At 36.4% G+C, this 72,089-nt stretch overlaps 5 protein-coding genes across 7 annotated transcripts; 3 read left to right on the forward strand and 2 right to left on the reverse strand.

Moving 5' to 3' along the window:
• The first annotated feature begins 8,969 nt into the window (after positions 1–8,969).
• On the forward strand, positions 8,970–13,869 carry LOC103999807 (guanosine nucleotide diphosphate dissociation inhibitor At5g09550-like). Its single transcript, XM_009421671.3, has 13 exons — positions 8,970–9,097; positions 9,952–10,014; positions 10,124–10,207; positions 10,346–10,453; positions 10,558–10,730; positions 11,605–11,716; positions 12,318–12,398; positions 12,478–12,540; positions 12,653–12,754; positions 12,828–12,952; positions 13,035–13,245; positions 13,329–13,403; positions 13,631–13,869. Exons 1-13 carry the CDS (start codon positions 9,011–9,013, stop codon positions 13,685–13,687), a joined length of 1,341 nt encoding a protein of 446 aa, XP_009419946.1. The 5' UTR covers positions 8,970–9,010; the 3' UTR covers positions 13,688–13,869.
• A 535-nt stretch (positions 13,870–14,404) lies between these two features.
• Positions 14,405–17,416, forward strand: LOC103999806 (beta-glucuronosyltransferase GlcAT14B). Its single transcript, XM_009421669.3, has 4 exons — positions 14,405–15,014; positions 15,251–15,326; positions 15,408–15,523; positions 16,647–17,416. Exons 1-4 carry the CDS (start codon positions 14,492–14,494, stop codon positions 17,159–17,161), a joined length of 1,230 nt encoding a protein of 409 aa, XP_009419944.1. The 5' UTR covers positions 14,405–14,491; the 3' UTR covers positions 17,162–17,416.
• A 32,561-nt stretch (positions 17,417–49,977) lies between these two features.
• On the reverse strand, positions 49,978–54,555 carry LOC135584992 (geranylgeranyl transferase type-1 subunit beta-like). 2 transcript variants are annotated; one of them, XM_065178844.1, is made up of 11 exons: positions 54,287–54,555; positions 52,711–52,786; positions 52,563–52,621; positions 52,313–52,452; positions 51,606–51,661; positions 51,441–51,517; positions 51,315–51,360; positions 50,997–51,121; positions 50,593–50,660; positions 50,421–50,508; positions 49,978–50,343 (listed from the first exon to the last, which is right to left on the reverse strand). In XM_065178844.1, the coding sequence occupies exons 1-11, from the start codon at positions 54,449–54,451 to the stop codon at positions 50,188–50,190; spliced, it is 1,056 nt and encodes a 351-aa protein (XP_065034916.1). In that variant the 5' UTR covers positions 54,452–54,555; the 3' UTR covers positions 49,978–50,187. The 2 variants fall into 2 exon arrangements, with proteins under 2 accessions (XP_065034916.1, XP_065034917.1); XM_065178845.1 differs by having other exon boundaries at positions 49,978–50,281; positions 50,388–50,508; positions 54,287–54,532.
• Positions 54,556–55,876: 1,321 nt separating this feature from the next.
• LOC135670929 (dof zinc finger protein DOF5.1-like) lies at positions 55,877–57,542 on the forward strand. The gene is made up of 2 exons (XM_065178699.1): positions 55,877–56,181; positions 56,293–57,542. Exons 1-2 carry the CDS (start codon positions 56,131–56,133, stop codon positions 57,268–57,270), a joined length of 1,029 nt encoding a protein of 342 aa, XP_065034771.1. The 5' UTR covers positions 55,877–56,130; the 3' UTR covers positions 57,271–57,542.
• Positions 57,543–66,166: 8,624 nt separating this feature from the next.
• Positions 66,167–71,664, reverse strand: LOC103999802 (uncharacterized). Of its 2 annotated transcripts, XM_009421664.3 has the most exons (12): positions 71,473–71,664; positions 70,972–71,366; positions 70,755–70,889; positions 70,603–70,669; positions 69,842–69,935; positions 69,361–69,460; positions 69,194–69,277; positions 68,442–68,476; positions 67,796–67,861; positions 66,873–66,932; positions 66,736–66,787; positions 66,167–66,646 (listed from the first exon to the last, which is right to left on the reverse strand). In XM_009421664.3, the coding sequence occupies exons 2-12, from the start codon at positions 71,129–71,131 to the stop codon at positions 66,558–66,560; spliced, it is 942 nt and encodes a 313-aa protein (XP_009419939.2). In that variant the 5' UTR covers positions 71,132–71,366; positions 71,473–71,664; the 3' UTR covers positions 66,167–66,557. The 2 variants fall into 2 exon arrangements, with proteins under 2 accessions (XP_009419939.2, XP_065034827.1); XM_065178755.1 differs by lacking the exon at positions 71,473–71,664 and having other exon boundaries at positions 66,415–66,646; positions 69,361–69,457; positions 70,972–71,269.
• Between the last annotated feature and the right edge of the window lie 425 nt (positions 71,665–72,089).

Consider the following 72,089-nt stretch of genomic DNA (forward strand, 5'->3'; position numbering starts at 1 on the left):
GTCCAAATTTGCAACAAAAGTTGCATTTGTTTTGATGTTGAACATGTAAGATGGAGCCTTTTATGAAGGTGGTTGGATTTTGGTGAGAACTTCTCACGAATCCAATTCCACTTCTTTTGGGAACGTGACCCTTATTTGTAAGGATCATGTTCAATGACTTGCTACCAACCTCGAATTTCTTCAAGGTATCCTTGAGTAGCAGGTTTTCTTTTTGGAAAGTTTTTAAATCATGACATTTGGTACATGAATTTAAACTATCATGACTTTCAACTTTTAACTTGTCAAACTCACAAGTAAGACTATCATGCACCTTTTTCAGCAATTTATATTTTCTACTGATACTCTTGTATTCGTCAAATAAGTCATTGAAAGCATTTAATAATTCATCAAAAGATAAATCAGCATTTAATGAATTCGTTACCTCCTCTCCGATAGCCATTAAGGCGTAATGAGAAACTTGCTCGGTGTTGGACTCCTCTTCCTCAGATGCGCTCGAATCATCCCATGTTGCTTTGAGTGCTTTCTTCTTTGTTGTTCTCTTTTTGGCTTGGGGACAATCACTCTTGTAGTGTCCCGGCTTTTTGCACTCATAGCAAATAACTTGATCCTTCTTGGGTTCAAGTTTATTTTTAGTATCATTCTTAAACTTGTTTCTTTTAATGAATTTTTTAAATTTTCTAGTTAGAAGTGCCAAGTCGTCGTCACAGTCCTCATCACTTGAGTTTTCTCTCAAGTGATCTTCAGAAGTTTTGAGTGCCATATCCTTCCTGTTCTTTGGAAGGATGTCTTCTTGCTCTTCATGAGCTTTACAAGTCATTTCGTAGGTCATTAATGACCCGATTAATTCTTCAAGAGGGAAATTTCGCAGATCTTTTGCCTCTTGAATAGCCGTGACTTTAGGATCCCAACTCTTAGGAAGGGATCTTAGTATCTTATTAACAAGCTCAAAATCCGAAAAGCTCTTTCCGAGTCCTTTTAGACTGTTAACGACATCCGTGAAACGGGTAAACATGTCGCCAATGGTTTCACTCGGTTTCATCCGAAAAAGTTCGAAAGAATGTAACAGCAAATTGATTTTTGACTCCTTTACTCTACTTGTGCCCTCATGGGTCACTTCGAGTGTGTGCCAAATATCAAATGCAGTTTCACAAGTTGAAACACGGTTGAACTCGTTTTTGTCAAGTGCACAAAATAAGGCATTCAAAGCCTTTGCATTAAGAGCGAAAGCCTTCTTCTCCAATTCATTCCAATCGATCATTGGAAGAGAAGACTTTGAAAAGCCGTTTTCGACAAGGTTCCACAGTTCAAAATCCATAGAAATAAGAAAGATCCTCATTCGGGTCTTCCAGTAGGTGTAGTCCGTCCCACTGAACATGGGTGGACGAGTAATAGAATGCCCCTCTTGGTTTCCGGCATATGCCATTTCTCTTTGGGTTTTAATCCGTTAGAGAGTTAACCTTGCTCTGATACCAATTGTTAGGATCGAGAGCACTAAGAGGGGGGGGGGGTGAATTAGTGCAGCGGAAATCTTTTTGCGATTAAAAACAAAAGCTGCGTTCGTTCGATAAAAATCAGTTTTGAAGCAAAAGCCGACTCTAAGATAACTTATGATTACGTGCAGTTTACGTCTAAACGTAGTTTACGTCTAAACACAATTTACGTTTAAATGCAGTTTGCGTCTAAACGCATTTTTACGTCTAAACGCAGATTTACGTCTAAACGCAGATTTACGTCTAAACGCAGATTTACGTCCAAACTCAGTTTACGTCTAAAACGCAGTTTTACGTCTAAACGCAGATTTACGTCTAAACGCAGATTTACGTCTAAACTCAGATTTACGTTTAAACTCAGTTTACGTCTAAAACGTCTAAACACAGTTTGGACAATTTTACGTCTAAACGCAATTTTACGTCTAGACGCAGTTTCAAAGGGATCTGAACTTAGAAACTCGTTCGTAAAAGCGCAGAAGACAGTTTTGCAGAATCAAGGCGTAAACGTAAACTGCAATGTAAATATCGCACGAAAACACTGGTTTACGTCTGAAAACAGATTTGGAAAGATCAGCACTTAGAAACTTGTTCGTGAAGACGCAGAAGACAGTTTTGCAAAATCAAAACGTAAACGTAAACTGTAATGTACGAAAACATCGATTTACGTCTGAATGCAGATTCTGAAAGAACAGCACTTAAAACTTGTTCGTAAAAGCGCAGAAAGTAGTAGTTATGAAGGAGGTTTGCAGTAATGATAAAGTGCTCAAAATAAACGCAAACCAGAGATTTAGAGTGGTTCGGTCAGTCTTGACCTACTCCACTTTTGGCTTCCTCCACCGACGAGGTCACCGACATCAATTAGAGGCCTTCCTTCAATAGGCGAAGGCCAACTGCCCTTTTACAGTTTCTCTCCTTTTGACAGGCTCAGGAGACAACCTTTACAGACCTTTCTCTCCTCACTTTACAACTCAAGAACTTGAAGAACAGAAGGAGGAGACTTAAAGGCTTTACAACACTTTTGAGCTCTTAGAATCACAGAAAAGATCAAGATTTCGGTGTAGGTCTGTATCTTTTCAGTGCTGAATGGGTGGGGTATTTATAGGCCCCAACCCAATTCAAATTTCGAGCTCAAAACGATCAAATCCCGGAATTCCGGGATCAAGCGGTTGCACCTCTTGACTGGAGAGGTTGCACCGCCTGGTAGAGCTCGAAGACCGAGCTCAGGCGGTGCCACCTCTCTGTCAGGGAGGTTGCACCGCCCAGTCTTGCTCGAAGACTGAGCTCAGGCGGTGCCACCTCTTTGTCAGGGAGGTTGCACCGCCCAGTCTCGCTCGAAGACTGAGCTCAGGCGGTGCCACCTCTCGGCTGGGGAGGTTGCACCACCCAGTCTCGCTGGGAGGCTTAGCCCAGGCGGTGCCACCTCCTGGCCTAGGCGGTTGCACCTCCTGGTGCAATCAGGGTCCGAATGGTTAGTTCCATTCGGCCCAATTTCAGTCTTTCAGGGGCCCAATTGCCCCAAGATTAAGCCAAAGGGATCACCTCCCATTTTCCAACTTAATCAACGTGCTAACTACGATTAAATCTAAGACAATTTCTGCAGCTTTGCTTCGGTGCGTCAATCGCTTCTTCCGGCGAGTTTCTGGCGAACTTCCGTCGATCATCCGATGAACCCTCGGTGATGCTCCTGCGGACTTCCGGCAAACTCCTGGACTTTGCGACGATCTACTTGGCAAGTTCCGACGAGCTTCGCTTGGCAAGCTTCTGGACTTCTCGGATCTATTCTCGCAGAACCTCCGACGACCGTCCGAACTTCCGTCGAACTCTCGAACTTCCAAAGTGATCATGAACTTGACTCCGGCGCAACTCCTGCTGCTTGTCTAACTTTCATCATAGATAATCCTGCACACTTATCTCAACACATAGATTAGACAACAAATGACAATTGACTTCATCATCAAAATCTGAGATTCAACAGTACTTTCCTCTTGTTTTGTCACCATAAGCTTGGATAGAAGACTGAGCTTGCGAGTACGCGAATGATTTGCCAGGGTGGTTTGCAGTGTAGACCATGCATCGGCAGTTGTCACACATGAAGATATTAAGGGAGCAACGGATCCAGCAACTGAAGCTTGAATAGCTTGGAGGATGAGATGATCTTGACGTAGCCACAGTTTGTGAGCTGGATTGGGTACTGGACTGGGATCGCCGAGGATGTTGAGCATGACCGGAGGACAACTGAAAGAGCCATCAATGTAACCTAACAAGTCGTATCCAAATAAAAGATTAAAAAATTGAGCTCGCCAGGACGCATAGTTGCTACCTTTGATAACTTAAAGGGGAATCAACGTGGCAACATTGATGGAGATAAGCCCTGTAGAAGAACAAGAAGTGAGAGTCCCTACAGGAACTGAAACATCAGAAGAAGTGAACGAAGACATTTTTTTTTTTTTGTAGAAGAGATGCAATGAACCTTGTGTGATACTCAGGTCACACAAGGTGGAGAATGAGGGAGGGGGCTGCTGCTATAGATTACTGCAGCAGATTGGGCAATCTACAACAGTGCCCAAAGCTGCCGGTAGCTGCTGTGGATTGCTGCTTGCTGCAGCAGATTGTAGAGGCTGTAGTTCGCCGGAAGATGGCCGCAAAAACTACAGCGGTACTCAAGACTACGGTTCGCTGCTGTGGATTGCTGCTTGCTGCAGCAGATTGTAGAGGCTGCAGTTCGCCGGAAGATGGCCGCGAAAACTGCAGTGATACTCAAGACCGCGGTTCGCTGCTGTGGATTGCTGCTTGTTGCAGCAGATTGTAGAGGCTACAGTTCGCCGGAAGATGGCCGCGAAAACTGCAGCGGTACTCAAGACTACGATTCGCCGAGAAATGGCTGTGAAAATCTGCAGCGGTACTCAAGGAAACTACAGTGAGAGAAATCTGCAACAATTAGATGTATAGAGGAAAGCGGCAGCGAAAGTTGCTGTGTTAGAGGAAGGAAGATGCAGCAGTTGCGGCTGCTGCTGGCCGGGAAGCGGCCAGCGACAACGAAGGAGGAAGACGCGGCAGCCGTCGTTAAGCAAGGAAGACTAAGCGAGGAAGATACCGCCATTCGTCGTTCGTCGCTATTGAGGAGGAGAACACCGTCGTTAAGGAGGCGCCATTGTGTAGAGGGAAGCGGTAGCGAAAGCTGCTGCGGTAGAGGAAGATGCAGCAGTTGCGACTGTTGCTGGTCGGGAAGCGAGGAAGACATCGCTGTTCGTCGTTCACCGCTATTGAGGAGGCAGTGAGAGAATGTTTTCCTCCTTGTGTGATGGCGACGGAGAGTGTCTGCTGTAGGTAGCAAATAGGAGAGGGAGCAAGGCCGGCGAAGAAAGCAAGACCGGCGATGAAGGAAGAGAAGAAGTGGATGAGTAGAGCCAAGACGGTGCTCGTTAGCACTGGCTCTGAATCCGTGTCTTGTGCTTCTTCAATGACTTCGCTTGAGGCAGCGTGTTACTGTGGTCGCTTGGCTAACACACGACGATACTGCTGTCGCCAAGGAGGAACTGCTATGATACCATACCATGTTAGATAATAAATAGATACCATACCATGTTAGATAATAAATAGATAAACAAGTGTAGAAGAAGAAGTTGATTATTATTAACATATCCCCTTCGGAGAAGTTTCCTCAACAGGTTAGAGGATTTTCCTCAACAGACTACAGAGATTTCCTCAAACAGTTAGGGAAATCTCATCTACTTATCAATTATCAGTCTTTCCCTTAACCAACATTTCACCTATCCAACAGCAAGTGGTATTACATGTCCTTTTTCAGAATCTTATGCAAATTGGATCATTGATTGGGATTATACAACAAGGAAATAAGTTCCTTTGATTCAATACTGGTGTTTAGCATTATCCACCTTATCACTGGAGGCACTCTTTTCAGAATTCTAAAAGGGAATATTATAATTTAAATCTTTAAAATAATCTTTTTAAGTCCATATTGATAGGAGTCTCAGTGTACTTAATTTTGATTAAATATGACGAAAGATATGATAATTTAGTGAAATGAATATACTTATATTTTTTAAATATATTGTTTTGAAAAATGAGACGAAGCTTAGAGTTATGCACTTACTCTCAAGTCAGTCAAATTTTGTGGAAATCTTACAACCACTTCAATAACAACAGACAACCAAATTCTGATCACAAATAAAGTTTAGACCTTTGTCAGTTGAATTTGGGAAGCTCATTATGTTTTTTTTATAATAAAATTATGAAGACTAGATGTGATTTTAAGATCATATTATCAATAGTAAATTTTTTTTATCAATTAAATTAGTGCACACATCTTTAAAATTTATTAAATGAGAATTTGGATCCTCAAACCATAATATATGAGTCTAGTTTATAACGGTTGATAAGTCAAAATTTTATTATTATTGGTGCAAAGACTCATAAAGAATTATTCATTTTTGGGTAAACTTACATAGTTTTATCCTTTAGGGATGAGCCCCAAAAAAGATAAAGGTGATATTAGAGTCTTATAAGCCCTTGATTCCCTTATTTCTCAATCAATATGGGATTAAATATCCTTATTAGTGCCTCCTAGTAAGGAAGCTGACCCTTCTTCTAACGATAAAATATTGTCAATAACTATAAAATGTTGATTTATCATAATAACACTAGAATGAGCGTAATGAGTACTCCCCTATTTAATAAAGACATTTAGTTCTATATTAATTAAGAAATAAGAAAATCAATGAATTATAAATATCTAAAAGGGCAAAACTATGTGAACTCACCCAAAACGAATAATCGATTCGTAAGCTTTTATATTCACGATGATAAAATATTAACTTATCAAATACTATAATAATGATAATTTAGGTATATCATTATATTTCATGTACAAATGATCATCCCTAAAACATATTATTTATAATCCACAAGAGCTAGCTAATTAGTATACACCTTATATCAAAGATGTGGTAGTAAAATTAGAGAAATATGTGGAATGAGTAAACTATTTATTTTTACTGAACTCTGAAGAGACTTATCACTCATGGTGAGTTGGACTAAGACGGGCAGGCTGCTGAGAAGTAGTAGATCTTACCCACCTGTGGGGAACTTGATCTGTAATCCTACAAAGCTAATAATTGCAGTCTTTTTACTTGTTTCATCAAGTGGATTGTGCCATTGCCAGATGAGAGCAAGTGTAAAAGTGCAATCTTACAAGGAGCAACAACACTTCCATTCCACTGAATCATTGACCTTAAAATATCCTCAAGAAAAAGCAGATTGAGCTCACCAACCAATATAGGATGAAAGGAACAATAACAAACAATAGATATTTTAAATAATTAAGACTTACGATTTTATCATAGAAAGACGACATCCATTAGCTTTTGATAGGATATACCGATGTGACATACTGAATTCACATCAATGTGGTGTGAAGTCCTAATTGACGAAAAAATAACTACAAAATCACTCCCACTTATTCATGATACTTGGGATATCGTAAAAGTGGAGCACTCATATATGCATCATCGATCTTTTGTTGAGTTGAGATCTCAATCAAACCGTGGTTGTGATCTCGAATCTAAATTATTGTTGTCGGCAGGGACCAGTTCTAAAGCGTAGGACATGCATGATGCTTGGCCTCAACACAGATACCCCACCTTCTCCTTCTCCTTCACCCATGAATCATGAGACTGCATCTGTACTGCAAATTACTCCTTCAAATCTGCTTTTTGCTGGACTGAGGCCTCTCAAAATCTTCTTCGTAAGTCTCTGCCATTTTTGTTCTCTAGTGGTTTCAGCAGGTCCATTGTACAGCAATTACAGCTTTGTCAAAGCCATTACTTCTGCAGCAATCACAGAACAGCAAGACAACCTTTTCCTTCTGACTGCAACATCAGTACACACAACACTGGCATATATTTGCCAAGAACTCTATGTTGCAGCACAACTCTTAGAACAGGAATCTGCAATCAACAACATCAAGCGGAGGGGCTTTCACCAACAGGACATCAGTTCAAATAAATCTCTGGTCTTTCAACCCTATTGGATCATGTCATCTTGGTATCTCCTTGCGTTCCTTGTATCATACGGAGATATGAAACATAGAAAATCTGATGACACATCACATCATTTGTAAGTTGGATCAATATCATTCAAGGATCGATACAGAAGGTGACTCGACACTGACATGATAGCCTATTTGATCGAGAAGACAACTAATTATGTATGATTCCACGGACGATCCTACCACTCAATAATAGTCAGAAAACCCATATAAGTATATCCTTGAAATAAAAAGGAAAATTCTTAAATTTTACTACATTCTAAGCCTTCCAAATCCATTATTAACTTAAGTATCAATAAAGTTTTTATCGAGTATGTCCTCGATATATTTTTATAGGGTATACAATTGAATTCCTAGTTTTCTCAATACATCTATTTGCGACAAGTGCGAAAGTTGACGTAATTGGATTCGAACTCTCTTTAGGTGGTATCAAAATCTGCTATAAAAAAAATTACAAAGTGCCTTTATGTTCTTGTGCATCACCATGCAGATATATCTTATTACAAGTAATTTGTTTTCTTATTTTTATGTGGTAAGTTTTATAGGATTCAAGTAGATTAACACCCTCATGTGGCAAGATAACAAATGTGGGAAATACATAAAATTAAAGCACATTAACAAAGAGTAGTATATTTTATATAGGACTCCTTCATCCAGAAAATTTAGAAAAGAGAAAATAAAAATAAAAATAATTTTTTTCTAAATAGTAAAATTAAATTATATTAACAAGTACTAATACAACTCTAATCATGATCATCGAGCACAACAGTGCATATAGATCAGCTGACCTAAATGATTTTATTTAAGTGACTAATTCCTTCATCTACGAGAAAACTTTATCCACATAAATTTTTATACGATAATAATAAGTTTCGAAAGGAATTGATAAGATGCCAAAAAGATCCTCCTCTTCCTTAAAATAAAAAAAAAAGATGAATTTTAGCATCAATCATTCACATGCAAATTAACTTTAACCATCAAAGTGTACAACCTGCAGTTTCTCAAATTATTAAATAATAAAAATAATTCAACTATATATGTGTTATATACATCAATTTTAACCGTAAAATCAATTAAAGAAAGATCGATAAAGATTTATTTTTGGTTGAAACAGGAGAAAAAGATTGATGTCATTGATGATTGTATGAATCAAGTTGACATCGTCGTTGTATGTGGATCTTGCAAACCTATTTCGTCTCTGTTGCTTTAAATATAGCGTCCGCTGATCGGACGATCAAGAACCGAGGGAGACGTGTCGCTTGGTGGATGGTGCACATCGTAACGGTCTTAACGGCATTCCCGCCATGGGTTCCCGCCTAAAGACCTGCTCTCTCTCTCTCTCTCTCTCTCTCTCTCTCTCCGCCTGCTACCCCTTTAATTCCACCCTCGAAGTCCCTCTTCGCCCCTGCTTTCTTTTTAGGTCTCTGCCGTTCTCTCTCGCTCTCTGCGAAGAATGGATGAGGAATACGACGTCATCGTCCTCGGCACGGGCCTTAAAGAATGCATCCTCAGCGGCCTCCTCTCTGTCGATGGTCTCAAGGTCTTTCCACTCCTTCTATTTTCCTGATCAAGAATTACTAGCTTCTGTGGCTTCGATTACTTCTGATTCAGAAGTTAGATTCGCTCTGTTTGGTCTGTGAACATCGTTGAGATCTAAAATTTTGGGACTCGCTGATTCAACTTCTGGTTTTGCTGTTGTTGGGTTGGGGGGGTTCTTGATCTGTGGATACTCCTGATATCTGCTAGATGACTACTCTTGGAAATTTGCCTTCCTAGGTTGTTGATGATGCCAGTTTACAAATAAAAGGAGGAGATCATTTTGTTAACTGACCTGCTATTTCTATCTGTACTCTTTGCCTGAAGTTCTAGATCTCTTAACTAGATAGGGAAGTTCCAGTAAATACCAAATTCTGAGAATGTTGCTTCCGACAATTACCATATGAATTCATTTTAACGTATCTGTAATGTATTTTTTTGCTGATATTACTGAAACCCTGTTGTCACTGTAGAGAATTGTAAGACCAAGGAGAAGTGTTCTTTTACGATGTAAATCTATTGGTGAAACTTTGGACAATACCTTCCCACATTCTAGAATTAGCATCTGGATTTCTCGAAATCAGGAACCTAGTTCCAATCTCTTTTGCCTTCGGTGTTTTTGCTGTTTCGTTATTAAGCTAAACTGGTGGTTTCTTGTTCTTCCTTTCAGGAATCACATCATTAGTGGTTTTTGGGATGTTTTCCATTCATGTGTTTGGAACCAAATATTGTGTTATTGATACATTTGTTATTTACTTCAAATGTTATGCAATGAATATTAATTTAAAGTACACATGCAAGGTATATACTAATTGGTCTAATTCACTAATACTTAAATGGTTTTAAATTCTGAGACAGGTTCTTCATATGGACAGGAATGACTATTATGGTGGGGAGTCAACATCTCTTAATCTCATTCAGGTTTTTGCCAAAGCATTTCGTTTTTAGTTAATATCATCCAACTATCATCGTTCTTTTCTTGGCACTGAGTATCACCTGTGCATTTTCTTGCATTTTTCTGATCAAATAGCTCTGGAAGCGATTCAAGGGCACTGACAAGCCTCCAGAACATTTGGGCCCAAGCAAGGAATACAATGTTGACATGGTCCCCAAGGTGTGGTGTAGTTTTTTGAACTGTAATGGTACAGCTGTTATTTGATTGGTATTTTTCTAGTCTTATAAAAATGGGATAATAAGTGATCTCTCATAAATGAGTATATCATAGACAAGTTAGAATCATTAAAACTTGCAGTTTATGATGGCAAATGGTGGTTTGGTTCGTGTTCTCATCCACACCAGTGTTACCAAGTATTTGAACTTCAAAGCAGTCGATGGTAGCTTTGTGTACAACAAGGGGAAGGTGCCAAACCTGAACTGTGATCTGCCTACTCTTCTTCTTGTTATCTGTATCTGGCAATAATGATCCAGTTCGAAATTCTCATGCTTCTGCTGCTGTTCTACCAGATTTACAAAGTGCCGGCAACTGATGTTGAAGCACTGAAATCTACACTGATGGGACTTTTTGAAAAACGCCGTGCCAGGAAGTTTTTCATTTATGTGCAAGATTATGAAGAGAATGAGCCAAAGTCTCATGAAGGAATGGATTTGCATAAAGTTACTAGCAGAGAAGTCATTTCGTAGGCATCTAATTTTTGTTATTCCAAGTCCTTTTTCGACAAACTTGCTTGGATCACACTTAATCTGATTTCATAACTATTTCATATGCTAAGTTACAATTTTTCTATATCAGCTTTTATATATAATCTTAAGCATGCTGCAGTTGGCCATCTTGATGATCAATCGATGCTAGTGTTTGTTACATAACCTTCGCAGATATACATGTTTTTGGAGAGCATTTTCATGCTTGGGTGAGATAGTTATTTTATAAAAAATATACACAACTTTAGTTTGAACAAGAGAAGGAAGCTTAAAATAACTAGAGACACTTTCGAGTTTTATTCATGAACAGTATGTTTAGAGCCTAATATGTAGAAGAAAGTATGAGATATAGAGAATGGAGCTTATTATTGTTGTAGATTTAACTTCACACATATTGCTCTTGATTTGAACTTAGGCATGTTAGCAATGGTAATTTTTTTTCCATTATTTAGAAATATTATATCAACAGAGTTGCATAGTAGTGCCACTGTCTTAGACTGATACCTCACTAAAAATATAATGTTACTATTTGATATGATAAACATGAGAGAAAAATGCATTTAGAATGGAATTTATGCATTTTCATCTTCATAGCAGATGGACAGTGCTTCAAGTATAACAACTATGAATCACTACATCTTATGGGGATGGGACATCCTCTTATTTGGAAGACAAGAAAGATTTCTAGCGCATATTAATCTTGTCAACAAAGGAAATGCATGTAACAGGCTCCGTTTTCTCTATAGGGGCTACTTATTCAACTCTTTAAGTATATAAAGAATCAAAGTTAAATAGATTTGACATATTAAGATTGCATTATTTGACATATTAAGATTGCATTCTTTGGTGTAGCAAATATGGACTGGATGACAACACGATTGACTTTATCGGGCATGCATTGGCACTTCATAGAGATGATAGCTACTTGGATGAGCCTGCAATTGATACTGTAAAAAGAATGAAGGTAAAAGCATTGTTTCTTACTGCACCTGAAAAATAAAGTCTCAGTTTCTGTTTTGCTGGCGCGGACATATGATTATATATTCAAGCTCTTTGGTCATGGTCTTTTGTGAATCTATTGCTCCTGCTCATCTCATGCCAGTCTACTCCAAATTACATCCTCTTGGAGCTGTGAGACTACTGATCTAAATATTCATGTGTTTGTTTCTTTTTCGTTCCTGGGTCTTGGCACACACCCTTGCATTTTCATCTATTTTGATCATTTTCTCTGTATCCATTATTGGAATCATTTGTTTTTATCATCGAACTCAAGAAAATGGCCAATTAATACAATTCACATCTTTCTATCTACCAACTTAAGCAAAAGGTTACGAAGAAATGGATTCCTGAGGCATTTTCACGCTCACGTTATATGGTAGCAATGCACAAGAATAGATTGCAAACTCACATAACCTTAAGGAAATGACTCCAAGTATGATGGACTGTTCAATTTTTATCCACAACTTGTCTTTCTACTGAAACTGACCTTAATGAAGTGAGTCAACGTATGAACTTGTCTTTCTACTGAAACTGTACTTTCTCATCATCACACTTATTTTGAACAGCTGTATGCGGAATCATTGGCACGCTTTCAAGGAGGTTCTCCTTATATATATCCTCTTTATGGTTTGGGAGAGCTTCCTCAGGTCTGTCTTCATCTCTCACCATGGCAGTTTTTCATGATGATTCCAAATAAGCTGATCTATGACAAGCCTTTGTTTACAGGGATTCGCTCGTCTGAGTGCAGTTTATGGTGGCACCTACATGCTTAACAAGCCAGAATGCAAGGTGACAAACTTTCATGTGTTTTTTTGAAGTTAGCTAATCACCGTGCGCATGGTTGATTGGATTCTGAAAGAACCAAACAACATATGATGATGTTCTGTGTCCTGCAAGACAGGTTGAGTTTGATGAAAATGGAAAAGCTTATGGTGTGACATCCGAGGGGGAGACTGCTAAATGCAAAAAAGTAGTCTGTGATCCTTCTTACTTGCCAAGTAAAGTGAGTGCGGATCTCTATCTGTCATTTTGCACATAGTGAACCCTTGGCCTCTAATTCAGAATATGTGTAACAGGTAAAAAAGGTTGGTAAAGTAGCTCGTGCTATATGTATAATGAGTCATCCAATCCCAAATACCAACGACTCACAGTCGGTGCAGATTATTCTGCCCCAGAAACAACTTGGACGTAGATCAGACATGTATGTTTTTCTCAACTTCCTTGTTTTTATCTCTGCATCATTTACTTCCAGGTGTAGATTCTAACTCTCCTGCTGATTACAGGTATGTGTTTTGCTGCTCTTACACACACAACGTTGCTCCGAAAGGGAAATATATCGCTTTTGTTTCCACTGAGGCTGAAACCGATCATCCTGAGACAGAACTGAAGCCTGGCATCGATTTGCTTGGACCAGTAAATGAGACCTTTTTCGATACTTATGATAGATATGAACCTACAAACAACCATGAAGAGGACAGTTGCTTCATATCCACTGTACGTAACGTTTCATAGTTTACTATGTATCTCGCAGAAAGACTCTTGTATGGAACTTATAAATCATGGTCCCTCTTTTGCAGAGCTATGACGCCACCACACACTTTGAGACAACCGTGGAAGATGTCATCTCCATGTACAGAAAGATAACTGGAAAGGTAACTTCCAACTCTTTAGGATGAGTTTTAAGGTTACTAACACAAGCTGCAAAAGGATACACATGACAAGTTTTAGAGAACGCTAGATTACTGGCATTAAACTGTTGTAATAGATACAAACATGTCATCCTCGGTTTTCATTAGGCTACACTGAGAACCTGCAGTAGCACCAGAAACATTAATAGAACTATACAACTAACCAATTTGTTGGCTTCTTCATGGCACAGGAACCTGATCTGACTGTGGATCTGAATGCTGCCAGTGCTGCTGCAGATGATGCTTAGTTTATTCCTCTCCATGGATGCCCCTTGAAGAAATCATAGCCTCACTATTTCATCTTGTTTGCATTATTTGTTCCACAGTAGGAAATTACATTACTCAGATTTCTGCTCTAACGCATTTGCATAAACTAATTTATTTACCCGAAAATATTTGAATCATGGATGGCCCCAATCTTTTCCATTAAGTTCTGTGCATCCATGGAGGTCAATTGAGACTCCAAGGATCTCAAACTAATGCAGCCTTCTCTTGTGCAGGATATCGAAGCTTTATCTGTCATATAAGAAAAAGAACACTGCCTGTATAGCACACAATATAATTTCTTTAGCTTTTGCATGAACTTTTTAGACAACACATCCAATAAAGGTTTTTTCCATGGGAAAAAAAAATCCATTTAATCTCATAAAGAAACCAATTTCTGGTGATTCTTTTTTTTTTTTTGGCATGTTTAAATGGAGAACTCTGAAAAGTTCCCATTGTTTAATTTCACCACAAGTAGGGACTTTATTGTAAACGTCCCTTAAAATTGCAATATTCAAAATAAACACCTTATATAATTTTTTTACTATAATTATGTTTATATATATATATATATATATATATATATATATATATATATATATATGGATAATGATAAGAAAATGAATGTAAACTTGTAATTCATCATAAATAATGGGCTTATATGCAAAAGTTTCTTTATTTAACTTTGATCCGTTGCTTTCCAAAAGTAGTACGCCCCTTTGCACCACCGCCGACCGGATCGGCCGGTGCCTATGTCGGAACCCTAAGTTTAATCCTCCTGGAAGACGATGAGGAAGCCCCATGGCGTCGTCGACAGATTCCCGATCAATCCCAAGTGGGTGGTGCTCCTGCTCGTGATCCCTCTCCTTGCGCTCTTTCTCCTACTCATTGGAGCCCTCGGCCCCCTCAAACCCCACAATCCCTCCGATCTCGGCCGAGCCTCTGGCGCCCTTCGACCGCCGAAGCCCCCGCGCCTGGCCTACTTGATCTCCGGAACTCAAGGCGACGGTCGCCGGCTCAAGCGGCTCCTCCAGGCCGCGTACCACCCGTGGAACTTCTACCTCCTGCACCTCGACCGCACTGCGCCGCCCGAGGAGCGGGCCGATCTGGCGACGTACGCCGCGTCGGAAGCCACCTTTGTCCAGTTCGGCAATGTTCGAATGGTAGAGGACGCAGATCCGGTGTCGCAGAAGGGGCCGACCATGATTGCTTGTACCCTCCATGCGGTGGCCATTCTGTTGAGGGAGTTCGAGGATTGGAGCTGGTTCATCAATCTTAGCGCCGCGGATTACCCTCTGATGCCCCAAGATGGTATTTTTCCTCTCTATTCTAAAAGGAAAAAACTTCCTTTGATATGCCTTCCTTTCTTTGATGAGGTCGTAATTTTGGCAAGGTCTAGTTGGTCTCGATGCCCAAATTATTATCTTTGGGCTTCAGAAGATAAAAGACAGGAACTTGATCCAAAATAAATATCTCGAATGTTTCCATCAATGGCTTTCATGTCTAAATTCTTTACTTACTGCCTCCTTTTTCTATTGTATATGCAGATATTCTTCATGTTTTTTCATACTTGCCAAGGGATTTCAACTTCATTAAGCACACAAGCGATATTGGCTGGAGAGAGTAAGAACATACATATATGGTTGTGCGTGTTTCACTTTAGGGAGTTCGACATTGTAGTTGTTGTTGATACGGTGCATGCAGGTATGAGAGGGCAAGACCTATCATCGTAGATCCAGGGTTTTACAAGCCAAGTAGAACAGACATATTTTGGGCTAAAGAAAAGAGGAGCATGCCTTCTGCTTTCAAAATATTTGCAGGTACTTGTTACCCATTTTTCCAACCATTTTCCATCTGACAGGGTTACTTGTTTTATATACTATTGTCGAGATGTTATGTGCAGCCTCCAATGTAGAATATTTGTTCTGCCTTACTACTATTTTATTTCATTTGGTATATTAAATGTGCCCTGATTTCCTATTTTCCTGCATCATTGACCATTAACCAGCAATTTGTTTTAGTTACGGCAAGTTTTCACATCCATGGTTTGGCATTTATTGAGTTAGTTTTATCCTATTCCAGTGTTAAGTTTGCAGTTCAATAGTGGAGTCTTTGACCTGAAACTGAAGATCTCTATAATTTCTTCAATTTGTACCGAATGGTTCTTTGATATCATTCAAGTATAGCTAGTCCATCTCAATGTATATTGACAAATCAAAGACAGCGTAGCAAGTGAAGCCAAAATGAGGATTTTCCTCGGTAAAGGGGGTTGAATAAGAAGTGTGTGCATGCAGATTTCCGTAGAGGGGATTACATGTGAATCTTCTTTCTCGCACATCCTAATAATATTAAACCCATTGATTTGTGTCTCACCTTTTTTACTTTTTCATGAATAATCCTTCCTCACAAGAAAGTTCTGAGGAAAGCTGTATCTTCCACACAATGAAATAGTTGTATTTCTTTGGTTCATTTTAAAAATTGCTTGATGCAATTGCACAGCTTCCATCTTGCTATAATTAAGTTCAAACATGAACTCGGCTATGCGCTTCATTGTTCAGTGTCCATAGACAGTGTCTTAGTTGTTAGTTGTAGTTTGTGAACATAATCGTCTTTTGACAACGAATTCTAGTGATCAAGTTACCTGTTTGATGTGAAGATAACTTGTTTCCAATGAATTTCTTGAGGATTCTTCATGTTTTCTATGGATATTCTTTTTTTGTTCCTTTTTTTTATAGTCCTCTATATGTATCAATTGTATTTATAACAACCAATATTATGAGGTCACTATTTTCCCTTGTTACCGAGTTGTGGTATGATGCTCTACAATGACTACAAAAATGAGTTTCAGTTATTTGTTGCCTTCTTATATATACTTATATGCTGCATTCTTCTGTTAATTTATTTTTTGTTGAATTACTTTCAATTGCTTGTATTTGATCTTAGGCTCCTCATGGGTGATCCTTGCACGGCCTTTTCTTGAATTTTGCATCTGGGGATGGGATAATCTCCCCAGGACGTTACTCATGTACTATACAAATTTCTTGTCATCCTCGGAGAGTTACTTCCATACCGTGATATGCAACTCCCAAGATTTTCAGAATACCACGATCAATGACGATTTGCGTTTCATGATGTGGGACGATCCACCACGTTTGCACCCAATGAATCTGACATCAGAGCATTTCAATCTGATGGCAGAGAGCGGAGCCCCTTTTGCACACTCTTTTTCTAGGGAGGATCCTGTTCTTGACAGGATTGATGACGAGTTGTTGCAGAGATCCGCAGGTCGATTTACCCCAGGTAAATGGTGCTTGGCAAATCCTGAGTTTGGCACCGATCCTTGTTCTGTCCGTGGAAGACCCAGCGTCATACAGCCGACAGTAAATTCCAGAAGGCTGGAGATGTTGTTGGTGAAGCTTCTGGATCCCGATGATTTCAGGCCTAGGCAATGTATATAACTCAACAATGTCACACACCAATCTTGTAGCTGGACACATTCACAGATCACAAGGCAGCTCTTGTTGTAGGTATTTTGTAAACTGGAAAGGCACAGAAAACATCTGCTGTTTTGATGTTGATGGTTTATAGTTAGTCCTCTTTCGTGGTAAAGATTGTGTATCTATCGGATATCTGATCCTCGACACTTTGGTGAACATTTTGATGTACAATTTGCTTATGATTAAATCAATACATGTCCTATTCTCTCCTCTGAAGCTTTCGGGAACACGCAATCATTCTTTGTGTGTATATCCTGTAATTGCTTGAGATCTATGTTATTGGTATTCCGAGTATCACGAAAGTCGATTTGTATGTGGAACTAAAAGCCTTCTTTTGAATAAATATTGCAGGATCCAAAGGTGTCGGTTTAGCTGGTAAACAACTGCTGATTGCAAGGTCTTCAAATTGGCGATTGTTCTGGAATGTAAGTATTGCTTGCTCCCTTGCTGAGTTTTTTCGTTGATGCTATTTGTTTGTCTCTTGACGATGGTGAAAGAAGAACAGATTTCTGTAACCTAATCTTGTTGAGTTTCTCCTAGTGCTAATTATTCGTCTTTAGGAACGACATAATTATAACGTCTTTCATCACATCAAAAGTGAATGTTGAAGATTTAAATAAACTTATACGAGTAGTAGATGAGGTATACTACTATTAGCATAAAGGTTAAACATTTTTAATTAGTTTATTAAGATAAGTTAATGAGTTAGTAATCATGGCAAGAATGAATGCTCACTTGTCCATCATTGCATGTGATTCTCTTTCTTGTTATCTGACATCTGTAATATTGCAAACGACTGCATGTCGATATTATTTCTATTAGTCATTCTGAAATGGTGTAACCAAGACAAATTGGTATATGATTTCACTGGTGTAGGCTTGCGATTCGGCTAATTATACTTGCACCCTATTTGTGATCAAATCTTTAATTTAGAAATTTATTTTATTTTCTTGTTTGCTATTGTGATTAAGAAAATAATTATTAATGTCATATTTGTTAGTATATTAAATAAAAATTTATATTAAATAAATACGAAAATTAAAAAAATTTCTCACCTCCTCCTATTTAAGAGGAGGGATTTATCTCTTCTTTCTTTATGAGTCATATTAATGAGAGGTAGGTTTCAAATATTTCTTCAAAAATAAAAGTTTTTTTTTTCTCCTTGATTCTTTTAAATATTGGAATTTTATTTTTAGGATTAAAATATGTTATAAGTAGTTCAAAAATATTTCTTAATCTTTTATATGTCAAAATTTTATTACTAGATTAAAATATGTTATTTGAAGTTTTAAAGATATTCTGTGATCTCTTTTAAGGTTTTTATTTTTGGATTTATTCATATTGAAATTATTTATATCATATGTATTGAATACATGATATCCAATTTTTATATTTGAATTACGAATATTATTTTCTCGTATTACATTTTATTTTTTAATCTTATTTGGATTAAAATATGTCATAAATAGTTTAAAAATATTTCTTAATCCTTTAAAGATATTCTTTGATCCTTTTTAAGGTTATTATATTTTGAATTAGAATATATTAAAATTATTTGTATCATATGCATTCAATATATGACATCTGATTTTTTTTATTTGAATTAAGAATGTTATTTTCTCGTATTGTTATTTATCTTTTAATTTTATCTTTTAATCTGTTGTTATATTTTAATGACTTATTATTAATGAATTTATTTGTTTGATAATAGTTCCATAATATTACAATTCAAAATTAAAAAAAATTAGTTAGGATTTGGGTTAAAATAACCTACCGGTTAAGCTCAATCAATAGGCTAAACCCAACCAACAGGCAAGCCTAACTAGTAGGCCAAGTCCAACAAGTATGCTAGGCCCAACTAATAAACAAGACTTAGCGAATAAGCCAAGCCCAACCCGTAGGTCAGGCCACAACCCATAAGCTAGGCCTAGTCAATACGTCAAGCCTAGCCAACAAGGTAGGCCCAACCCGTAAGTCAGGCTCTAGCTCGTAGGCTAGCTTAGCCTAGCCCAACGTGGGTAGTAATGTGCGATGCACATAACTAGCCCATGAGTCATGAGTTGGCCTAGCCTGATATAGTGTATGTACAGTCATGTGTAGTGCATATGACCAGTACATGGGCTGCCCAACCTAGCCGAGTATTATGCAGTAGTTGGATTTGAGTCTAAACGTTGATTGAACCAAACCGAACTTGATTAGTTTAAATCGATTTGTGATAATTCTAAATTGGTTTGACTTATTCAAGTCTATTTAAACTAAATTGAACATAATCTAATCTAAATTATATTAGTCTAGTGGTTCTAGACTAGTTAAATGAGGATTAAAGATTGGTTCAGCTAGTGTTTAGTTAAATCGTATTCAATTTGATCGATTGAATTAGGGTTCAACTCAATTGAGGGCTAATTAGTATTATTTGACATTAATGATGTTTAATTTTTTTTAATATATTATTTCATCTCGATATAGATATGACTAGTATGAGATGATATTATTTCCCTACCGAGGACAAGTAGGACGATTCTCTTTATGGATTAACGAGTCGCCAAACATGGAGGTTGGACGGTTTCTCCAGCCATTGGGAGGAATGTATTCCCACTTTGACAAGTGAGGGACACAATTTCATCAGTTGTTAGGAGTGCGATATGAGTTTGTCTCCATCCGCTGTTAGGAGAATACAAACTCATCGTAGGATTTAGCATCTTAATTTGCTATTAGGGGAGTGCTCTTTCAGGCATTTGATATACACCAATCGGATAATTAAATTATGATCATATATTTATTTTTTTAATTAACTTATAGGAGTTCCTATTTAGTTTTGTTGAATTTTTTTTATTTTTGATTTTTAGAATAGCCTCCCACTAGAACTAGACCCGATTCTAATATTGCTAGGTAAAGCTACTTGGATGTTTCTTTGAGTTAATGTCACTGTGTTATTTAACAAAGCCTAGGGCTACTTTTGATTTATGATTCGATGAATAAATAAATTATAATAAATATTTATAAGTTATTAATAAAGTGATATTTATTTATTTGGCTTTGCATATACTTCGTGGGAAGATGTTATGATCCTGTGAAAAAAAAATTCAAGATATGACATCATTTTATGGTATTAGAGCAAACATTATATTTAGGCATGGTGAGGGGGCTTGAGTAGGAAAGGGCTCTCCGTGGATAGAGTCAAAAGATTCATCATGATGTGGAGCCACCATTGGGCTACAAAACACATGCATTATACTAGGTTTTGATTTGGGCTATGCTGGGCCTTGACGAGGACGTTAAGCCTTGAGTGGGAGAAATTGTAACACCTCGATTAATCCCATATCGGAAGTGGGCAAGACTAAGATTGACTTATAAGGGTTTGATGAGTATATTATTATTAATTTCAGTTTAAATATTTTGGCTAGAGCTACATAAGGTGGAAATAATATTTTGGGACCACCTATTTTTGATGTTGAATATCAGATTTTGATAATGAAATCAATTGCTTGTAATTGATTATGTTTGGATCGAGTTAGTTTAGAGTCTACTTAGACCAACTCAATTAAGAGCCAACTAGGCCTAACTTTAAACTATGTTGGACCAAGTGGAAGGCCAAAATAGTGACCCAATAGGTAGAACTGTCGTGACACAGTCTTCCTGCCCAAACACAATCTCCAAGAAACTATCAGGCCTAGTTGAATCTCAGATTTTTTATGTTGAATCTCAGATTTTGATGATGAAATCAATTGATGTGTTTGTCATGTCACTTATAATTGATTATGTCTAGATCGAGTTAGTTTAGAGTCTACTTAGACCAACTCAATTAAGAGCCAACTAAGCCTAACTTTGGGCTATGTTGGAGCAAGTGGAAAGCCAAAATAATGACCCAACAGGTAGAACCGTCGTGGCACAGTCTTCGAGAGACTATCATGTAGTGGTACTGCCCAAACACAATCTCTAAGAAACTGTCAAGCCTAGTTGAATCTCAGATTTTTGATGTTGAATCTCATATTTTGATGATGAAATCAATTGATGTGTTTGTTATGTCGCTTGTAATTGATTATGTCTGGATCGAATTAGTTTAGAGTCTACTTAGACCAACTCAATTAAGAGCCAACTAGGCCTAACTTTGGGCTTTGTTGGACCAAGTGGAAGGCCAAAATAGTGACCTAACAAGTAGAACCGTCGTGGCATAATCTTCGAGAGACTATCAGGTAGTGGTACTGCCCAAACACAATCTCCAAGAAACTGTTAGGCCTAATTGAATCTCAGATTTTTTATGTTGAATCTCAGATTTTGATAATAAAATCAATTGATATGTTTGTCATGTTGCTTGTAATTGATTATGTTTGGATCGAGTTAGTTTAGAGTCTACTTAGAGTAACTCAATTAAGAGCCAATTAGGCCTAACTTTGGGTTATGTTGGACAAAGTGGAAGGCCAAAATAGTGACCCAACAGGTAGAACCGTCATGGCACAATCTTTGAGAGACTGTTAGGTAGTGGTATTGCCCAAACACAATCTCCAAGAAACTGTCAAGTACTGCCCGTACCCTGAAATCTCGGGGATTTGAATTTTGATTCCAAGTTTTGAAGTCATTTGGGGTCTATAAATACCCCAGCTATTCCTGCATGGAGTAGCAAGAAAATTAAGCAAAACTCTATGATGCTAAAATTGTAAACCTTATTAAAAAGTTGAGTTCCCTCCTCCTAAAGCTTAGAGAGAGTTCTAAGGGAGATGTGTGAGGGAAACTTTGTAAAAGAGGAGTGTAAAGGTTGTCTCCTAAACTTGTGAAAATGAGAAGGTGTAAAAGGGTAGTTGATTTTCACTCGATCGAAAGAAAATCGTTAGTGGATGCCGGTGGCCTCGACGAAAGAGGAATCGGTGGAGTGGATGTAGGTCACGACGACCGAACCACTATAAAATGGTTTGCATTTCTGCTTTGCTATTTATTATTGAATCTCGTATTTTGATGATGAAACCAATTGATAATTGTTTATGATTTAATCTACGTTTTAAGTGACGTAGGATGCTTCGATTAGGGAGAGACAATTAAAGCAGGAAGAATCATGTTGAGCCAGAGGAAAAAATGTCAGAAGATTGGATGTCGAGCCGGAGGATCAGTCGACGTATCGACAGAAGGCTTCGGGACATGGATTCGGGCATCAGGCCAAGAAGAGCGGATATTGCGCCAAGGATATCGAAGTTACGGAGGTCAACTGGCCGATTAGGCAATAGGCTATAAGAGAGGACGATGCGCCGAAGGATCGGATGAAGCGTCGATGGACCAATGACATGCCGGACAACATGATTCATGCTTAGTAATAATTGTCTAGATCGAAATGTGTTTTTATGTGTGCAGGATTAACTACGATAGCAAGGTATAAAGCAAAATGAAGTCCTGGAGTCAAGAACATAATTTCGTTGGGAGTTCGAGAGTTCGTCGGAAGTTCTGTCGAAATTGACCGAGAAGTCCCGGAGCTGCCAAAGAAGCTCGTCGGAACTCACTAAGAAGATAATCATGAAGTCCAGGAGCTTGCTGGGAGTTCGCTGGAACATTATCGAGAGATCGTCAGAAGTTCACCGGAAGATCGCTAGAAGAAACCTAGACTTACAGACTTTGTTTAGCTTAGTAAATGTCTTAAAATTCGTAGTTAGCATATAATTAGGATTAGAATTGGGTCAACCCAATTAGGGGACAGTTAAGCCAAGTTTGGGTTGTGTTGGGCCAAGAGAAAGGCCCAAATAGTGACCAAACAGGTGAAACTATTGTGACATAGTCTTTGAGACTATGTTAGGCGGTGGTACCGCCCGTACCTTAAAATTTCGGGGGTTTAAATTTTGGGCTCCAAATTTGAATCCATTTGAGGCCTATAAATACCCCAGCTATTCCTACATGGATAAGCAAGAAATATTGAGCAAAACCTTATAATTCTAAAGTTGTAAACATTAGAAATTTGAGTTCCCTCATCCCAAAGCTTAGAGAGAGTTCTAAGGGAGGTGTGAGAGGGATACCTTGTAAAAGAGGGTTGTAAAAGGTTGTCTCATCAACCTGTGAAAAGGAGAAGAGGGGTGTAAAAGGGTAGTTGGTCTTCGCCCATTGAAAAAAGACCGACAGTGGATGCTGGTGGCCTCGACGGAAGAGGAATCGATGAAGTGGATGTAGGTCACAACGATCGAACCACTATAAAAATCTGGTTTGCATTTCTCTTATGCAATTTATTTTACTGCAAACCACTTTACTTGCTTTACATCTACTATGCTCTTTCGTATGCTTTCAAAGTTAATACCTTTACGAAATGGGTTTTTATCGGAAACGGATTTAATCGCAACGAAGTTTTGAACCAACGTAATTTTTACTGTTGTACTAATTCACCCCCCTCTTAGTGCCTGATTTTTTTCCTAACAATTGGTATCATAGCCTCGTATTTCTCATTTGGTTTAACACCCAAGAGAAATGACTCTTTTCGGCTTTCAAGAGTGTCACTCTCTCATTCGTCCTCCCTTATTCAATGGGATGGACTACACATATTAGAAAACTCGAATGAGAGTTTTCTTGCTTTCTTTGGATTTAAATCTATGGAGTATTGTTGAAAATAATTTTCAAAAATTTTCTAAACCAATGAACGAATGGAATGATTTGGAGAAGAAGATTTTTTCTTTAAATACTAGAGCTATGAACGCTCTATTTTATGCCTTAGACAAAAACGAGTTTAATCGGATTTCTACTTGCGAAACAGCTTTCGACATTTAGCACATTCTTGAAACCACTCACGAAGGCACTAGTAGATTAAAAGTTTCGAAGGTCAATCTTTTAATGTACGATTTTGAACTATTTCGAATGAAGCCGAGTGAAATCATTGTTGACATGTACACCCGTTTTATGGATGTCATCAATGGTTTAAATGCTCTTGGCAAATGCCTTTCTAATTTTGAACTCGTTAACAAGATTTTATGATCGCTTTCTAAAAATTGAGATTCGAAAATGATGGCTATTCAAGAATCAAAAAATTTGAATACCTTTTTGATCGAGGAACTTATCGGGTCTCTAATAACCTATGAAATGATGTGCAATGCATATGAAGAACTTGAGAACTATATTCCAAAGAAGAAAGATTTTGGACTTAGAATAATTGAAGACCACTAGAGCATAAGCTCAAGTGATGGTGAACTTGAACTTCTCATGAAATTTAAAAAGTTCATGAAACAACAATCAAAAAATAAAAATAAACTTAAAAAGAACACAAATTGGGACGAATCAAGCTCATCCAAAGACGAGGAGAAGACGAGGAGAAAAACAAAGGCGAGATGACAAACTAGGCCTTAACGACATTTGACAACGAGGTAAACAAAACTCCTTTAATTTATTTCAAAATTACATGATGCTTTTAATGAGTTATTTTTAATTATTTTTCTTACAAATTACATGTTTAATGATGTAATAAAAATATAAAAATAAAATAGGATCATGCTTATTATGCTAGTAATTTTGAAAATGATAATTAAAATTATATATTTTATGATAAAGAAATAAAATGTTAGATTTAAATCTAATAATAATCCTATATATGTTTTTCAAGAAGAAATAATGTATATCTTGATGATTTTCAATTTTGTTTAAAAATGTCTTATGCCCAGTGAAACCATGATTGATGAATATGCTTTATGTTTATTAATTTCTTTGGCTTGTATGCCTTATCATGATGAATGTTTTGAAAATAAATGTTTGTATCATGCTTTATGATTTTTATGCATGAGGACTTGAAGTAATGATTTGGAATCATATGTTTTGGAATTATGTGTTACACTTTTTGATCTTGATGATTTTTTTTATCTTTCCGTTTTAAACGTTGATGCATGGTTTTGACATAAGAACAAATATTTGGGCATGCTAATATAAAGTCAATCACACAAATAGAAACTAAATAAGTTTAAATATCTTTAAGAATTTTTCAACATTATGTTCAACGAAACTATGCTTGATGTCTTAATGAAAATATAATGATGATTTGAAAGCATGCTTAACGAGTTTATATTTTGGACTTTTGCATGATAATTTTTGCAATCTTTTGAAAGTTCTTTTTTGGTGTTAACGAATGATGCATGTTTTTATTTGGCATAAATGAAAAAAGCATGCTTCTATGAAATCAATCTTACGAATTGAATCACTAAAAAGAAAAAAGCTTTCTCCTTGAAAATTTTTTCTACTTTATCAATTTTTCAAAAAGGAGAGATTAATGAATCTATGTTTCTTTTTGAATATCTTAAAAATGATTTTGATTTGACGATTTGAATTTGAATAAGCTTTATCTTGATTTCTTGGAATTACTTGAGATTTTTTTTTCAAGATCTCTTCTTTGTACTCCTATGATTTTCCTTGATATTTTACTAAAGAGGATATTTCTATATGAATCATAAGATTTCTTATGCATGAATTGAAATCTTTTTCTCCCATCTTAATGATCTCCTATACAATAAAATGTTTTATGACTTATGAAATCTCGATGAAATAATGTAATGATGATTTGAGATCATGCTTAATTAGTTTATCTTTCGAAATTATGCATGATGATTCTTACGATTTAGGGATTATCGATTTTTACCATAATGAAAGTGGCTTTTTCGGTTTTAAAAATGATGCATATTTTTGTTTGATAAAAAGATAAATGCATACTTGTATGAAACCAATAACTTAAAATAAAACATCTCTATCTTATGTTTTTTTTTGCTATTTATAAAAAGAAGAGATTTGATGAAATAAATCATGTCTTGTGGCATTCATGATTTGATATTAATATCTTCCATTTTTTATTATTGAAATAATGATAGAAACATTGATGATATGAATGCATGAAATACTCATGATATTGTTTTGATGCTCTAAAATGATATAAATTTATTAGTTTATGAGTATCATGTATGACATGATGATTGATTTATTTTTAGCATCATGCATAGAGTAAGGATGATATGTAAAGTTTTAAAATTATACATGTTGTAAATTGAAACTATAATGATGCATAAGTATATTGAAATAATGATTGAAACATTGATGTAATTATGAATGATGATTTGGTATCATGCATGCAGTACTTCAACTTATGATAATGATGCATGCAATGATAAAATATTCCTGATAAAAAAATGTTTTGATATTCATAACTTAATTTTTCATCTTTGTTATTCATCATTTGTCATGATTTGAAAATTATTGTAAAGGGAAAAAGAGATACAAAATTATATTCTGCCCTTCTTTTTTACAATGACAAAGGGGGAGATAGCTAGCTTACTAGCTAGCTTGCACAAGTCAAGAAGATGCAAAAAATTGCTTGCTTGCTTGCACATCTAAAAAGAAGATGCAAACATACTTCATGTAGCTTGCTTCATGTAAAACATTGTATCTTGCTAGCTTGTTATCTTACATTATTCTTCAAAAACTTGCTAGCCTTCATACTTCAAAGAGAAGTAACACTTGTCAAATTGCTAGCTTGTGTGTTATAAAATAATATAAAATTTTGTTAGCTTGCACTTTGCAAAGGAAGCAAAAATGACACTTCTCAAAAGAGAAGAAAGAGCTTGCTATCTTAAAAATCACTAGTTTGCCTATCTTAAGAAGCAAAAATACAAACTTGCAAAATTTGCAATCATGCACATCTTTAAAATTAATGATGATTTGGTGATTATGCATATTATAAAGTGACAGAAAATTGCTAGCTTACATTTTCAAAAATGATGATAAATTTTGCTAGCTTGTATGTTGTAGAATATGCTATCTTACTACCTTGCATAGATAAAACTTAATAGCTTGTATGTTCTAACATGATGTAGCACTTGCTAAATTTTTGCTAGCTTGCATGATGATAAAAATGGAGATTATGTTTATTATGCAATGAGTTGAACTTGTATTTCCAAACATTTGAAAGTTATACTTCTCCTTTTTGTTGATGACAAAGGGGGAGAAGTATGATCATGTTATGCATGATGACGTGTTACAAATATTCATGATGAATATTTGCAAGGACTTTAATTCAGTTGAATTCAAGGTTCTATCAATATGGCATATTGATAGGGGGAGTTTGTTTAAACTCCGAGAGTTTGTTTTAACTCCGTCATCAATTGATTGTCATCATAAAAAAGGGGGAGATTGTTGAATCTCGTATTTTGATGATGAAACTAATTGATAATTGTTTATGATTTAATCTGTGTTTTGAGTGATGTAGGATGCTTCGATCAGGGAGAGATAATTAAAGCAGAAAGAATCATATTGAGCCGGAGGAAAAAATGTCAGAAGATTGGATGTCGAGCCGGAGGATTGGTCGACGTATCAACAGAATGCTTCGGGCATGGTTTTGACCCAATACCAACTCAATTTGACCCAAAAAGACCTCGATCAAGACTTTAACAATCCAACCACATATCCAGTACAATTATGAAGCTTTCAGCACATTGTACGCCATTCTAGCATATCGTCAGATCTTTTGACACTTCGTCTGAACCTCTAGCATATCGTCCTTTCCTTTGGTATATTGTCCGATCTATCGGCATGTCGACTTTCCCACGATATCCGATCTTTTGGCGTAATACCCGATATTTCTGGTATGATGGCCAAACTTATAACACAAAGTCCAATTTTTGGCATGTTGACCAATCCTCTAGCTCGACATCCAATTTTTGACATGATACTTTTCCTGACACAACGTTTGATTCTCTTACTTCGACAATTTGCTTTTTAATGGTTCGAGTTTGTGATCAAAGTATTTCCTGCGTCACTTATCTCAAAAGCATATTAGTCTATAAACTCATCAAAATTCGGGATTCAATAGGATCATATTATGAACCCTCAAAGAAAGGCAAGTGCAGATAGTTCGGTCATCAACAGGCAAGAGCTTCCAATAATCAAGTTGTCATAAGATATTATTTATGTGAGAAGACTAATCATGTTTCTAGCTCATGTCTCGTGAGACAACGTGCCTTGAGTATGCTAGTCATAGGTGTCCTATAAGCCAATCACGTGAGTGATGGCACATATGACATGACACATAGTCTTTTTACTTATTATTATTATTATGATATTTTTTCACTTTATATTGCTTGATGCATAAATATATTATGATGTCCATAGATTTGTGCAATAAGGATCAGATCATGATGAGATCATGATAATTAGACCAATTTACCTTTAAATACATACCCTAAATAATCTTGATTATAGGTTAATCGAGAAGGACATCGAGACAACTAGACAGACTAGTGTGTTGTATACCTGTCCATGTGATAGAGGTGGTTGGTCTCATAATTGCTCGTGTGGGGACACTAGCTACAGTGTAGGCGCTCATAGGAGAATGAGTTCATTGATTGATCTGCTCACGGAATGTTGGATGGTTGATGATACCTCATTGTCAGATAATGATTTCGTCGTCCTAATGGTATACCTGGTCCTTAGACTTGAGACACTAAGGATTTCTTATATGAGTACTCCACTCTTTGATACTAGACTTATAGGTTTAGAAGTTTCAAATATAGTACAGTCGATCATTGGGAGTGGCAGCCAACCTTACGAGGGCTATTGAGTATCGATAGAGGATCATCCGCTCTCGACATCATGAGAGGAATATCTCATATGTTCTTGCTCAAATAAATCCTTGGCCAAAGTCATTTGAATTGAGAGAGAAAAAGTTCTCTAAAAGAATTCGATTAGAGTGATACTCGAGGAGAAATCGTATGGGCCTAATAGTACCATGTCCGGTATACGGTCTTTAGGATATTAGATGGATGAAAGATTATAGGTACATGGTAACTGAGGATAGATAAGTCTAAAGGATTGGATTCCTCTATATCGTTTGGGGACTGCGATGTAGTGGCCTAGCACGTCCGTAGTCGATGAGTCGAGTGAATTATTATGTAAATAATTCACCGAGCTAGAAGAAGTTCTGACATATATGACTCATGGCCAGCTCGATATTCGGCCTAGAGGGTCATACACATATGATAGGTGTTGCGATGAGTAGAGGTTCAGATATGAGAGATTCGTTGGAGCTCCTATCTTATTGAATATTTATTAAGCCCTTAAATTATTGGATCCCATAGATGAGATCTAATAAGAGCTAATAAGATATTATTGTGTAGAGACCCACTAATCTAAGATGCTTGGGTAATTAGATAGAGATCAAATACCCAATAGGGCAGGATCCATTAGGGTTAAGTTGATAGGGGACCTCTATAAATAGGAGGGAACTAAAGGGCCATAGGCTAGGCTTTTTAGCTGCCACATCATATTCTCATCTCCCTTTCTCCTCCTAAGCCAACAGGTATAGAGATTTGGGCAGCGATTTGAGAAGCGTCTTCGTAACCCCTATAATGTGGATCATCGTTAGAGAGGAGGGCGCTTGACCTCCTTCATCCTCTTCCATAGATTTACAGGAATTTCGAGATATATAATCTCTCTAGGTAACACAACTATCTCATACATGGTTTTCAATTTTGTGGATTTTTGCACACCAATCTTCACACGACGATGAACACCTTTTTGAAAAATTTAGGATTTTTTATTTTATGTTATTCCACTATGCATGTGATGTTATCCTTAAATTTTCCTATAATGGTATCAAAGTCATGTTGTTTATACGAAAGATTGATTTTGAACTACGTGTGTTGTGTTTTAGAAAAGCTTTTGACGTCAAAATTATTGACGCAACGGCGAGAAAGTGCAACAACTATTATTGCCCTCGCAAAAGTGGCCGACGGCCAACGGTGCCTGCGTGCAGGGCACCCACAAGCAGGCCGTCACGTAGGTGCTGCGCTTGCTCATAAGCAGGTGGCACATCGCCCATGGGCGAGCTAGGTTGCCCGCGGGCACAGCACCCACGTGCAAGCCGCCGCCGCTACAAAGGAGGAAGGGGGATTAGGGCTTCATGGGAGAAAATGATAGTTTTACCCCTTAGAATTTTAGAAATTCCAAGGTTTGTCTTCTCTATTCAAATTACCTAAATACCCTTCATAAGTTAGAAAATTCTATTGTCTCGAATTTTAAAAAAATATTAGTTAATTAAAATGTTTAATTAACTATTATTATTTATCTAGTAGTCTTATATAATGATATGTACATGTGATGTATGATATGGATGGATGATTATGGACCATGTGATGTGATCATTATTATTATTATTATTGAGGCCTGCGAGTCTTTATTTTTTCTCATTTATTATCGGGCCTGCATGCCTATGATTATATTGTAATTACATGAAGAGGCATAATTGGAGCGTGGAGGCGATAGTGGGACCCACAAGGCTGAGACGAACAATCGTGACATATGGAGATATGCTGAGATACCGACGGAACCGACAAGGACGAGATGGACGATCATAGGGCATGGAGATGCGCCAATGTACACATAAATCATGATGTGAGTGATTGAAAATATTTGTATGATCATATGTCCACTAGCTCAGGCCTGATCACATTAGGCTATGGTCCATGATCATTTGATGTGATTGCTCATGTGATGTATAATTGCTTATGCACCCACTAGATATGTATATATATTTACATGCGATGTATATATATATATATATATATATATATATATATATATATATATATATATATATATATATATATATATATATATATATATATATATATATATATATATATATATATATATATATATATATATATATATATATATATATATATATATATATATATATATATATATATATATATGTGTGTGTGTGTGTGTGTGTGTGTGTGTGTGTGTGTGAGACGTCATAGGAGACCAAATCAAAATCCGCTCTCTCGATAATATTAAGTCGGTAAACATGAGGTAATTATATTGACCTATGTAGCCTTCCATTGTTATAGGTAAGAATCGATTTTCGACATAGGTTGAGTTGGTCGAGTCCCTCGAGGCTCATCTATATCACGATTCGATATCTTGCTTACGACATAGAGATGTTACCGGTGACCTAAGGACATGGTATGCTTAGTTGAGTCCCTCGAGAGCATATCATCGAATTAGACTCATCTTGTAACGATAGTGATGACTTAATCGAACATCATGGTTGGTCGAGTCCCTCGAGGCCATGGTGGTTCGGAGGCCGAATAGGATGAAAATCACAAAGAATTGTGATTGGCAAGAGTTACCTAACTTTACGGGCTTAGCGTGATTAGTCGAGTCCCTCGAGGTTACGTTAAGACGTCGATTGGATCCCGATCCCCACTAGAGATTCGTTGAGGGTCTCCAATTCACATACCAGAGGGAGTTGTGTGTTTCGCGAGAAAATAGCGAGAGTAGATTAAGATAGAAGTCCTTATCTTAATTATTTATTTTTATAAAATCTTCATGTTATTTATTTCTGCTGTATCTTTATTTTCAGAAAAAAATATCACTTTTAAATCTCTTACGTGGCATACTTGGTGTAAACTGCCTCATTGGTCCAAATTATATGGATTGACTCCACAACCTGAGAATCGTTTTTATGACGGAGAAAATCACGCATCTCTTTGATACAATAATGCCTACACTCGAGGAAGGGGCAAGCGATGATGATATCACTCATTACGTGAAGTACATAGATGACTCCATTCTTGCTTAGTGTTACATGTTGGGCTCCATGACTCCTGAGTTACAGAGACAGTATGAAAATATGGATGCCAGATTCATTCTCCTATATCTCCATAAATTGTTTGAGGAACAGGGAAAGACTCAGCAATATGAGATATCCAAGAGTCTCTTCCGTGCTAGGATGACTGAGGGAACACCGGTTTAGAACTATATCCTAAAGATGATTGAGTGGATGGAGAAACTCACAGGTCTAGGAATGGTCCTAGAGGATGACCTGTGTGTGGACATTGTGCTTCAGTCCCTACCAGATTCATTTTCTTAGTTCATAATGAATTTTAATATGAACAAGCTTGAGGTGACTCTCCCTAAGCTCCTCAATATGTTGAAGGAGGCAGAGAGCACTATCAAGAAGGAGAAGCTAATTCTCTATGCTAGTGAGACCAAAAAGAAAAGAAAGATAGAAAAATCCCTTAAGAAAGGCAAGGGCAAAGGCAGACCGAGTAAAGTAAAGGTTGCTAAGAAAAACCCAACAAAAGACAAAGGCTAATACTTCTACTACGACAAAGATGAGCACTAGAAGAGGAACTGCAAAGAGTACTTTGTAGAGAGGATGAAACAAAAGCTTGGAGAAGCTTCAAGTACATTCATGATCAGTTTTATTTGTCAGAATCTTATGATAACATGTGTATTGGATATCAGCAATGCTTATCACATATGCAATTCATTGTAGGTTCTAACAAGGCCTAGGAGATTGGTGAGAGGCGAAATGAACCTCAAGATGGGCAATGGAGCAAAAGTTGTTATAGTAGTTGTTGGTGAGGTCATCCTACATCTACCTGGTAGAGCTATTATTGCATTGGATGCATACTATTTTGTTCATTCTATTATCAAAAATATTATTTCCATTTCATATTTGATAGTTAGTGAATATAAATTAGTTTTGAGAACAATGGTTGTTCAATATTATTAGATGATAAATTATCACAAAAGGAATATTGCATGATGACTTGTTTATGCTTAACACTACTTCATATATCATGAATGTGAGTCTAATAGGAAACAAGATGAGGTGAACAATGCATACCTATGACATTATAGGCTAGGGTATATCCATGAGGGAAGGATTCAAAAGTTACTAAAGGATGGATACCTAGATTCATTCGACTATGAGTCATATGCAACTTGCGAGCCTTACCTTCATGGAAAACTAACCAACTCTCCATTTAGTGGAATTGGAGAGACAGACACTGAGTTGCTGGAACTCATAGATAGTGATGTATGTAGTCCCATGTCAACTCATGTCATAGGTGGTTACTCCTACTTCATTACTTTTATTAATGATTTCTTAATGTATGGACATATGTACTTGATGAAGTACAAGTCCAAGGCCTTCAAGAAATTTAGGGAGTATAAGAATGAAGTAGAGAACCAAATTGGAAAGAGTATCAAGACTCTTCGATGAAATCGATGAGGTGAGTACTTGAGTACAGAGTTCAACCAATTCCTCAAGGACTTTGAGATTCTGTCCTAATGGACACCTCCTTATATACCTCAGCTCAATAGTGTATCCGAGAGGAGGAATCACACATTGTTAGACATTGTACGGTTCATGATGAGTTTCACGGACCTACCCATCTCATTCTAAGGAAACGCCCTAGAAACCGCAGCTTACCTTATGAACAAAATTTTAACTAAGTCAGGAGCGTCTACTCCATATGAGATATAGAAAAGGAAGAAGTCTGATCTTAAGGTTATTAAGATTTGGGTATGTCCTACTCACATTAAGAGATACAACCCTAACAAGTTGAAATCCAAGACGAAACGATGCAAGTTCGTGGGATACCCCAAGGAAACTTGTGGGTATTATTTCTATTGTTGAATATCTGATTTTGATGATGAAATCATTTGATGAGTTTACGATCTAATCTGCGTTTTAAGCGACGTAGGACTAACTTTGATCAGAAAAGGCAAATCGATTAAAGAAGGAAGAATCAGACGTTGGGTCAGAGTGAACATATCAGGAGATTGGACGTCGAGCCAAAGGATCGGTCGATGTACCGGCAAAAGGTCTTTGTGCCATGAGTTCAGGCATCGGGCTGAAGGATCGCACATTGCGCCAAGGAGATCGAAAGTTAAGTGGGTCAACATGCCGATTGGATAATACGCCGAAGGAGAGGATGATACACCAAAGGATCGGATGAAGCGCCAGATGAACCAATGACATGTCGGACAACATAGGATTCACGCTTGTAATTGATTATGTCTAGATCGAGTTACTTGAGTATAATTGAGTCAGTTTTAGGATGTAACCATGTTAACTCAATTAGGGGCCCATTGGGCCTGAGTTAGGACTGTGTTAGGCCAAGTGGAAGGCCCATTCAGTCACCCAAGATTAGGTGGAACCACCTATGAGCTGGAAAAGTCAAGAGCATACTTTTCAAGTTGTCAGGTGGTGGTACCGCATAGACAATCTCCCAAACTGTGTCAGGTGGTGGTACCTTCAGTCTATGTAGTGGTACCACCCAAACATAATCTCCCAGACTGTGTCAAGTGGTGGTATCACTAGTCTAAGCGGTGGTACCACCCAATGTCAATGTTGTAGGTGATAGTACTGCCCAGCATAGGCGATGGTACTGCTAGGACCCAAGAAACCTGGGATGAGACCTTTTTTGGCTCTATTTTTTAAGTCATTTGGGGTTTATAAATACCCAAGATATTTCTACTTGGATGAGCACGAAATTGAGTAGAAAAGGGGAAAAATATACTTGAGAAAAAAATGGTTATAATCTCCCTAGAGTTAGTGAGTCTCTTCCTCTTAAAGTTAGAAGGTTTCTAAGAGATGAGTGAGGTCTAAAAGAGAGAGGTGTAAAGATTCTCTCCTAAGCCTATAAAATGGAGAAAGAATTGTAAGGGTAGTTGATGTTTGCCCTTTGAAAGAAGATCAGTAGTGGAAGCCGGTGGCCTCGAGTGAGGAGGAACCGAGAGTGGATGTATGTTACAATGATTGAACCACTATAAGATTGGTGTGCCTTCCTTTCTCTACTTGTTTACTTATTTTGCAACTGCTTTACCTACTCATTACTACTCTTACAAACATTTTAAGTCTAAATATCTTTCTGATACGGTTTTATCGTATGAAGTTTTGAATTGATGTCATTTTCCTAGAAGCACTAATTCACCCCTCCTCTTAGTGTCGATTTCGATCCTATCAGTTGGTATTAGAGCAAAGATTTTTCTCGTTTGGTTTAACACCCAAGAGAAATGACTTTTACTGGCAATCAAGAGGGTCTTTCTATCGTTCGTCCTCCTATGTTCAATGGGACGAACTATACGTATTGGAAAACTCGAATAAGAGTTTTCTTGCTTTCTATGAATTTTTTTTATGGAATATCATTGAAAATAATTTTTAAAAGTCTTCTAATCAAATGAACGAATGTAATGATTTGGAGAAAAAAAATTCTTTCTTTGAATACTAGAGCTATGAATATTTTATTTTGTGCTTTGAATAAAAATGAGTTTAATCGTATTTCTTTATGCAAAACTGCGTATGAGATTTGGCACACACTAGAAGTAACTCATGAAGTCACGAATAGAGTTAAAGAGTCTAAGATAAATATTTTGATGCATAATTTTGAACTGTTTCGAATGAAGTCAAGCGAAACCATTGTTGACATGTACACCTGTTTTATGGATATCGTCAATGGTTTAAAAGCTCTTAGTAAATGTTTTTTGAATCTTGAACTTGTTAATAAAGTTTTATGATCTCTTTCTAAATATTAGGATTCGAAAGTAGCTACAATACAGAGGCAAATGACCTAAATAACTTTTCGCTTAAAGAACTTATTAGGTCTTTAATGACCTAGGAAATGACCTATATAGCACATGATAAACTTGGAGAATAACCTTCCAAAGAACAGGAAGGATTTAACACTTATAATAAATAAAGACCATTCGAGTGAAAGTTTAAGTGATGATGACTTTGAACTCTTAACAATAAAGCTTAAAAAGTTTTTAAAACAAGAATCAAAGAATAAAAACGAACTTAAAAAAAAAAAAGCTGCCAAAGAAGAAAGCACTTAAGTGACTTGGGACGAAATGAGTCCATTTGAAGATGAGGAGCAAAACGATAAAGATAAGTGCCAAACTTCTCTTTGATGGCTCTCGACGACGAGGTAAATGACTCAACCGAAATGCCTTTACCTTACAATGAATTATTTGATGCATTCAATGCTTTGTATGATGAATTTAAACTAGTTGGTAAAAAATATAAGTTATTAAAAAAGGATCATGCTTCTTTTGCTAGTGGATTTAAAGTATTAAAAAATGACCATGATAATTGCATGTTCCTTGCGAAGAGTAATACTCACTTGAAAAGGAAATTTTATTTTTACAATAAATGTTAGATAAATTTAAAATTTGTAGCAAATATTTAAACATGATTCTTGCCAATAAAAGTCATGTTCGTAGGAAAGAAGGAATCAGCTTGCATATAAATGTAACATTTGTTGTAAAAATGTTATATTTGGATAGTAGACATGATCATTTTGCATATAATTTTTATAGTAGACATGATCATTTTGCATATAAATGTCCATTCAAAAAGTATGGCTCACATAAATTGGTTTGGGTTCCTAAAGGAGCCATGAATGACTTAATGCCAAAAGCTAAGAGTGATAAATCAAAACATGACGGACCCAAAGTTTAATGGGTACCTAAAACAAACCAACCTTTTGTGTAGAAATATCTATAATCGAAAGCTAGGAGCAAAAATAAAATTTTGATAGTGGATGCTCAAGGCTTATGATCGGAGATCCAACACACTTTACAAAGCTCACTAGCCAAAACAAAATGATTTTTAAAATACTTTATGTTTAATAAAATCATGCTTGATGATTTAATGATTTAATTATGCATGATGATTTGAAGTAATGATGATTTTTGTGATTTATGGTTTATTGATCTTGATGATTTTTATGATGAAATTTATTTTTTCAGTTTTAAAGAATGATGCATGTTTTTATTTAGCATAAAAGACAAAGGCATGCTTAAATGAAATAAATCACATAAATTGAAACACGGGAATGCTTGTTTTTGAAAATTTCTCTATCTTATCGATTTTTCAAAATAAGAGATTGATAAACCTATTTATGCCATTTTGAATCTCTTGAAAGTGATTTTGATAATTTGATGATTTAAATTTAATGAGTGCTATCCAAACCTCCCATTTGATACTTGAGATTTTTTTTATCAAAATATCTTATTTGATCTCCTACGTTTCTTTAGTAAAGAGAAGTTGAATCAAGATATTTTATTCTCTATGTTTCTTTTTGCTATTTACTATCCAAAAGAATCATGATTGGTATCATTGGTATTTTATCTCTTATGTTTCTTTTGATTTCTCAATTATAACTTGAGATTTTTTTAATATATGAATAATGATCTTGATAGATCTTTTATTCTCCTATGTTTCCTTTTTGTTATTTACTAAAGAGGAGTATTATATAAATGAATGATGATTTTTCTTTTGATTCCCCGGAATTATAACTTGAAATCTTTTATGAATCAAGATCATTTACTATGATTCATCTTTTCACTATTTGATTTATCCAAAAGAATCATAATTTGTGTCTTGATATTCATAACTTGAAATTTGTATTCATGAATTGTATATCTCATCACCAAGTTAATTTTTTCTTGATATATTTCATATGATGATTTGAAAAATGATGTAAAGGGAAAAGTTTTGCACTATTATAACCTTCCTTTCTTTTTGATAATGACAAAGGGGGAGAAAGATTTTGCTAGCTTGCACAATTCAAGAAGAAGCAAAAACTTGTAAACTTACAAAAATTCATAACTTACAAAGAAAGGAAAAAATTGCTAGCTTGCTCAACTCAAAAGAAAAGCAAATTTTGCTAAGTTACACATTTCAAGAAAATATAAAAATTTTGCCAACTTTCATATCTCTAAAATTTACTAGCTTGCATGTTCTAAAGTGATGTAAAACTTGCTAATTTTCTAGCTTACATTCTTTTTCAAAAACTTGCTAGTTGCACTTTTCTCCTTTTTGTTGATGAGAAAGGGGGAGATGTTATGATGATCATGCATGATGTGATATACTTTGATCATGATTATACATGAATAAGTTATGATGATGATATGAAATTATGCATAAAAATACTCATGATATTATGATGATGCATATAAGAAGAAGTTATGATGATGATATGAAATTATATATAAAAATACTCATGATATTATGATACATATAATGAGAAGTTATGATGATTATGCATTGTAGGATATAATGTACTTTGATATTTTGATACCATAATGATTTGAAATATTTATGATTTGGAATGATGCATACAATACTCATGATTTTATGATACATGCAATACTTATGATTTTATGATGCATGCAATGATGTGAAAGTCAACGGTTATTATTTTCTAAAATTCAACCTTATTTAAATATGACATGTTGATAGGGGCAGTTTAGTTTAAACTTTGTCATCAATTGGTTGTCATCATAAAAAAGGGGGAGATTGTTGAATCTCATATTTTGATGATGAAATCAATCGATAAGTTTATGATTTAATCTGTATTTTAAGTGACGTAGGACCAACTTCGATTAGAAAAGGCAAATCGATTAAAGCATGAAGAATCGGATGTTGGGCCGGAGTGAACATGTCAAGAGATTGGATGTCAAGCCGGAGGATCAATCGACATACCGGCAAAAGGTCTTCATGCCATGAGTTCGAGCATCGGGCCGAAGGATTGAACATTGTGCCAAGGAGATCGAAAGTTGCGGGAGTTAACATGCCGATTGGGCAATATGCCGAAGGAGAGAATGATGTGCCGAAGGATCGGACGAAGCGTCGGATGAACCAATGACATGTTGGATAACATATAATTCATGCTTGTAATTGATTATGTATAGATCGAGTTGGTTTAGAGTCTAATTGAGTCAGTTTTGGGGTATAACCATACCAACTCAATTAGGGACCTATTGGGCCTGAGTTAGGACTATTTTGGGCCAAGTGGAAGGCTCATTCGATCACCCAAGATTAGGTGGAACCACCTATGAGCTGGAAAAGTCAAGAGCACACTTTTCCAGATTATCAAGCGGTGGTACCGACAGACTGGGCGATGGTACTGCCCAAACATAATCTCCCAGATTGTGTCAGGCGGCGATACTGTCAGTATGGGCGGTGGTACTACATAGTGTCAGTGTTGTAGGTGGTAGTACCACCCAGCATAAGCGATGATACCGCTAGGACCCGAAAAACCCGAGATGAGACCTTTTTTGCTCCATTTTTTTAAATCATTTGAGGTATATAAATACACCATATATTTCTACCTGGATGAGCATGAAATTGAGTAGAAAATGGGAAAAATATACTTGAGAAAAAAAGGGTTATAATCTCTCTAAAGTTAGTGAGTCACTTCCTCCTAGAATTAGAAGGTTTCTAAGGGAGAAGTGGGGTCAAAAAGAGAGAGGTGTAAAGGTTCCCTCTTGAGCCCGTGAAAAGGAGAAAGAGTTATAAGGGTAGTTGATCTTCGCCCATTGAAAGAAGATTTGTAGTGGAAGTCGATGGCCTCGAGTGAAGAGGAATCGGGAGTAGATGTAAGTCACAATGACCAAATCACTATAAGATTGGTGTGCCTCCCTTTCTCTACTTGTTTATTTATTTTGCAATTGCTTTACATCCGTATTACTACTCTTACAAATGTTTTAAGTTTAAAAATGTTTCCGATACGATTTTATCATACGAAGTTTTGAATCACCACCCCCTCACTTAGTGCTGATTTCGGTCCTATCATCTGTCACCCAAAGGACCAAAAAGTCTTTGTAGCCAAGAGAGCAGTATTCTTTAAGAAGAAACATATTCTTGGTGGAGACAATGGTAGCATGATAGAGTTGAGCAAGGTTAGAGAACTTAGCTCAAGCACCATTCCATAGCCCAAGTCCGTTCAAGTACATAGCACACAAGTTCCGACTTTACGTAGATCCGATAGAGTATCCCATCCTTTTGAGAGATATGTGGGACATATTAGAGAAGATGATGTTGAGGATATTGAAACTTAGACCTAGACCTACGAGGAGGCTATTATGAGTATAGACTCCAGAAAATGACAATAATCTATGAATTCTGAGATAGATTTCATATACTCGAACAAGATTTGGAACCAAGTTTATGCACCCGAGGGTATTGTACCCATTGGTTGCAAATTCTGACTTTACGTAAAGTCGAAGCTAAGTTCTTTAAGAAGAAACACATTCTTAGTAGAGACAGTGGTAGCATGATAGAGTTGAGCAAGGTTAGAGAACTTAACTCAAGCATCATTCCATAGCCCAAGTCCATTCAGGTACATAGCATACAAGTTCCGACTTTACGTAGGTCCGACAGAGTATCTCATCCTCCTGAGAGATATATGAGACATATTAGAGAAGATGATGTTGAGGATATTGAAACTTAGACCTGCGAGGAGGCTATTATGAGTATAGACTCCAGAAAGTGGCAATAGTCTATGAATTCTGAGATAGATTCCATGTACTCTAACAAGGTTTGAAACCAAGTTTATGCACCCAAGGGTATTGTACCCATTGGTTGCAAATGGATCTTCAAGAAGAAGATCAAAGTAGATGGAAAGGTAGAGATCTATAAAGCAAGGCTAGTGGCCAAGGGGTATCATCAAAGGTAAGGTGTTGATTATGACGAAACCTTCTCACTCGTAACCATGCTAAAATCCATCTGAATTCTATTGACTATTGCAGCACACTATGACTATGAGATTCGACAAATGGATGTGAAAATCATGTTCCTCAATGGCAACCTCGATGAGGATGTGTATATGATACAGCTTGAGGAGGTTCCACCTGATCAGAGAGATAGCCACTTGAAGAGATATGATAATGGAAAGAGTTTCATCCAAAGATAACATTGTAGTTCTACTAACAAAACCATTGTCTTAGATTGTCTTTAAGTGTTATAAGCGTCTGATGGGGATCAGACACATGTGATTGACTTTAGGTCAAGTGGGAGATTGCTAGTCATAGGTGCCCTTCAAGCCAATCACGTGAGTGATGACACGTGTAACATGACACATAATCTTTTTGCTTATTATTATTATGATATTTTTTCACTTTATATTGCTTGAAGCATAAATATATTGTGATATCCATGGATATGTGCAATGAGAATCAAATCGTGATGAGATCACAATAATGAGATCGATTCACTGTTAGGACCCTTTTATTTTATTAGCTTTTGAATATATTTATTGAGTCTATTTAGTTCAGTTAGAGTTGGGTAGAGGTTTATTTAATATTTATTTATTATTAAGAGTCCATGTCTTAGTGGACCCTAGGTGGAACTCTATAAATAGTGATGTAACCCTTTTTTTTCAATAATCAATCAATCAATGAAATATTATTCTAGTCTATAGACAAAACCCTAGGAGGTCGATCCCCTCGAAGCGATCAAGGAGGTCAATCCTCTTGAAGCGATCAAGGAGGTCGATCCCCTCGAAGTGATCATTCTATTTTCTCTTCTTTCTTTGATGATAAGACTTTAGGGTCTTATCATTTGGTATCAGAGCGGTGATCCTTGGCATTCTCGCTACAATATTGTCGTTGCTATCATTAAAAAAAAAAAAAGGAAATGAAGAGAGGAAGAAGAAGTCATAGCCATGCACACCTGCGTCCCCTGCTTCTGGCCAGCCCACCCATCGCCATTGCTCTCCAGCCAGCGACCGACTCCGCCCCGCTTCTCGGCCAGAGTCCACTGCTCGCCCGTCGTTGCTCCTAGCCACACCACCACCGCTGCCTCCTTCTCCACCACTGCCCACCTCCCCTTGGGTCGCAACCACAACCGCTCGACCTCCCCTCCTCGGCGATCATTAGTGACACTGCTCCTAATCGTGCCACCACCGCTACCTCCAGCACCGCCGCCCCTGCTTCAGCTCGCTGCACCCCTGCTTCCCTTCTTCCCCACCGCCGCTGCAAGGCAACTCCTTCTCCACCACCGCCGCTGCTTCCCGATAGCTCGACCACCGCTGCTGCTACTCCCCGGCCAATGACCTTCGCCTCCTCGCTGCCCCATCTCGCTCAAGTGAGAAGAGCCACGACTGCTACTTCACAGCCAACGGACCACCCCCTCGTTGCTTCTACCATCGGTGACGCTGCCCCAACCGTGCCACCATCACTGCCTCCCCTTGGGTCGTAGTTGCTCGACCATCCCTCCTTGCGATGATCAAAACAAGGCAACCACGACCGCCGCAGCCACTGCCGTTTCCTCAACCTTACGTGATCCCTAGGTGTCACCAATGCCTCCTTCCGTAGTGCGATAAAGATAGAGCAACGCTGCCTTCTATCCACGCCATCGCAGCCACCACAGCGGCGAGCCCCCAACCGCACCACCATCGTTGCCTCTCAGCCCTCAGCGGCAACGATCCCTCCACGCAGCGACTGCAACAAGCATCGCTGCCTCCCACGCAATATCCACAGCTACATCCCCACATCCTCACAGCAACCCTTCATTCTGATAGTGCTGCCACCGACTGTGTCACAACAGCAGCACTGAATATGGTAGTGATTGATGCCCTAGTCTCGACACCAAAAACAGGAGTTGAGATTACAGATTTGTAGTCTTACGCAATGACTACCGATAACTCAGTGAAAGCACAAATAGAAGCATTGGAAATCAGAATCGAGAATCGACTACAAGAAATACTTAATTATTTCAAAAAGAGCCTACTAGAGAGCCTCAGCAAATTTCAACAAGATAGAGACTCAAGTTCTACATTGTACATATTTGAAAATACAGGAAAAGGGCCCCAAGATTGTGACATAAACTACTCACATATGAAGGTAGAATTTTTGAGATGGGAAGATGGAGATCCGATTGGTTGGATCTCTAGGGCGGAAAAAAGTTTTCGTTTGCACAGAACCCCAGAAGAATCCAAGGTAGAAGTAGCCTCAATCCAACTCGATGGAGATGCAATCCAGTAGTATGATTGGTATGAAACTTACCACGGAGTTCCTTCATGGGAGCAGTTCAAAAGAGGGCTTATCGATGGAGATGCAATCCAGTGAAACTTCCCTTTCTTTACTTTTGGCATCAAATCACTTATAGTTCCTTTAGGAACCCAAACTAATTTATGAGAATTATATTTTCTAAGAGAGCATATATAAGCATAGTGATCAAATTTTTTACAAAAATTATATTTAACTTTTGGAGGAATGTGCAATGTGGGTCCTTTTATAAATTTTATTGGCTTTTGATGAGTGTTACTACTCTTGAGGCCAATTCTTTCTTTTCTTGATGTACAACCTTGATTAGTAAGAATCATATTCAATGACTTGTTTTTAATTTTAAAATTTTCTATTATTTGTTATAGGAACATATCTTCATATTTAGTGCAAGATGTTGACATATAGTTATCATACTTATTTTTTAATTCATCAAATTCATTAGAGAGAGAGAGACATGATCATTTTTTAGCAAATTATATTTTTTACTAATCTTTTTAAGTTTATCATATAAATCATGAAATGCATCAATTAATTCATCATAAGGTAAAGATAATTCAAGAGAGTCAAATACCTCATTGTTAAAGGCCATCAAGTCATAGTTTACCACTTCATCTTCATTGATTTGCTTTTCGACTTCTGACTCACTTGATTCATCCCACGTTACTTTGAGTGCTTTCTTCTTCTTTTAGATTGATTTCTTTTTCAATAGCGGACACTCACTTTTGAAGTGTTATGACATTTTGCATTCAAAGCATATGACTACATCCTTCTTGAGTTCACTTTTATTCGTACCTTCTCATCTTGCAATATTTATTTTGTTTCTCCTCATGAACTTTTTGAATCTTTTGGTAAGGAGTGCTATGTCATCATTATCATCACTTGAGCTTTTGCTCAAGTTGTCTTTCTTGGATTTAAGTGCAATATCTTTCCTTCTCTTAGGAAGGTTTTCCTCTTCTTTATTATGTGCTTTACAAGTCATTTCATACGTCATCAAAGATTCTATGAGTTCTTTTAAGAGGAAAGTTGTTTAAGTCTTTAGCTTCTTGTATTGTCATTACCTTTGGATCCCAGCTTTTAAGAAGAGATCTTAAAATTTTACTCACTAATTTAATATTAGTATAATTTTTATCAAGAGCTTTTAACCCATTAATAACATTCATAAAATAGGTGTACATATCACCAATGAATTCGCTTGGCTTCATTTTAAATAATTCATAACTATGAACCAAAAGATTAATCTTATATTCTTTTACTCTATTTATGCCTTCATGAGTAACTTCGAGTATGTGCCAAATATCATGTGCGGTGTCACAAGTAAAAACTCAATTAAACTCATTTTTGTATAAAGCATAGAATAAAGCATTTATAGTTTTAGCATTTAAGGGAAACATTAGTTTTTTAAAATCATTCCATTCATTCATCAATTTAGAATATTTTTGAAAGCCAAACTCGATAACATTCCATAAATCAAAATTTCATAGAAAGGAGAAAATTTCTTATTCTAGTATTTTAATAGGTATAGTCCGTCCAATTGAATATAAAAGGACAAGTGATGGAATGAATCTCTTGATTGCCTGAAAAAGCAATTAGATCTCTCTTTGGTATTAATCCAATTAAAAGAAATAGGCTCTAATACTAATTGTTATGACTGTAATGGCACTAAGGGAGGGGATGAATTAGTGTTGTAACAATTTTATACGATTTTAAGGTTAGGTTGATAAATCTGTATCAAAAATACATTTAACCAAAAGTGCAAGTAAGGGTAGCGAATGAACTTAGTAAGCAATAACAAAACAAAGGCAAGAGAAAGGATGCAAACCGATTTATAGTGGTTCGGTCTTCTCAACTTACATCCACTCCCGATTCCTCTTCCCTCAAAGTCATCGGCTTTCACTATTGATCTTGTTTCCAACACGCTAAGATCAACTACCCTTGTTACAGTTTTTCTCCTTTTAACAGGCTTAGGAGAGAACCTTCACACTCTCTCTTTTACAAGATCTCTCAACTACTACAACTTAGAATTACCTCTAAACTCAAGGAGGAAAAGACTCAAATACTTCTCAAAGAGAGAGTTTACAACACTTTTGTGCTCAAGAATTCATGCTCCATCAAGTAAGAATAAGTAAGGTATTATAGACCCAAAAAGACTTCAAGAATAGAGCCAAAAATTCAAATCACCAAAATTTCGAGGTACCGATGTACTACTATTGAATCTCGAATTTTGATGATGAAATCAATTGATAAATTATTAATCTAATCCATATGTTGTAAAGAGTGTTATAGGATTAACTATAATAATAAATAAGGGATAAAGCATATGTTGGGTCGGAGTCAAAGATCAGACGATACATCAAAGATTCGGACGATGTGCCGGAAGCTCGTTGAGAGTTCATCGAGAGCTCGTTGAGAGTTCATCGGGAGTTCGCTGTGAGTTCATTAGGAGTTCACCAAGAATTCATTAGGAGTTTGCCAAAAGCTTGCCGAAAGTTCACCGGAAGTTTGTCGAGACTTCGTCGAAAGAACAATTGACATACTAGACAAAAATTACTTAATTAATGTCTTAATTATCATAGTTAGAACTTAGATTGAGTTGGGATTGGGAGGTAATCTCACTAACTCAGTTAGGAGCCAATTAGGCCCAAAACAGGGCTGAGTTGGGCCGGATGGAAGGCCCACTTGGCCACTTGGAGCCACGCCAGGTGGTGGCACCGCCTAGGGTGGAACCGCTTGAGGCTCAGCCTCCCAGGTGGTTTAGGCGGTGGTACCACCCAAACTGAGCGATGGTATCGCCAGTAGTTAATTCTGCCAAGTGGTGGTACCACTAGAGCCCAGTCTCTAAGGCTCTCTCAGGGAGTAGTATGCTAGACTAGACGATGGTACTACCCAATATCGACGGTGTTACTGCCAGTACCCCGGAAACCTGGGATAAGACACTTTTTGGCTTCAATTTTGAAGCCATTGGGGCCTATAAATACCTCACTCTTTTCTGCATGAGGAGGCAGCAAAGTATGAACAAAATTTTGAAGTGTTGGAGTGTGAAAGTGTTGTAAAAGTGCTAAGTGTCATCTTCCTCCCTCTCTAAGCATTGTGATTATTCAAGTGATGTGTGAGGTTTGTAAGGGTTACCTCCTAAACCCGAAAAAGGAGAAAGTGTTGTAAGAAGGTGATTAATCTTTGCCTATTGAAGGAAGACCATTAGTGGATGTCGATGACCTTGACGGAGGAGGAATCAGAAGTGGACGTAGGTCATAATGACTGAACCACTATAAATTCGATGTGTTCTTTCCATACTGCTTACTTTCATTACTTAGCTACACTCTGCATTGTTCATTTACTTCAAGTCGATATCTTCTCGATATGATTTTTTCATTACATTTTTATCAACTTAGAAAGATTTGGAATCGCAATCATAATTTTTATCATTGCACTAACTCACGCCCCACACCCCCCCCCCCCCCCCCTCTCTCTCTTTGTGTTATATTGATCCTAACAACTACCGCCAACATCGGGTAGTACTACTATCATAATAGCGCCACAAATTAAGGCTCTAGCAGTACTATCATTGGCCTGAGCGGTACTACCGTTGAAACCATTGAAAAAGCATAAATAGTTCTTTTCAACTAACTAAGGTGGTACTATTGCTTGGCCCAAGCAATGGTCGAAAAAGCATAAATAGTACTTTTCAACTAACTCAGGTGGTACTATTGCTTGGGCCTGACGGTACCACCGTCTAGGCCTACTTTAGGTCACCGATTTAGCCTTCTGATGGACCCAATTCAGCCCTAGTTCAAGCCCAATGGGTTCCTTAATAAGTTGGCATAGTTTTGACTCAATACCAACTGAATTTGACCCAAAAAAGACTTTGATCAGGACTTTAATAATCCAACCATATATCCAACACAATTATGAAGCTTTTAGCATGTTGTACACCATTCTAGCATGTTGTCTAATCTTTCGGCACTTCGTTCAAACCTTTGGAACATCATCCTTTCCTTTGGCATATCGCTCGATCTATTAGCATATCGACTTTCCAACGGCATCCGATCTTTTGGCGTAATACCTGATCCTTCCGGTACGATGCCTGAACTTATAACACGAAGTCCAATCTTCGACACGTCGACCAATCCTCCAACTCGATGTCCAATTTTCGACATGATACTTTTCCCGGCATAATGTCTAATTCTCCTACTTCGACAATTTATCTTTTGATGGTTCGAGTCCGTGATCGAAGTATTTCCTACGTCACTTATCTCAAAAGTATACTAGTCCATAAACTCATCAATTGATTTCATCATCAAAATTTGATATTCAATAGGATAACATTTTGAACTCTCAAAGAAAGGCAAGTGCAAACAATTCGGTCATCAACAAGAAAGAACTCATAATAATCAAGTTGTCATAAGATGTTATTTATGTGAGAAGACTGATCATGTTTTTACCTCATGCCCCATGAGATAACATGTATATTTTTTTTATCAACAATCGGGGCACATGTCGACTAATTGCATACGAAAGCAACATCAACGCCGAGCTCCACACTAGTAATTAGAGAGAGAGGTCAAGTAAGGGTCTATATACTCACCAATCAAGATGTTGAAGCCTTGGGATCTATCATTTAAGGTATAATCACACTTTGTGGTATGCTTGCTTCTATGCTTATAGATTTTGGTTCTATGTATTCTTTTATATCACCTTATTTTGTTATGAGATTGCATAAGAATCCTGCGACAATCAGTAATACGTTAATGATAGCAACACCAGTTGGAAACTCTCTGATAGCTGATTGGATAGGATAAAGCCTCTCAATCCATTGTTAGGAGAGTACTTCGTTAGGTATTTGATATATGCTACTGATATGATTGACTTATGATCATGAATTCATTTTTCAATTGACGTATATATGTTCCTTCTCAGTGTTGCTAAAATTTTTTGTTTTTGATTTTCTAACCTCTCACTAGCACTAGACCATATTCTAATGGAGAGCATACCTTCTTCAACCATTAGGTAGAGCCACTTGGATGTTTCTTCGAGTTAATATCACTATATTCTTCAATAAAACCTACGGCTAATTTTGACTTATGATTTGATGAATAAATAAATTATAATAAATATTTATAAGTTATTCATAAAATGATGTTTATTTATTTGACTCTGAATGTACTTGTGGAAAGATGTTGTGATCTTGTGAAAAAAAAAATTCAGGATATGACACTATTAGCATCGTAGTCAATGTACTTAAAAAATTTATATTAAAATCTCTATAGTTTTGAAAATAAAATAAATAATCTCATTTGTCCTAATGTCATTAGCTGCATTGACGAAAAACATAACACATGACACCACATACTGGATCGACATGAAAGTGATAAGCAAAATGATAATTTTAATATTTATTTTGTTTCCAACGATTTAATGACAAAAAATAATTTCAATAACCCAAATGCTAGAAAATGGAAGGGATGTTGAAATTACCTTTTTTACGCATGATTTTTGTATTGATCCAACACGTGATATCATGTGTTGTGTTTTTCGTCGATACAAATAGGATTCTTTGTTTTACTTTTAGAATTATAGAAAAATTTTTAAGTACGGAGACCACAATACTAATAGGGCTAAATCTACATGGTAATATGTAATGAGCCCTTTAAACTTTTAAATCCTAAGAATTATGCTAACACTTCATGCAGTATCTTAAGCTAACTGCTACTCAAACTCTATATCCTTTTCTTGTCAAATTAGTTTTTCTTGAATTAACTAAATAGTGCTACTTAAAGGAATTCATCTTTGATAAGATTTTTCCTTCACTACCAAAGAGAAGATATTGCTAAATTTGTAGCATTTATATAAACCTAAAAAATAGGCTAATTACATATTATCTCATATAGTTAGTATCTTTAGTATTTTGATCCCTAGATTTAAAAAAGTTACATTGACATCCATATAGTTATAAAAGTGAAATATTTGACCTTATTTCTCCTCACGTTATCAACTTTACCATCGAAAGATACGACACTTCTTGTCACATACACGAATGACACAAAAAAGAGAGATAAAAGAATAATTTCACCAATTAAAAGGCCAAAATCAATAGATGCTTTAATAAAGGGCCGAAGAGTAAGGTCTTCGCTTCGTCTCCACCATTGTTACCCCTATCTTCCGCGACCATCCATACTCCCTCCACCTCAAGGAGGAGGACATTGATGTGGAGGACGATTGGTTTAGCGATGACTATGATGACCTCACTGAAGTTGTCACTAATGGTGAAGCTTCAATCCTCGATCTCACTCCTCTTTACCATGCCCACTACTTCCACACAACCCTCAACCTCGAGGAGTGCTTCCGATGGTACTACTTTGAGTACCGCAAACTACAACTCACCTTTGACTTCCAAATCTCCTCTTTAACTCCCTTCCGCGAGTCACACTAGATCTTCTTCGCACAAATCGTCGACTTCTTCATCGTCAAGAAGTACCTCGAGAGACTTTTAGGTGGACCACCGGCTACTTCATCGTTGATTACTATAGAATCCAAAGCAATAGCTAAAATTTACTTTTTATCTCTTTTCCACGTAATTACTACACATGATAGCACGTGTTGCATCTTCCGTCGATAAAATCAACGACATGAAGAGAAATGAGATTAAATGTTTTACTTTCATAATTATATGGATGTCAATATAATTTTTTTAAGTCTATGGATCGGGATGTTAAAGATGACAAACTATATGAGATAATATATAATTAACCTCTAAAATTACTCGACAACCCAATCTAATTTTAATAAAGACCAATCAATGGTTTTATAACACTCAGATTAATCTCACGTTGAGAATGAAAAAGATTAGATTAAGATTAATTTATAAAGATCTAATGAGTATGCTATCATTAGTTAAACTCTTGTTTGAAGCAGCATTTTTAGCCTTGCAGAATATAAATTACTCAATAATTTTGTTACGTTCATCGAAATTTATCTAATTTTTCATGTATATAACTGTTAAAAAATCTAGTAATTCTATCTAAATTACCCCATAGTTCTGTTTGAAAAAAATAAATTTATGAGCAATAAGCTCACATGTATATTTATTACAAAATGATAAGAAAAGTTTTAGAAAACCGATTATAAGACAATTATATATAGAGAGTTAGAACTATGGATTATTAAATCATTTGAACCTCTACGATGTACAAATCCGACATCCAAAATTGATAACCTTGATTAAAACAAAACATAAACTTAAAAGTTTACCACTCAGGCAAATGGGATGAAAGTGTTGAAGGAGTCTTTCTCCATCCTAAATACTGGAACATGATCCAATTCTAACGACAGGTGACGCATGTAGCCTTTGCCATCTCCAACTGAAAGATCACCTTCAACAACTAAAGAACAGCTTCAGGAGAAGACCCTCATTTCCCATGCCCATCATCCGAAGCAGTGATTCCCAGTTCAACACAAAGTGGTCGAAGTCCTGGTTCCCCCAACAAGCTCAATGCAGCAAAACTATAGTATGAATGATACAGGTCAGGCAGCATGTTCTCTGGGAACTTTGTGAAGCCACCGTACTGCTCAGAGTCAAAGAAAGAATCAACAGCAGCAGCAAAATTACCTTAGAATAACATCAGGAGAGTAGCATCATCACCTTGGACTGGCAAGAAAGTATGAAGTCATGCAGCGCATCCTTATCGATGAACTCGTAAACACCTAGCATCTTCAGTACCCCGCCAACCCTGATTTGGACGAACACAAACTGTAGGTAAACATACTACAGTAGTTGATGTGCTCGCTTACAATTCGACATTTCTTGTTCTTACCAAAAGGCATAACATGTGTCACTGGGCTTGTTACATCTACCTTGAATGCCCCCATCAAATGATTGCCTCTGAAATGAATAAAAGATCTCCGAGTGTCAATATTTTTGTAGTTGCTATGATCAAAATCAAAACAGCAAAGTGAACAAATACAATTCATTGGGTAGTAGATCAACAGTCTTTCTCAATTTCTGATGCCAACCACAAGTATATGAAAAGCTAAATTTATCATTAGTCTTACAAGCTATTCAGCTTGAAGAACCAAAATTTGTGATATACATCCTTAAAAAAATGTAAAATTTAGTCATCAATGCAATGCTTTTGTACTCTTAATATGAATAAAAGGATTAGTAACCTACAGTACCAAACCTTTCATTGGATCCCATAATATTAACATTGCAACATACCTTTAAGCTCCACTCTACCAGCAATGGCACATCAATTACTGCAGACTGTGCTTGTTTAGAACAGATATCTGCTCCAATAAAACCCATTAGCTGGAGAGCTGCAACTCCGCAATAAGTTGCACCACCTGTGTCACTAAAAGAATAACGGGTAATCGGGCTTCCAAAACAGTAAACATCATTAACTGGCACACCCTAAATATAAGAATATAAAACCTAGCCATCCGCTCTAATGAATTGAAGCATCCATCAAGTAAATTTATAGGAATATAAAATCAAGATGGTTTATATAGAACATGCAATGCCAATGGATATACTTACCATGAGACTCTGAACCTGGTACTAAACCAAAGCCACCATCATATGACTGCCAGAAATAGCTTAAAGATTAGGAAACTTATGATGTGAACCCTAGGTTAAGAATTTAGGTTCCTTCCCATTACATACCTGACACTTTACTATATAATCCTTAGCCTTTTCTTTGTCCATTCCAGTCCAATTATTAAGCATAGAACAGATGGCAGCTGAAAAAAATAAACCCAATTCCAAATTACATTAGCAGTCAATGGTAAAAAGAGTGAATGTATAAAGATGCAAAACAAAATTGCTCACCAGCACAGTACACAAAGCGGAGATCCGTTTCTGCCCCAAAATGAATTGGCATAAAGCTGTCAAAGAATGGATAAATTCTTAAAATCTTCTCTGTGGGAAGGTTGGGAAAAGTTGTTGATATTAATTGCTTAGTTTGAGTATCAATTTGAACACTAGCTCACCATGAACATCAGATGAAAGGAATGCTGTCCTTAGACTGCAACACAGAATCCAATACTAAACCAAAATGTACTTCCTTTGCCTATTCCCTATTTGACAAATCACTATGCCCTCCAGAAAATCAAAATTCCTCCTAGTTGTGAAGGACTACTGAAAGTACTAGGCTTATTCCAATATGATGAGAAAATTCTCCATATAACATGCATATCAAACAGGAATACCCATAATCGATGACAATCGTAATTACATAATCACTATTAATCACTAGTAATTACATAATCACTAAGCGTCTAATTGTATACCAAGAAAATTTTGCCTCAAAATGAAATTTCCTTAAATTCATAATCATACATGTTTATATGATTGTGCCCGCAAAAACAAACATTATACATCTAATCATGCAAATGTAATCTCAAAACTGATCTTCCTGGTTCTTCCGCGTGGCAAAGATAAGGCCACAAAAGGTCTTCTGAACATCTAACCATACTTATATTTAGTTAAATGACCTAATTCAGTTATAATCTAGAAAGGATGAACTGTAAATATACCTTCCATCAGGTTGTTGAAGGTTTCTCATTGAAATCAAAATTGATTCAGCACTAATATTTGACAAATTGTAGCCGATCATCTTCAATATGGCTAGAGCACAGTAAGTACTTGCTAAGTGACTACAATTCTGTCTAGAAACCTGTTCAAACATAAAGAAAAACTAAATAACCATATCTGGGGATAGAAAAATTAAATAGGGACATGTTTACCAGCATAAGTTAAATAGAAGCTTATTTGTTGGGCTCATACCTCACAAATACTGGTGGAGAACTGTGAAGTTCTAGATCCACAAAAACCGTAAAATTCTCCTGAGTTGGTAATTGCTCGAGTTAAGGTGCATACACTATAAATAAGAAACAAAGATATCCATATAGCAAGCCACCTTTAAGAAAATTACCACTATCCAAGTCAGCCACCATTCTTGGATGTGCTTGGAAGGACAGAACCCAATTGGCTACTTGATCCTTGTCAACCTAAATCGTAGTTTCTTATTTGAATAAGCAAACATTGAAAAAGATAGAATCAAGAATGCTATAAAATTAAAGTTTCAAAAAGGCCCATGCATAGTTGCCATAATCACAATGCAAAAACTCGAGATTCCTTGGTATGAGCTTAACACTATATGATAATCTAATTTTTTTTCCAACACTATGTCAGGTAAAACATTTCTTAAATTTGTTATAGCACTGAATGTCAAATGTGGGAGCCACTTCAGAATGATCAACCTACATCAGAAGAATCTAAGCTCAAAAACTGAATGTCTGATACCCAATTATTTGAAAAGCCTCATTTACATCCCACTCGTTTACAGCATTCTCCTCGGGACTGGATTTACAGCCTATATGCAGTGGTGTACACATACCTCATTTCGATAGCTCAGATGATGATGTTAATAATAAGATCACAAATGACAGTTGATGCCTTGTTCATAAGTCAGTTATGCATATAACTAGGAAGAAGGAAATGTCACTACAAGAGGTATGTGACTAGAGAGTTGAGCTAGACCAATGCATTGAAGCTTTAATCCTATCACTTGAAAAATTGACCACAGAGGCTTCAAGGATCAGCTTATATGATCTATAATGTATGATAAACCCAGAAACAAAAGCTCATTTTTTCAGTGTAGTATATGCATCAAGTTGACTGAAATATAAGAGATTTTCATAGTATAAAATTTATTTTAATTGAGATAGTGTAGATCTTACTTTCGTACATACATACATACATATATATATATATATATATACATATATATATACATATATATACATATATATATACATATATATATATATACATATAGAGAGAGAGAGAGAGAGAGAGAGAGAGAGAGAGAGAGAGAGATACCTATCGAAATTGCTGTATTAGGCTGGAAATGTATAAATAAAGAGCCTTTTTGATAACATATCAAAGACTCATGCTGTGTCGATTGAAATTGCATAGACCTGTCAGAGTGACCATTCCGCAACAAAAAGCTACTTGTTTAATTTGTGCGGCCGAGCTCAGATATCATCAAAACACGATTCTCCTATTCCACTATCAAGTATATAGTTTCAAATATAGTTCGACCTAAATCTCACCTATCAAAAATAGTAACTATCTATCATCTCAAGCCACAACCAATCCTAGGAAACAAGTACCAATGTTTTTACTCTGACATTACTGGCTTCAGTAATCCCAAGTCGCACTGACGTATAGATCAAAGCTTCATAATTTCGTTCTAATTCAAGTCAAATCAACAAATAACAACTACGCGAAAAGAAAACTCATTGGAAATGTTGGAAATTTCCATCCGACAATTGCGCGCAAACTAAATTATAACTGATGTGAGATATGCTCCGATTTCATAGCCAAAATTCTTCTTCTAGTGAAATGCTAAGATCTCAGAACGGTATCCAATGAAAGAAGAAGGCCAAGAGGTCGACAATACCCAGATCTCTGAAAAATGAGCGGGGATGTAGGTTAGTACCCACCCGATCGAGGGAATCGAGGATGCTGAGGCCGGAGATTGCGAAGTAGGCGAGGGTGAGGCGGTTGACCTCCTGCGACTCGTACTCCTTCGGCAGCCCCAACGCCATCATCTCTAGAAAGAGCAGGTGCCGCTCCCGCTCCAGCCTCAGGCTCGCCGACGCATCCATCGCGGCGACGAATCTCCCCGACCGCAGTGAAGTCGACCGAGACCGTTCGCCTTCCGTCCCTCGGCCCGACCGTTCTTTAAACCCAGCCCCGGTGCGGCGGTGGTCATGCCCCAAGCTTGGCGCGGGACCCACTACAAAGGCCTACGGAATGGGCCTTGATGAGCCACTCCGTCATATGGCCCGTTTAATCTTTTGCCAAATGAGTGTATAATTACGAAAAGACCTGCTTGTGGGCCTTGCCCAACTGTTACAATGGCGTAAAGGGCTAATATTTGGGCCTTATATGGGCCAGCTTAAGTGGCCTGCTAATGTCACGACAAATGCTTCAATTGTGAGCTTTTTTATGGGCCAACTTTAGGTTATTAACTTAATGATATGTATATATATATATATAATAGTTTTACATGACACAGAGCCTCAGAAATGCATGGTACACACGTTGAACAAGGTCAAGATCAAGAATAATTCCATTGGATAAACAACATGATCTCCACCACGTCTCATGCAGGTCTCCATCGAGGAACTCAAGTTCCCATTTGCTTCTCTTCGGGACGTGCCCTCGAACAGTATCATCTTATTATTGTATGGTTTTACTTGAGTATTTTTAGCTTCGGTCATCCGAAGCTTTTTCGTTTTCTATGAAATTTAGAATGACTTCAACACTTAGACCTACAATTCTAAGCACTCGGAGATTTAACTAAAGGCATGTGTGCCTTTTGTGACATGTTTGATGGATAGATTCATTGCATATATGTTTGTCTCGAGCTGCCGGTCATAATACAAAGTAGTTTGGTTCAACAAAGCAGTAGCTATTTAGACTGAGTGGTGAGGAACACTACAGCAAACTGAACATTCATTCTTCCTAAGAATTCCATTCGAAAGTCCAAAGCGATCAGTGTTTTGTACTGAATTCATCTGAACCAAATGTATAATATACAAACTCACTTCTTTCTCATGTGAATTATATATATATATATATATATATATATATATATATATATATATATATATATATATATATATATATGTATGTATGTGTGTATGTATGTATGTATGTATATATATACTTTTATATAGGAATGATATAATGTCCATCTAGCCTTTAGTTTTGACATTATTTTTCCTCTGAAATTAGAGATGATTTAAAAATATTATTTTTCTAAAAGTATTCTTTAATTGTAGACAACAATTTATTTTATTATCTAAAATAAGTTTAGATGTTAGGGTTTCCATGGGCCTTCATGGAGCCCTCATATTGCATTCTGGCGCACCTTTCCCATGCAGGAGCAGCCACTAAAGCTCCCCACAGCTCCACACAACTAATCTTTGGCCAAGAAGCTTAAAGGCGAAGTCTCTCTCTCTCTCTCTCTCTCTCTCTCTCTCTCTTTCTCTCTCTCTCTTCCCACCCCCCCCCCTCCCCCCCCCTTCTTCGCTTCCCTTCCCATCCCGTCGCATCCCATCCCATATACCATCCCCAATCAACCAATTCAAGGAAATCGAGACACGAAAGCCACAACAAGAGAGAAATGTGTGGCTCCTTCCTTTCTTCTTGTACTTCAATCTCGCTGCTCTCTTCTCTCTGCAAACCCTAGTGGATGTGATTATCCACCACCTCTCAACCCCATCAACCTTTTGCGGAAAGAGAAGCAAACTCCAAAAGGAGCTCAAAGCAGCCGACCATGGTTCTTCCTTCTGTTCCTGTTTATGTAGATCCACCTAACTGGAACCAGGTGAGCCCTTATCCTCTCTTTACATCCCCAAAGCATAATACGAGGGAGAGTAATATTCTCAGCCTTTTCCATATGTCCTCCTGGATATACTAGTAACGCTTGTGTCTTTAGCTACATGCTCCTCAGCTGGGCAGCAGCACCGGTGGTGGCAGAAATGAGGCTCCGCAGCTCCCACCACCACCGCCACATGGCCTGGTGGGAGCACCACGCGGTGAAGGCGGAATGGTTGGTTCGATCAGGCCAGGGTCGATGGCGGAACGCGCTCGGCTCGCAAAGATCGGCCAGCCGGAGCAAGCGCTCAGGTGCCCTCGGTGCGACTCCAGTAACACCAAGTTCTGCTACTTCAACAACTACTCCCTATCGCAGCCCCGCCATTTCTGCAAGGCGTGTCGACGTTACTGGACGCGTGGCGGGGCCCTCCGTAACGTTCCCGTCGGCGGTGGCTGCCGGAGGAACAAGAGGACCAAGTCCGGTAGCAGCAGCTCCGCGAAGAACGCAGTCACGGCCGCCTATCGCCAGAGTCGTTCACCCTCGTCGACCATAGCAGCAGGTGCAACGACATCCGGCATCACCCTGCAGCAGCAACAGCAGTCGCCGCTTATGTCCTCGTTCTACCCACCGCCGGACTGCAGAACACGGAACCTAGGGTTCGGATTCGACGGGATCCAATCCTTTGATGCAGTAGAGTATCAGGTGCCCGGCAGCCACAGTGTTGGACTGGAGAACTTGAGGCTTCATCAGCACATCCGGCAATTCCCTTCGATCATGGGTGGGTTGGAGCCTCCACCGCCACCGCCACCACGAACGCCATCACTGACGCCATTTCAAAGCTTATATCCGTCGTTTATTGGAGAAGGTAGTGGCAGTGACGGGCGATCATTAGCGGCGCTAGTTCCAACCAGAGTGCCCAGCTCGGGGTTCCTCATGCAATTGGCTTCGACTAAGATGGACGACAACGCACAAGAGCTTGGCCTTCCAAGGCACGATCTCATATGGGGTGGCAGTGCAGGAGGCAGTGGTAATGGTGGATGGGCAACAGCAACGGGCTTCTCTAGCTTCAGCTCCTCGTTGACAGACAAGTTCCTATAATTCGATCCATGGCTTCTTCTGTTAGGCTCATTCCTTGGAAGACTTGAAAGAATGACCTTCATCAATTGGAGAAGAATTAAAGATGGAATGAATCAGTAACATAAATTGGTCACTGGCAAGACTTTCCTAATGCATGGTGGACGTGTTCGACATGCTGATCAAGATCATTAGAAAATGGTAGGTAGATTTCTCCTATTCGTTTTACATTTTAGATGTAGCTTTTTCATATTCCCTTCTCATTGTATCCCACCGTAATATATATATATGTGTAGAGAGAGAGAGAGAGAGAGAGAGAGAGAGAGAGAGAGAGAGAGAGAGAGAACTTGGTGTTTGAGTTCATGCATGTATGTGTATATCTGACATGCAGACCATAATTAATTTCACTTCAGTTGTGTTGGACTAGCTATAATCTTCCTGCCAATTCTAGCTATGGTAGATGTGTTTGTCATCTAACAATCCTGACACAGAACAACAATCTAATTCATTTACAATTCGAGTGATGTGAACAGATGAAAGAGAAGGGTGTGACTCAGGTGATATAATGAACTTAAGTCTGCTTCATCAGTTCTTCACCTGCACTGCTGATTCTTCCATGAGATTGATAGTAAAAGAAGCTCATGAACATTAAGCATTCAGAACATTAAGAATTCTGAATTCTCATCTGAATACATTTTTGGCCCAACTTTTACATTGCTTGCCAGACCTAGTGTTTTCTGCAATTTTAGCTATGATCTCTTGCAGATTAAAGCCATCATCATGCATGGATATCTTCTCATATATTGGTAGGTGTTTGATATACAGTATGACACCAACAGTTGATGCATGTAGCTCTTCAAATGCACTATATATATTGTATGTAATGTGTTCTTAAAAGGAAGTAAAATTTCTATTATTATCTGACCTAATCATACAGTGAAAGTAATCAAAAGCATAAAGTAGTTTCAAGTTCATGATGACACGGTATATATATATATATATATATATCCTCTTTGATCCAACATATAGTACTGGTCCTCTTTCTGCTAGGTAGCTACAGAATCTGTCCATGTGCACTCATGATCGAACACATGAACAGCCACAGTCATCAACAGCAGACAGAGAAGCAGCCGACCACTTTACTTTGCACAGCTTGTTGTTGGATCTCATCAACAGCTGAATTATCCTCTCTTCATCTTCTCCATAATATGTACATCCGATCCGAGCCCTCACTCGGACATATATCTACGCATGAAGGAAATGAAGAAGATAAAAGCAAAAGAGGGCTATACCTCACTCTCCGAGATCCATACAAGAAACCGAAGACCGAGGCCAGTCGTTGAAGCAGACACAGAAACATATAAGCACTGAAACTGACAAGGAAAAAAGAAAAAGGAAAACATCTGTAAACAGTCAAAATTGAGTCAAAAAGACCAAGACGAACTCTTTCGTCTTCCGGGCTAGTCCTTAGAACAATGGTAGGTTGATGCCAAGTGGAAGAAAGGAGCGGGAAGCACAGCAGAGATGGAAGAGGAATCGGAATAGAGGATGCGTACGTGATCCTTTGTTCAGATATATGGCTGCACATGGAAGAGGTGATGGCCACGTTGGAGACCTGGTGATATCATTCACAGAGAGAGAGAGAGAGAGAGAGAGAGAGAGAGAGAGAGGAGGGGGGGCTGTTGCTTTGTCAGAGGAACAGAGGAGGAGGCAGCTTTAGCTTTATGAGTTGGACGTCGACCCCGCCACCCCCACCCTTAACGCTGAAGCTTTAGCTTTATCATGTCGATGATTCTACGTGCTCTTTCTATCCATGCATGGTGGTGGGACCGGGTGGTCCGGCTGGTGATGTCTTTGTGGGACCAGATGAGGGGAGAGGTTATGAGTAAACCGAAGAAACCCTAATGTCTACTGTTTGAAATCTAACTCTTTGGCCTCTTTCTTTTACTTGTGATTGAGCTCTACAAGTTAAGGTTGGGAAGTGTTCTCAATTCCTTAATATGATTCGAAGTTATAAAAATAACTCTTAAAGTCAAGGTTTATTGTACTATACATATTCTAAGCATCCTAAGATTATTTTTTCATAAGTGATAAGGGTGGAGCTGTGATAAATTATCAAGATTTTTATGAGTTAAATTATGTGACACTTTCATAGTTTTGAGTGAAACTCTAAAGTTTTTCTTCTATAGAAACTCATGAGAAAAATAAAATGTTCTCTTCAAAATTTATCATCTCAAAGTTTTAATACAAGGAGGAACGAAAGAAACACATTTTGCCTATCATTGAAGTTTTTATTCTAGAAAAATCGAGAAGAAAAAAAATTATTTAAGATTTATACGAGAGAAAATTGAAGAAGAAAATATTTAAGTACGATCACTTTCTACTTGAGATGCATTAAACTCCCAACTCAAGTGGGAGCTTTTATTCTCTATGTTTATTGATAGGTAAAAGTATTCATTATTTTGATTTATACTTTATTATTAATTCTTTAGGTTGTCATTTTGCTAATAGTTTATTCTCCTCTACTTATTTAAATCAAAGAGTATATATAACTTAATTTTCAACATTGCTATATCCGATTTGGATGAAAAAATTGGAGGGTTACATTAGGTCACTGATATTTTATATTAGATATCCTAACAACAAGTATAAAAATATATTAGATCTCATTCATATGGATCTTAATTGATTTTATTATAAGACTAGATCATCACCTAAATGTAACACAAAGGCACCTTCACCATCTAAGTGTCTTGAATTGTAAAATATTGTCCAAAAGTAGTCCATCACATCAATGCTGGGATGTAGGATCAAGTAGATAAGAGTTCTCTCATTGTTTTGGACTAATGAGAGTAAAGAAGCTAATCCAAGAATATATGACTAGGTTATAACAACTTCAAATATATGAATATTGTTTAGAGAAGGGATTCAAATTGATGGATACTGTAATAAGAAGAAGAATAAATATTATTCACTTACAAGAGATGGGTTGAGAAAAAATCTTAAAAGATTGATAGTATTTGATTTAAAATTTGGTATATTAGAAAAGTTAAACAAAGAAATAATATAGTGATTGTTTATGAGAAAGTGTTGTAGATATAAAAAAATTTGAAGATAAAATTATAAATTTTTTGTGAAAGGATAAGATGTTTTGAATGTCATTAGCACATGCCCCTCAAATTAGATTTGATGATCAAACCAAAAGATAATCTTGAAAAAGCTTAGATGATATTATTCAATGAATGGTTATAACAAAAAAAAACTTATAATTGAAGGAAATTTAAGTGGTGGAAAAACATACAGTAAATATAAAGGGTTACTTAGGGTTTTGATTGTAGGGAGAGAAATAAAGATGATAGTATGATTTTAGATTTTATAACTTCATATGATCTTATAATTATAAATACTAAAAAATACATGAATATTTAATTATTTATAGGAGTGATCATAAATATAGCCAAAGAATTTTTTTTCTTAATAAAATAATAGATAAAGTTATTTGTAAGAATTATAAAGTTATACCTAGAGAAATAAAAATAATAATAAAAAAATATTAGATTTAGATGGTAATATTTTAATAATAATAATGTAAATAATTTTAAGATGGAAAGGCTGGTGATTTAGAACTTAGATAAAATTAATATTAATATTATTTGAACCATAATAGTTAATAACACTACGAGCTTAACAATTAAGGTAAATGTATAACCTTAAGATGGTGGTAGTGCAAGAAAGTTGAGAAAATAATTTTTATTAAGATATAATGATTTAAATATTAGTAAAATTATAAAAATAATAAAAAATAAAATATATAAAGTATCTAAAAAGGAGGCTTAAAAAATGGTTAATATGATAAGATATAAAGCTTATGATAATTTTTATAATAAATTAGTTACTAAAGATGATGAAAATTATATATATCAAATTGTTAAAGCTAGAAAAAGAAAGTATATGAATTTAGGTAATATTAGATGCATTAATGATGAAGATCAAAGAATACTTATTAATGACAACGATATTAAGAAAAGATGAAAATTTTTTTATAAATTATTTAATGAATATCACATATAGGATCTAGATTTAATGATAAATAATAGTAGTAGATTTAATAATTATATATTTATTCATAAAATTAGAGCTAATAAATAAATAATATATTAAAGAAGATTAAAATAGTTAAGAGTGTTAAGATTGATAGTATCCTTAGTGAGGTTTGAAAAAGTGTAAAAGATAAGAGAATAGCTTGATTAACTAGTTTATTTAATAAGATCATGAGATTGGGAAGGATGCTTATTAAATAAAGAAAGAGTTTTTTAATACTAATTTATAAAAATAAAAGTGACATACAAAATTGTTTAAGTTATAGATGAACTAAACTTATGAGCTATACTATGAAATTTTGAGAAAGAGTCATCGAAAGTAGGATAAGGCATAAAATAAATATTTTAAAAAATAATTTTGGTCTATATTTGGAAGATCAACCATAGAAGCTATTTATAATTTTAAAAATAATAAAAAATATAGGGAGAAAAAGAAAGATTTTCATATGGTATTTATTAGCTTAGTGAAAGCGGTTCCTAGATATTTACTATGATTAGTTTTAGAAAAAAAAAGAGTTATCCATTAATTATACTAATGTTATTAAATAAGGAGCATACAGTGAGTTTCTTATTAAGTCCTTATTTTTTTACATTGATAATTGATGAATTTACTAGTCATTTACATGATAGACCCCCTAGTGTATATTATTTGTTGATGACATTATCTTAGCTAATAATAGCCTAAATAAAATTAATTATAAACTTAAGTCATTGATACAAGTCTTACAAACTAAAGATTTTATATTAAAGAGAACTAAAACTAAATACATAAAATATAATTTAGTAAATCTAGATAAGAGAATATAGTCAATTTGGATAGACAAGAAGTTTATTTAAAGAAAAAATTTATGTATCTTGAATCAATTATTTAACAAGATAAAAAGATCGATAAAAATATTATTCATAGAGTAAAATCAAGATGGTTAAAATGATAAGGGGCATTAAGAGTCTTGTATAATCATCGAATACTTTTGAGATTAAAAGAAAAATTAGAAGATAGTTGTGAAACCAATAATATTTTATAGATCTAAGTATTAGACGGTTAATAAAAAAAAATATAAAAAGTTTATATTGCTGAGATGAGAATATTGAGATGAATGTGTGAAGTTATTAGGAAAAAAAAATACTTTTATTTGTTATTACTAACTATCACTTTAAAAGAGGATAATATGAGAAAAAATTATTTAAGATAATATTGAGCTTCGGATAGATATTCAAAAGATGTGAAATAATTAATATTAGTGGTGAAGAAGAGGTAGAGAAAATTTTAAAAGGATCTTTATAGAAACTATAAATAAAGATTTAAGTAATGTTAGTAGTATAAGAAGATGCGAAGGAAGACATAAAAAGATTTTAATAGAAAATTATAAATAAAGATTTGAATATTCTGAACTTAATTAAACATATGACTTTTTATAAATCTGATAAAAAATTTTATGTAATCGATTTAGTTTTGGACTTACAGTTTATTATTATGCTCTTTCTAAAGTCTAACTATCCTTCTTACATTGATAACATTATATATGATCAAAATAATATCTAATTATTCATAAATAAAAATATTAATTTTATATATTTTCAGATTGCTCAACACCTACTTTATTGTCGGGCATTCCTCTATTACATGAACTAGTTTATCGTGACAAGTATCTCATGCATGATTCTCTTTGCCCTTCTCGTTAAGATCACAACTACTATATGTAATGATCAGAAGTAATGAATGCAGCTATTTCATTTAGCCTGAGGTCATTGTCGGACCAATGTGATTGCCTACCAGATTAGAGATAAGCTATCACGTTCGCAACTAAGATGGGTCATCAAACATGGCCAAGTGCGTTGACTGCTTCCAATGGCTACAATCTTCTACCAAAGTGTTGGAATAATCTCGATGTTTCAAGACAACTTCTCTTTGGGTCTTTGCAAGGGAAAATTATTGTCAAATGCAAATGTTAATGCTCAAATATTGCGTGAGAAATGAGAAATTTATATCATGAATTCCAATTTTCTTGTATTAGTGGTAGACATGAAAGACCCGTTGACAAGGAAAACTTGGATGTGGCAATTGATAACTAACAATATGTCTTACCTAACAATATAAGATAATGAGTATAGAAAAGAAGTTGAGAATAGAACAATTACTGAAGAAACTTTATTGAAGAAGTGAATAAGCTTGATTTTCCCTTTTCCCTCAACAGAATAGAGAGATTTCCTTATATAGTTAAGGAAATCTTATCTTCTATAAGATTTACAAATCTTGGATCTTGGATAAGGATACCAATCTTGGATCGATGCAAAGAATGGTTTACAAACGAAAGACTTCATAAGTAGGGCAAGAGCAAACGAAAGACTTCATAAGTAGGGCAAGAGCGTATCTCTGTGCTGTTGTGATTGTTGTTGCTATAAGGGCACAGGCGTTCCCTTTATTCTCCTCTTTAAGTCCGCCCTTCGTTCTCCTTAAGTCCACCGACTGTTGGCAGATCAGCGAAGACAGCAAAGGCCTGGCCAAAGGCAAGAGCGAAGAATAGAAGATAAGAACAATTACTGAAGAAACTTTATTGAAGAAGTGAAGAAGCTTTATTGAAGAAATGAAAAATGCTTCAATACATTAACATATTCCCTCTCGATTAGGAGAAAGGATTTCCCTCAACAGAATAGAGGATTTCCTCAATAGAATAGAGAGATTTCTTAAAAAAATCTTATCTTCTATCAGAGATTGCATAAGCATGAAAGATTAAAAAAGAATAATTTATTAACAACATATAAAATTAATATTTTTATTGTGTCATAATTATGAAGTACACATCTAAGACGGCAATAACAAACAATTCGTGGAAACCGACTCCAAAATTAACGAATTAATCTTAATGTGAAAAGGGTTAGCATGAGATAAAAACATTTTGGTGATAGTCCCAAAATTTGTCTACTTTGATTTAGAATGAACACTTTTTTTTTTTTTTAACGTACTCTTTGGTTAGTCAGATGATTATATAGAAGATTTGTAACAATCGATTCAATATAGGATTAAGTTTTAGACTCACATTTAAATGGAATCTTAGAAAGTAAGCGATGCTTGGAATGAGTGAGTCTTCACACCGATATGGACGTTGATAGGACTTTGGGGTTTGATAAGATGTCTGCATGTGCCCTTTTCTTTATAGGTCAATTATTTGATTCGGCCTCTCTATAGAGGTTCATATCTATGTTCTATCTAGTTTGGTGTCTCTTGACCGGACATTTAAAAAACAAATAATATAATATATTTATTTTTTCTACATGTGGAATCTTTTGATCCAGAAAATTTTTTTAGCTCACTTAGAAATGCCACCAATGCTTATGGGCAAAGAATTTTAAGTCAGTAATAATTTTTTATATTTAAGTCAAAAACAAAGAGAGCATAATTATTTTTAATATCTTAATCTTTATATTTTAAAAAAATATATTAAGATTTTTATACTTATGAAAGTGAAACATTTAACGTCATTAACTTAAGATTTACTATTGAGCAACTCTACTTTATTTCGATTTATCACTGAGCACGTACAGTATTTTCACTAGCAGAATCGATGATGATACAAGGAGAAACGAGATTAAATATTTTACTTTCATAGAGATAAAAATCCAACTTTATACGAGTGCACCCGCTTCCTTTGGGGAGATAAAATTCACATGAACATGCAATGGGCTGCGATTGAGAAATGGAGCACAATTTGGTCTGATACATATTATATCCAACTCATTCCAAGTATCTTCGATCAAGTTATTATTAATTTTGTATTATATAGGAGTCAAAGACTAGGCAGATTTTCCATGGCAATAATTTCCCGAAAGGACAAGACTTTTGGGTCAAAAAGGCCAAAGCTGATAAAGAGAATTGCAACTCGTACTAGACTTGCATATCCCAAAAGCCTTGTCCACCCATGCTTACAACTAAATTGTCTGCAACTTTGGCTAGTTGCTTCTTCCTCCTAATCATTAACCCCCAGATCCACTTTTTCCTATATTTAATTGACATGGACCTGCCAGTTTTAATATACTTACAATGCATATATCCTCTATCAGTTGGAAATCCTACATTGGTCAAAGGCCTAATTTAATCTTTCTAGGAACTGATCATGGGGTTGGTGATCCTAAATATAACTTATATTTTGTAGTTAACATAAGCAAATAATAATAATAATAACAATCTTTCCTAAGAAGAGTCAAATGCAACATAAAAGTGAAACAACTACCAGCCAGGATATGTCAATTAATTCTATATTCTCTTCTGATGTCATAATGTGAGACATAAAACATGTAGTCAGTTCTATTTTAATTCCTAAAAACCTGAAAAATATATATATATATCAGTCATGGGATTTGTTTTGTGGGAATTATCTAACAATGCAGAAGTTGTCAAGCTTGACACTACTAAATTAGATAGAAGAAATACTATGGAAAATTAGATAAACTATGAAATAGCAGTGATAATCAGGCCCTAAATTGAGAAATTTAGACGCTAAAATCTCTAAATTTTTAAATCAAATATATAGATCTAACAATTTTGTTTTAGTTACTGATTCTTAGACTCAATGAACCATTTCTCTCTACATCTACCCGAAACAAATGATTGCATATGGGTGATGTAGCCGTCAACTTTTGACATTTCTATGTGATAGAAATGTCAGCAATCAAAATCCACATCCATTTCTAGACTCCATTGCATGTTTATCTTGTCAAAACAATTTATGAGAATAGAGCTAACACAAATCATAGAGAATCTAATGAAAAAACCAATGCAAGTATTTCTAGATGTAAAACACACATGGCTGAAAGCAGAATGATATCGCAAAAAATACCGAGCAGAAAGCTGAATACTCAAATGATGAATGTGTAATAATCTTTACATCTAGATCAATACTCCATACCAATTTGTACTCTAGAGATTCAGCTGCCAATCAAACTTTGGTAATCTTCTTTACTTCACTCTGCTGCTCAACAGAAACAAAATCTTTTCCACTATTACACCTAATGCCTGATTCTCCTCTCTGCAGGAAGACTATTTGATGCTAGGAGATCCACAAGCATACGCTCAGTGAAATGAAACTCACTGATATTTCAAACTTAAGATATCGGTGATATGGTCAGCAACATCGTGGGCATAGAAATAAGATGCAGCACCTTCCGACACAGGATAGTCATGTAGTATGTAGCTTCAAGAGAGGTAATGGATTTTTAATCCTTTGATTTTATAAAGTCTAGGATGTTACCAAGAAGACCTTTATCATACGGATTGGTGAACCTGGTTTGTACAATAGGGCTCCCTAATAAATGAAACAAGAGAACTTGGTCATCAGCCAAAAAAAAGGTAATTAGTACACGAAATGAAAATTAAGCTTAAATGGGAAATGACCTGGTTGAGGTTCCATGACAAGTTGAAATTCAGGATACCTCTTCCAGTTGATCTGCATTTGATTTTCCCCAGTTAAGCATGGAATAAAAATGTAATTTTTGAAGCAAGGCACTATGAAACAGGACTTTCAGGATTACCCATTCCTCTGTTTTAATGTTGAAGCAGATGCAGTAAATATGCCATATCAAGAATACCACCTAGTAAACGAGAATAAAATCTGTTAGGTAACAGAAATTCAATAAATAGCAGATAAATAAAACGGATAAGAATGTATAAAAGACTAGCAGACAATCAGCATTTGTATTTTGTAAGGCACAACCATCATGCAGGAAGCTTTACCTTTTCCCTAAACATATTGAATTTTCTTATGTAACTAATGTGTGCTCTGGCAATTGATTTAGGAACCTTAGATGTAGGAAAAGATAACTAGAATATCAAGGGGCTATAGTTTCTAAGATAACATAAGCCCATATTGGATTGCTGCTAAAACAACAGGTACAGTTATCTGAGGCAAGATCACAGGTCTGGGGCATTCTGGTAATTAGGTACATGCCCATATATTTTTGCTTGGTTTTGCCACTAAACCTGAAACCAGAAATCTGTAATCAATAGTGTTTGATGGAAGGGCAGAAAGAATATCAAATATTATAATGAAGGACAGCTTCAAAGGAAGAGCTAACCAAACCAACTTGACTGTTGCATTGTCATTGGTCCTTATCACTTGAGGGACACTATTTCTCGGAAAAGAGAAAAGGTTAAACATGCACTTTGAAACAAAGAGTTAGGAAGGACCCTGGAAGGGAATAGAGTGAAATTCAGGCGATGAAAGGAGGTACAAAAATGATTGACAACATAACCATACAACAAACTGATGGTTCCAACTTATGGTACCAGTTGGATGTATAAATATTGCATTTACCAAATTATGCACATTCATCATTCAGCAATTACAGTATCAAGATAAGTTCACCATGAATAGAATGGATTTGATGTCCACATGATCTTATTATAGAAGAAAATAAGTATTTTTCTGCAAGAAGTCAGGGATACAGCAGCAGACCTGCCATAGCACTTGGAGGATGCAGAAAAGCGTCGTACTGATGACCAAGCTGCTAGCATGAATGCTCTGTGGAGAGATATAAGTTAATCAATTCGTACGTTATACTCATCTCTAGTTGTTTATATCTCGATAACCAAATCCAAAAATTAACTATACAATTGTCTATAAGGATTGCCAAGAGGCACTGGACTCTTTGAATGTATTGTTTAGAAGCATTTCCAATACAGACATCAGAACAATAACTTGGACAAAAACTGTTTTTTACCGAAGTTATCTGGAAGGATCTTGCACAGGGAAACGTCGGTCTGATGAGTTTTTGGAATCAACATTTACTTTCCCTCAAAAAGACAGCAATTAAAGATATCCATTCAAGAACAGATATGAATACTTTCCCTTATTGCTTGTAACCATGACGAAGAACCAATTGAGGGTTAACTATAAGGGAACTCCTACAAGACATTCAAGTTTTCCTGATTCTAGCATTTGGAAAAAGAATCATCATGGTTACTCAACTCACAAAATTCATGGAACAAACTGCAAATGCATATAATGGACTTACTAAGATCAGCGTCATCACATAAGTTAATCAGTTATTAATATGATTTTATATGAACGATAGAAAGAAAATACTGTGATGCAAGGATACCTCCATCCTCTGTGAATCAGCAGACTTTGTAAGAACTGTAAATTGGAAAAGAAAGAAAGAGTCAATGATACTAAAATTCAAGTACCTATATAATTAACAATATCCATGGGAGACAGATCATAATATGATAAATCTAGCCAAACCAAGATTAGATATATTGTTATGAGCAAGATCCTACCGATATAAATTGTAAGATCTAATTTCATCTCGCTAAAGTTACCAATTAAAATCCAGTAATAGAAAAGCAAAAGATAAACAGGAATCAAAATCTACTATTAGTCATAATTCCCTATTTCAATAACTTCTCCGTATATATAAATTAATATTATAAATTTAAAGAAACAATTATATCGATAGATTAGAGATTTCTAACAATCACCTACTATTTTTAACTGTAAATGCTTGACAACATATAATTTCTCAATCTTAGAACCATTTGTTGAATATGCATGTGACCACACCCATAATAAAAACAGCAAGAAAATATAATAGAAGATAAAAGAAAAGTGTGTTTTATCTTTTTCATTTAAAGTATTCTGAGATTTGCACAAAAAGAGATATGAGGTTTCTCTTTTAAATAAATCATGTAAAGATGTAACAATTAACGTTGCCATGACATTTTTTGTCAAACTCAACAGAATTCAGCAGAATTAATGACTGCACATGCCTATATATGAAATAAGTTATCCTTAACAATCATAATTTCTAAGATAGAAAGTTTAACCAAGTGACTTGTGCATGTGAGTACATACACTTAGTTGAACACATTGTGTAGGAGGATTCAGCAATAAGAAATCCAGCTAAAAGAATAATAAACAGACGATGGTTCTTCCGACCTGCAAAAAAGAGAAACACATTACATTTAACAAGCCACTACCCACAAATTACAGCATGAATGACCAATTAAAATGTTTAGTACCTATGCAATTCCCAAAAGCAGGACAATGGTGGTCAAATCCCTTAATACTTGATTTACAACTTTTGCAATATCTAACTCTGGAAAATGATGGAGAGTTCTGCTAAAAGAAGTTCAAAAAATGAAACCAAATCAGTTAAAATAAATAAGCCACGCCAAGCTTTTGCCTAAGTATTTAGAATCATCATCTCCCAACTTCTAAACTACGACAAGATTCCTTAAAAATGAGCATCAAAGGCCAAGCAAGTAAGGGCATAATATAAGCAAGTATTGCAAAAGCAGTAGCACAGATAACAAATAATGCAAGTATTGGTTAGGTAAACAGTATAGTATTTTAGCAAATAGAACATGCCAGGGAACAAGAATTGGAAGTTTCCTTCAGAACTTATACAAGTACTTTTATCATATGGTTCTATCTAGTTGTAATGATTAAAATGGCACGTCTAAGTAAATATGAAAGGATGATATAGAATTTATTATAAACCTCATATAGAACATTTAGAGCAGCAAAGTCATTCTGGCCAGACTCCACAGGAGAAGAGTTATAAGAAACCATTCCAGGATCACCAGAAAGTATTCTGAAAAAAAAAAAAAGATACATAAGTCAATAAGTACTACATGTAATTGCTGCATATTGAAGTCACCATAGTGTAAAACGATCACTACGCCTGCCTTATAATGCAGCTCAAAAACTTAAAGATTCACTACATTGTTGAGTTAGTTGCTGTATGCAGTTAAAATTAGTGGGTATTAGACACATTGTCATGTTCCCAAATTTTTGTCATACAGAATAAATCAGGCATATCATATCACGGATTCTATCTTCAGTGCATCAGCACCAATAAAGAAATGAATGACCAACAACATGACCGTGGTGCCACAATAAAAAAGAGGGAATTGTTGTCATACGAACTAACCGAAACTCACATATTAATATAATGTATTCTTGTAAATTTAGTTAAAGATGAATTTTGTTTCACTCTAAAAAATGAAGCAATACATAAATTGGAAATAATTCGAGATTATTCACTCGAAGCTAAGGTTGATCTTTCCCTCCAATCAAACTTAAATATTTCAGATGTAAATATTTTAAAATTCAGCCCACAAGAAAATAAAATAAAAGAGACAATGAATTTCCAATTCATCCCACTGGAAACTGACCCACCGCACCATAATTAGGCATCCAAAGTAGATAGTTAAAAGGTAAGCTAAAAATAAAGGAAAGCATATGGAAACGACGCTCACCTATAAAGACCATACAGAAGTAAAGCACACTCAGCATTGAGAATGGCATCCAATAACGAAGGGATGGCTGCGAGAGAAGATAAGTCACAATTATGCAACACACACACACACACACATAACACCTGGAAGCGGATCTACTAAATTTAAACTACCTTGCCGAATCGTGCTGACATAAACTCCCCACAGGAATAGTATATTGAAGAGGACGAAAGCTGGAGCTGATGCAGAAATACCAAGAAAACGCCTCCAGCATCTGCCCAAGAGAATCGTCGCCACCATAACCATAGCTGCAACAGGATCGGGTCAGTTATGAAGAGAAGTTCTTCTTTTGGTCAACACCTCGAATCGGACGGAGAGATGGAGACAGACCTGCGATCGGGAGCATGGCGAGGAGCGAGAGGAAAGGAAAGAGCCGGGGAACCATGGCTAGGGCGAACTGAGAGAGGAGGACGAGGGAGCAAGAGACGAGAGCAGATCGCTGGAGCTCCCATGACGATCTCCGCCGCCCCGGGAACCTCAGGCCCAACATTACTATTCCCGTACGGATCCGAGAAGCAAAAGAGCAGCCCTCGTTTCTTACAATATAAAAGAGTACGCTACAGCTATGCGCAAGTCTTAAAACGAAAGGACTAATTTGTTGGCTTAAATCGAAACAAGCAAAACGATTCACTACGAAGATCTAATCCACTGATCGATCCAGCTCGCTACTTGGGGTCGTCTCGCTTATTCTCGCCGGCTGCGGGAGGATCCACCGGCGGCAAAGTCTGCAAAAGCGAACGGGCTTCTCATCGACATATCGTCGAGCAGAAGGCGGGCGAAAGAATCGACGTGCTATTTCTAGCAAGAGAAGATGAGAGGAGGGAGACTGACGAGGTCGGGCTTGTAGATGTTGTGGACGAGAGAGGCACCGGCGAGGAGGGAGGCGACGACGACGACGCAGGACCAGGCGAGGGACGGCGTGCCCGTCGGTGGCCTGCCTCCCCCGAACTTTTTGCTACTGCCGCTGCTGCTGCTCATTATTATTATTGCTGCCCGAGCGGACCTGTCTCATGCACGCGATGTGACAGTAAATGTGAGGCGAGAATGTGTTATTTATGTGTTTGTTGGCCGTCGAAGTGGACCAAAACGTGGGGTTTTTTTATGACCTTAATGTAAACTGCTTCCTAAACTCTTAGGCTTTGAAATATTCTTTTTCATCAATTTAATAAAAAAAATCTCAAGATAAAAAACTAATTAGTGGGATGTCATTTGATAAAAGCTCAATAATAATTTTTTTTCTTGGTAAAATGTGTCATATTCTTTTTGAATTTGATAGAATAGATTAAAAAAATTATAATAATTTTCATCTAAATAATTGACGTCAAATTATTTTTATTCTAATTATCCTATTATTATTTCACTCAAATTAAGAATAAATCTCTCTAAATATTGATATAAAGCGACCAATTTTGATTTTGATTTTTTACTGAAGAATCAATCCGCATCTG

The sequence above is a fragment of the Musa acuminata genome, unplaced genomic scaffold (assembly GCF_036884655.1).
Source record: "Musa acuminata AAA Group cultivar baxijiao unplaced genomic scaffold, Cavendish_Baxijiao_AAA HiC_scaffold_1137, whole genome shotgun sequence".
NCBI lineage: Eukaryota > Viridiplantae > Streptophyta > Magnoliopsida > Zingiberales > Musaceae > Musa > Musa acuminata.

What these genes read in the sequence shown, in the direction of transcription:
- LOC103999806 (XM_009421669.3), top strand. Translation starts at nt 14,492, where the DNA reads ATGAGGAAGCCCCATGGCGTCGTCGACAGATTCCCGATCAATCCCAAG. An exon ending in CCCTCTGATGCCCCAAGATG is followed by an intron (nt 15,015 to 15,250) that starts GTATTTTTCCTC and finishes TTGTATATGCAG; the next exon opens with ATATTCTTCATGTTTTTTCA. An exon ending in TGCTTTCAAAATATTTGCAG is followed by an intron (nt 15,524 to 16,646) that starts GTACTTGTTACC and finishes ATTTGATCTTAG; the next exon opens with GCTCCTCATGGGTGATCCTT.
- LOC135584992 (XM_065178844.1), bottom strand. Translation starts at nt 54,451, where the DNA reads ATGGATGCGTCGGCGAGCCTGAGGCTGGAGCGGGAGCGGCACCTGCTC. An exon ending in CTTCAACAACCTGATGGAAG is followed by an intron (nt 51,662 to 52,312) that starts GTATATTTACAG and finishes ATTCTTTGACAG; the next exon opens with CTTTATGCCAATTCATTTTG. An exon ending in ATTATATAGTAAAGTGTCAG is followed by an intron (nt 51,361 to 51,440) that starts GTATGTAATGGG and finishes TATTTCTGGCAG; the next exon opens with TCATATGATGGTGGCTTTGG.
- LOC103999802 (XM_009421664.3), bottom strand. Translation starts at nt 71,131, where the DNA reads ATGTTGGGCCTGAGGTTCCCGGGGCGGCGGAGATCGTCATGGGAGCTC. An exon ending in TGTCAGCACGATTCGGCAAG is followed by an intron (nt 70,670 to 70,754) that starts GTAGTTTAAATT and finishes CTTCTCTCGCAG; the next exon opens with CCATCCCTTCGTTATTGGAT. An exon ending in TGCTTTTGGGAATTGCATAG is followed by an intron (nt 69,278 to 69,360) that starts GTACTAAACATT and finishes TCTTTTTTGCAG; the next exon opens with GTCGGAAGAACCATCGTCTG.
- LOC103999807 (XM_009421671.3), top strand. Translation starts at nt 9,011, where the DNA reads ATGGATGAGGAATACGACGTCATCGTCCTCGGCACGGGCCTTAAAGAA. An exon ending in ATGTTGACATGGTCCCCAAG is followed by an intron (nt 10,208 to 10,345) that starts GTGTGGTGTAGT and finishes TAAAACTTGCAG; the next exon opens with TTTATGATGGCAAATGGTGG. An exon ending in TTAACAAGCCAGAATGCAAG is followed by an intron (nt 12,541 to 12,652) that starts GTGACAAACTTT and finishes CCTGCAAGACAG; the next exon opens with GTTGAGTTTGATGAAAATGG.
- LOC135670929 (XM_065178699.1), top strand. Translation starts at nt 56,131, where the DNA reads ATGGTTCTTCCTTCTGTTCCTGTTTATGTAGATCCACCTAACTGGAAC. An exon ending in ATCCACCTAACTGGAACCAG is followed by an intron (nt 56,182 to 56,292) that starts GTGAGCCCTTAT and finishes TTGTGTCTTTAG; the next exon opens with CTACATGCTCCTCAGCTGGG.